This window comes from Patella vulgata, chromosome 4, assembly GCF_932274485.2.
Source record: "Patella vulgata chromosome 4, xgPatVulg1.2, whole genome shotgun sequence".
In the NCBI taxonomy this organism is placed as follows: domain Eukaryota; kingdom Metazoa; phylum Mollusca; class Gastropoda; family Patellidae; genus Patella; species Patella vulgata.
Window position 1 is genome coordinate 51,242,380 of NC_065882.2, and position 72,089 is coordinate 51,314,468.

Below are 72,089 nucleotides of genomic sequence, written 5' to 3' on the forward strand. Positions count from 1 at the left end.
GACTGGGCCAAGGAAGACAAAAGCAAGCCAGAGTGCTATGAGATGAGGGGAAGTTTGGTCTGGATAGTGGCGCTACGGCCGGCTCTTATATCAAATTACTAGTGGTGGGTGTTAAATATATTTCTGTGTTGAATATCTTTGTGTAACCTCAGTAATTGTTAATAATACCTCCAAACTAGAAACTCACCACAAAAGGTGGACGCTTCAGTTGAAATATGTAAATCGTGTAATTGGAGTATTATAACTACATATGACTACATAATTAAAATTTGTCGTTTTGAAATGCCTAACCTCAGCCGGGGATGTGGACCGAAAATATTTTCAGTCATAATTCCGTACTGTTTTTTTAAACTGCTGATGTTATGCGCTTGGTTGACCATGCATTGACCTCCAGTTAACGCCACAAAAATCTTCCTTTTTTTCTGCCCATACACAACTTTTTCGGTTAGGAAATGAGCGCTTTAACAAGCAATCGACCATAAAACAAAACGTCGACAAATAGCGTTTACCATTACCAAACATCATTGATATATAGAAACGGGATTTAAGGCCCACTCGATACAAACCAGGTCTTCTCGATACTAACATATGATTCAATATATTTTAATAATTTGCTTGCGCGTATGAATCTTTAGCTGTGGGAGGATTCGGAGAAACCCCACGGAGTGTCGGCTTGAAATCATTTAACCAACTCGGCATATTTGAATGAAAAGAGTATGTAGGGTATGCCAAAGTCAACATTGGCGACATAGCAGATCCCAGCTTCTCAGAGGAGAAGAATATAACCCCTTAAGAAATGGTCGTATATTAATTTCTTTTACAATACCTTTATCGTCAATGTATGTACCGCCAATAAAACTAGTTATCCCGCCATCGTCCATAGGTAAACTTCTTTTCATGTTATCTATAGTAAATTGATGCAAGAGACATATTATTAGTTTAGTGCTTTATAGCATGTAATGCTATACTACGTTTAATTATTCAAATAAGCAGCCCAGAACCAGAATTGTGAAAAGCCCTTCCACCATGGCTTTATTTAAATTTCCAGTAAATGTTTTCATTGTAAAATTGGAGGCGTAAAAGTTCTACAAAGTTAAAGTGCGCGTTCTGTTCCGGACTTTTTTTATACCATGGATTGTAACCATGAGTTTATATCATACTCGGTGATACTACCATTGTTCGCAAAGCAAAATTTTAAGAACTTTGCTTGCGACAACAACTGTTCAACAACAGCCTTGTCTGAAAAGCACTCCCACCCCTCCACCCTCATTATACAAAATGGCTTCTTGTTCGTCTGAGTATCACACGTTCAACCCCATACTCCTCGCAGTGTTTCATTTGATTCGACCTAATCCCACTCAACACTGCCGTAATGTAATCAAATTTATGTTCCAAATTATGACTGATCAATAGTCCGATTAGCAACCAATACCTAACCACATATCAATTTCATTCGGGTTTAAACAGAGGCTAGAGCTCCAAATACGTTTACATAAAGTTACTCACGAAATTTATTACTCCCAATTAACCAGCGCATAGCAGAATATTGCAGAAAAACTAACTGCGTGACAAACGAGGCTATCAAAACGGCTACAATGTAAACAATACTGTTTGGAGACGAACGATACTTTCCCCGTTTTTTAATACCTGGGAAGACCCCAGATTAAACGAAGGTATGTGATGTTGCTGTACTTAGGAGAAATTTGATTGAACAGGAAGAATAGACACCTCAAGTATCAGAAGTCAATCCAGCAATGGTCAGAGATTGTTTCTGAAATAATTGAACATACGCCCATAGCAGTTAAGTCGCAAGAACAGCCCAGAAAGGTTTATTGTCCACAAAAGTTTTCAAATTGATTAAGGGTGATAAGTCTCACGGTGATTATCTGAAATGGTTTAAAATGAATAGGACTGTTTGTCTCTTGAGCATAAAAACCGAGTATAGATTTAAAGACAATGATAGAGCGTCAACAAGCAATTATGCATGACGAACCGACGGGGTAGTTCTTTTCCATGCAGTGAGTCGGTAACGATAAATCATGAGAATAAAAAGGTGGTTCGCCCGACAATTGCTGGACTAACTATTCTGTTGTGCCTCCAGGGGAATTGCATTTTATAATTCAAGTTTAGATACGACTGGACAGCATTAATTACAAACTAGATGGGAAATGCATTATGTTGTCAGTTTTGCGAATAAAGAAAAGGGCTAAAGCTGACAAAACTCCAATTAATAATGCTAACTCAAGTTTCTCAAATGAGATTTTACCGTATCGCAATAACGTGGTCGTGTTTTAGCCAGAAAAATATACTTGGGCTTTTTCGTTATTGAGTTCTTCTGAACCGCAGAATATTTACACGAAGAGTAAATTTTAATCACGTCATGACCAAGGAGGGCAAACCCTTCAGATAGCGACATCTTTTAAATCGAAAACAATGTAACTATAAAAAGAAGCCTATCAAATTTCAATTCTACGTTGTAAGATTTCCAGGGAAGTGCGTTATTTATTGTCTTCAGGAGGATGTCTCTATCCACTGAAACCACCTTACGCGGGTTGTCAGTTACTTAAGACAGATGTCCAGATCTTTTCTAAAGAATCGGTAAAAAAAACATTTTTTTTAGGTATTTTATTATATCATCCAAATATCGAAGAGCATTATCTCATATAAAACCTGTCATATTTTTTTGTAACAGTTTTTATTTTTGCTTTTAAACAGATTTTGAAGAGAAATCATTAGCGTATTGACATATCGATTCTTTGTAATAAATTTCTTGTTCAAGTTCTAAAAATTCTTCTACAATTTATTGACTAAAAAAGGGGCCGTGTGATTTTGTTACAAGGTCTTGATGATAATTTCGACTCCATTTCTAATATTTCACACTAATGTGTCAGATTTTATACATGGTGATCTCATACTCGGTTTTTCTGATATCAAATAGCATGGGTATTGTATCAACCCGTGGGCATTAAGTGACGGTAAATCAAATGACTTCACGCTAAAATACATTCAAGAGATCATTATGTTCGCATGATTCGTTTTATCAAAGAATCACCCTGTGTTTAATGATTTCTTCTTCTCGCTTCTTCACAATCGATTTACGTTCAACACAATGGGTGATTCCTAACGCTTACAAATAAAACTCGAGAAAAAAGATGACCATAGCTTGGGGGTAACTATTATTATGTAAATATTGTTAATCGCCGTGGATAAACGGCGATCCCGTGGGTGTTCAATACAATTGATGGGTAGTCGTATTGGACATTGAAATGAAATGAGGTTTAACATCGTACTTTTCTATATGAGTGACATTTTACTTGGACAGTGGTGTTCCGCCTACCCTTAGTTGAATTCCAACCGCCAGAGCCACTTTTTTACCTGTTCCATATCAACTACTAGACACTATTCATTGCAAGGTGGGGCGTTTTCAGCCACAACAGGGATGGAACCCGAGACCTGGTTAGTCAGCCACCGTGGTTCAACTTTATGGATACAATGCGAACCTTCAGAAATGGAGAGATGGGAACTAAAGAAATGCGTGTGTGTGAGTGTTGGAGAATATCCACAAGCTTAGTCAGAAGCATTTAAATAGCTTTGGCAGCAGTTGGGTTCAATTGAATATGTGCCTAAACGAGTGGAGAAGAAATCGAGTATATGTGTACCCATTGGCCGCGGTAATCTATAAAAATGTATATGAAAATGTGACTCTCATAAAAAAGAATTCTTCTCCCAGTATCTATGTCCAGGAGAGAGGAAAACTGTTAGACGTGCAACGATGTCTTTCGGTGGACAAAACATAAATACGGTGAACGCTTCTAGAATTTAACAAAGTTTGATATACGCTCGTATGTATAATCAATTATCTGTTTACATAGCCAAATTTGAATTTACGGGAATTTAGTACCCCTGCATATCAGATGATGGTTTAACTGTAGGTATACATATAAAGATGGCATCAAAATGTTTAACTGGCCAGTGTACTTATTTGTTTGTTTTTTTAAATTATATATTTTATTATGCATTTAATAATAATTTGTCAGTACATAATTTAAGAATTATTTATCTAACAAGCAAAGATTATTAATAGACATTTATAAAGCAGTATAGAAGCTGTATGGCACCATTATCGCCAGAAAGTTCCAAATCACTTTACTTATCGACACCGTTGCCTTTAAGACACAGTTGCTTTCTGCACCATTAACTGTTATTAGCAAGTCATATATCATATGTATACCATGAGAACTTAATAAGTGTAATGACTCGAGCGTATATAACCTCAACGAAGTCTTCATAAATCATCTGAACAGCTTCGTATCTATAGAATTATCAAGGTCACACATTTGTGGCGTATGAATTCCCATTAGTGATCTTTTTGGTCTTCGAGACAGTTTGATAATCCGAAAGTCCAGAGTCTTTTGTGGGGCGTTTACAACATTTCTTAATTCCCAATATCAATTTGGTTTCTTCACGGAAATGTTTTCCAGTAATATAATAGATAAAAAAATAACAGGCTGAATTTGACAATGTGATCTCCTCTACTATTTTACGAACAATGTAATACGTAAAATAGCCTTTCCATGTTGAATCAGCAGCAATTTGGTCGTCTGTTAAATATTCGCCGCCGATATGAATAGCTTGTTGAAGCGAATACACTACTGTAGCAGGCAACCACGTACAAATCAAGTAAAACGAAACGCAAAGAAGTGTTATGGTGGATGCCGCCTGGCCGCCACCGGATGACATGTAAGCCGGGCCACCAGCCGTCAGAGAACGAATTTCCATAATAACTAACACATTGAACACTAAAGCTGCTAAAGGAAGAATGCCGAATATTAGAAGTTCACTGATCCAGGTCCATATGGATAGAATGCTAGCTTGTGCACCTTCTACAGCTTCGGGTCGATGGTTGCAGTCCTGTTTTCGCGGATCGTAGGTCCAGAAGTACGCCTGGACGATACACAGTAGCACCGAAAGCACAGATAATCCAACGATGACCATAATTGCTCTGTGTACAGTACAATACTTCTCTTTGCTGAAGGGAAAGCATATAGCAATATATCGTTCAACGGTAAAACCCAAGACTAAGAGAGGCGCTAAATATTGGGGTATATAATAAACTACATTGAATATTTCACACGATATGTAGTCATTATAAGATTTTACACCCCATGCATAGTTTAATTCCACGAAAATATGAAGTATGAGGAAAGTAAAATGAGATATTGATAAGGTTCCAAGGTATATGGCACTTGAATTGTTCTTTCTTGTATTTCGGTTCAACCAGATATAAGCTGACAGTGGATTGGTTAAAATTCCAATAAAATAAAGAATAGGAGTAACAGATTGGTCAATAGCAGCAGCGGTTGGTGCAAATTTTTCGTGCAGTTGAGCTATACTGTAGCGGAAGAATATGGATAAGTTAGCGTTATTCGATATATTGGCCTCCATCTTTCTGAAAAGCATAAAACAAAATAACCGACTATTATTGAAAATATATTCATTAAAAATGCATTAGACATTAGCTAAATCTTTCTTTTAGCCCCAAAGTTTATATAAATTACTAATTAGACATATATTCACACGTCAAACCCATAATCAACTCTCTAGACTATCGGATGGTTGCTATTTTGAACGGATTGAAACACGATCGCCATTTAATAACTTAATTTTAAAAAAAAGAAGATAATCGAGACTTTGTTTATTAACGTAACACCGGTAGCAATGAAAGTCGAGAGTACGATATTCTTCAAACAATCATAACTTCGCTCAGAATGACGTAATTTGACTGACATTCATTATCTATATTTAAACTATTATAGCGAGAACTGTCAGCTCTATATCCAAATCTTACATAATGCATCTTTTAAGAGTGATTTTTAACCAATAGTTCTTAACATAGTATATGAATTTCAAACTTCCAAGCCCTACTCTTATACAAAGCCTTAAGGAAAGAATTAACGCTTATTAAGAAATATAATAATACAGTTTCTGCTGTGAAAAAGTTACACACGATTTCTCAAATATAAGGGTTTTGGCTCATCGGGCTATGTCTGCCGAGGTAATATCACGTCATAACATTCCTCTGAGAAAAGTCAACCCACACAAATGTTAGCTTTTGGTTGGATCTTGAATGACAAGTTGTAGCATTCTTTAATCAAAATTACTCGGTATTATTATGATTTTATGGTCTCCATACTGAAGTCATTATCCACTAGAACAAAGCAATCTCGTATAATTTAAAAACATAATTATTAAAATATTTAGGTGTAAAACATCTATCAGAAATATGCATGTGATATTATTATGATTTTATGAAAAAGACATCTGTTTTACTTTAGTTGTTTTATCCAAATTTATATAATAGAATAATAATCTTTCGGGTGTATTACAGGACAAGTTATACTGGAATCTGACCGTAGCAGCCAATATCCGGTCCCAGGCAGAATTTGTGGGAGAGACGGAAATTAAGAGATAAATTTATATCCCCTTGTATATTCTTTCGTCTAGAAAGATTATATTTCAACATAAAATATTCTTCGACGTTGCGACTTGTACGGGATTTGTATGTACTTTCAAATAATATATCAAATGAAATGGGGTTTAACGTCCTACCAACGAAAATAATAAACACAACAATGTTTTCTCGGTAAATTAATGAAAAGTCTATTTATTTCACAAATCTAACCAAAATTTCCGGGGCTTTCCCCAAGTCAGACCACACCCAATATCTCCTCACGGGGCTAATAATATGGTCATCACTTACATGGCTGAAACTTAACAGAAACAAAGATCCATACATGGAAAATATAATTTTCAAATATCTAACCAAACGTTTGGGGGTTTTCCCTAAGTCAGATTGCTCAACAGTCTGTCCGAATACGCCCGAAAACTTGGGCTAATAATATGGTCATTAGTTACATGGATGATACTTAGCAGAAACAAAGATCTATACATGGCCCCACCCCATTCCCTTTATATAGGCTTATAATAATGTTATACCAATGATACCTTTTTGAACCGCAGCAGGATTCAATATTCTAACACAAAGTAGAACAAATGTTTGTTAGCTATATGAAACCCTCAAATGAGAAACTGTATCTTGTGTTGTAAAAAAAGAGTAAGCATACCATACCCAATTCACGGCAAACTGCATTAATTATAGCTAAATGATTAGATAGTTAGGATTAGTATTGAATTTATGCCTTCAAACGTTCTGTTTTCCCTTTGTGGCACACCACAATCCCCATTCAACAACCGTTCAGAATGTTATTCAATATCTTACAACATTGTGTAAAATATTTAATCCAGTTATGGATACCTTTGTTTCTAGAAAGTTTCAGCCATGCAACTTATGACCTAATATTGGGCCCAATGCGGGTTACTTTTAGGTGTTGCTGTGGCGATATGTTCCAGCAGTGTGCAATCTGACAAAATGATTTTTACTTGTATGGACACCCACTACAAATTGGGGGGGGGGGGGTCAAACCTATTGTAACTGGTGACCATATTATTTTGTCATTAACTCCTGGACCATAATGATCGAATAGATGAAGGAGAATAATGGTGGTTGGTCGAATTTTCACTCCAACTTAATCAAATATACTATATTTGACGTCAAACACTTGAGATCAATGTTTTTAAACGTTCCACTTTTCTGCTCCATCCGGGTCATACTAATAAAGACGGATTGACGTTAAACAAATCTTGGACACATATCTGTCTTCTGTTTTCTCAATACCAAATTAACCGAATAATCAAATTAGACCGACTGTTCTAAAAGAATATTAGTAAACCTGTTAAGTCATTAAATGGTCTACTACACTTCACTGACTAATCCAAGTCATAGTTAATCAGTTGGTAAGCATCGTTACTTACTTTGCACTTAGCTGAATGAGAATTGTATTAAAACTATTTCATCAAAGCTTTTAGAAAGTCAGACGAAAGGCATATAAAATTTACAGATTAAGGAGAAAAACATACGCAAGTATCGTAATATTTTAGCGTTGAACAAAGTTGAATACTACGAATTATCCTTCGTGTATCGGCGCAATCACGTGGGTGTATCAGAAAACAATCTTATTTATCTAAAATCTAAAAGAATAGTTTGATTAAAATATTAGAATATCTCGAACAGATTATGGAATAAGTATTACACGTCAGTTCAACAAAGTGTGATATAATATAAAAACGGTAATTGAAAATTTGAATATATTTGACCTTACACGCATACACCGACTTTTCGGACCAACGCATGGTTAGATAGATAGTCCTGAAACAATGACCGCCAGTACAGTAGAGTCACCGGAATAAATGTTAGGTTTAGACTGTTTATTATTTACGATAATCCCTTATGAAGTTGAAGTTGTCGGAGTATGGCTGTCTAAAGTGTAAACAGACACACTAGACCAACGTTTTCCCAGATCAAGTAGTTAACTTGTCTTAGATATACAACTTTGAGATAAGCCAAGTGACTCCCACTTACCTATAGCAACGTCTGGGGTCAAGATGTTTCGGAAACAACTTTATAGAAGGAACCATCCCATTTGTTCCTACCCAAAATACAGCAAACATTATATTATCTATGTCAACATTCCAATTAAATAAGAAATAACATTAAATGTTCTGAAAATTCAATATCTTGAAACAGAGAAGGAAAGAAGACATACCCTACAGAATAATCACAAAGCGAAGAATCGCTGTTTACTAAAAAAATGTTTAAAGTGTATGGTGTTACATATAATAATTCACACCAAGCTAAAAATAAGCCCACATGTCAAACCACATGATGCTTTTCAGAAAAAGTAAACGCCATTACTGTCCAATCGCATCACGATATCTGTCAATTACAGAAACATATTATTATGTCATTATTTCGACACATAACCAATTATTTCATAATAAATGACACCTTGACAAAATTCATCTTCATTTTAGGAGTATCAATGAATCCAATAATAAAAACCGCTCCAATTATTTGCTATTTGAATGAGATTTCGCTTCCGTCTAGATGGTAAAAATGTTTCGTCTTTGCTCGTAGGCATTATTGCCATCCGGTTTAGGATTTCAGTTCATCTATTTGATACTATAAAATTAGCTAAATAACTTGTAACAGAACGCCCACTTCTACTTAAACAAGGCTTTTATAATGTTGGACCTATATATGTAAGCCATTTGTGTAGTGGAACTTAAATGAAACACGAAATACGTTATATTCAATTTGTAAAAGTTAAACGATCTGGAATAAAAACACATGAGAAGTAGTATCGGGATTTTTTTAGACAGAGTTCAAAGCCCGCATTCATTATCAGTACTTAAAAGAGAATATTTAACATTTTAAATTTCTACATTAAAAGCCGATAGATGAAGATAGCGACGCAATGCGTTGAAATGAAATGGGGTTTAACGTCCTACTGTTTTGCTCCGAACTGGGCTAATGAAGACGGGCATATGCCATACAGTGGGCTATGAGGGAAATTTTGCCCGGACAGGGGCACTACGGCCTACTCTTATATCGAATTCCAACTGTCAAGGGATCTTTTACGTGCACGCCAATGTGTACACGGGACCTCGGTTTTTAGTCCCACCCGAACGACTAGACAGCTGTCCTTGTCAGGCCCTCCGTCCTGCACGCATCACTGACAAGGGAAAACCACGCCGGAAAGTCTAGATGAACTTTCTCGGTCAATGCAGGGATCGAACACCCGAACTCCAGGCTAGCGTCTTACCCACTTAGGCCTACGCAACAGTCATATCTCGAAACAAAAATGCCACAAACAGCAGTTTATCCCAAAGGAAAACTTGGATGTTGACACAATTTAATATGGAGCCGGTATGCCTTTAAGAAATCTGATGAATATCGTGTTCACAAACTGTTCCGGGAACGTAATATTATATACTATTAAAAAAAAGTAGGGGATATTTGATTTTGGGGGCATAATACTAAAATATGCAAATGACTACGAAAAAGGTCACTATAGAACCTAACAGAAGAAACATTTCCAGTTACATGTGACGCCCAAACGCACCAATAGCTACCGCATGGAATGCATGTGGTGCTTGGGATCATCATGGGGGTCCAACCCAAGATTTGCACGACTCTGACTTTGAATGTTACAGTCATTGTGGCATTGAATTCCAGGGTGGAAACATCAGTTTAATTGTTTTAGTGACCAGAAAACAAATTTTGATATGCGTCGGCTTACCCAAAATGAAAGGTTACGTGCCCTTGGCATGCTACAGATCGGCACAACACAGGCGGTTGTGGCGCGGACGATGAATGTTTCTCAGTCTGTCATAAGCAGGCTATGGTCCAGATACCGTGATACACAATCTGTACAGGACAGACCACGCTCAGGTCGACCAAGGGCGACAACTCAAGCCCAGGATCGATTTTTCCGTACCTTGGCCTTGAGAAATCGTGTCATCACAGCAAATCAGATCAGCGCTCGTCTTCAAACAGACACTGGTGTGAGAGTGAGTGGCCAGACGATTCGGAATCGACTGCATAGGGGTCACCTTCGCGCCCGACGTCCTCGCGTGATCTCTTGTTTGAGAGATCATCACATTCAGGCAAGACGTCGTTGGTGTAGGGATCGTCAACACTGGGATAATCGACGCTGGAGCAATGTGATGTTTTCAGATGAGTCAAGGTTCACTGTTGATTTTTGGGACAGACGTAGGAGGGTGTGGCGTCGTCGAAACGAGCGCTTCCAAGACGTTAACGTCATCAGACATGATCGATTTGGAGGTGGTTCTGTTATGGTGTGGGGAGGCATCACTGTTGCTGGAAGAACGGCTTTACATGTTGTTGCAGGGCGTGTTACAGGCCAGTACTACCGGGACAACATCTTGGCAGTCCATGTTGTGCCGTTCGCACGACGTCATGGCCGCCGTTTCATCTTCCAGGATGACAACGGAAGATGTCACAGGGCCAGGATCGTTACAGGTTACCTCCAACAACAGAACATCAGCACATTACCTTGGCCAGCACTGAGTCCCGACCTCTCCACCATCGAGCATGTCTGGGACATGCTTGGACAGAGGTTACGTCAACAACGTCCTGCCAATGTCCAAGAACTTGCTGCTGCGTTGCAACAGGAATGGGACAATCTGGACCAAAATGACCTTAGACGTCTCATTAGGAGTATGCCACGTCGGATCAATGCTTGTTTGGCAAACAGAGGAGGATTTACCCGTTACTGACTTGGTTGTGATGCTGTGGTAACTTTGCTGTTTGACCCCGGGTATCATTTTACCCTTATAATGGTCAGTCTGTGCCTTACTTAGTCAAACGATCATTTGGAATAAATCGATGAATGTGAACTTCATTTCATTTTGTCATTTGTTTCTTCGTCAGTTTCATTAGGTGACTTTAATAACACTTAAAAATCAAATATCCCCTACTTTTTTGAATAGTATATCTCTGGAACAGAAAGCCCTTTAACGCTGAAAATTAACAGGACGTATTCTCGCGGATAACAATCAATAGCCTTTATCATATCAAGATCCTAATGCTTCGTGCCAATCTGAATTAAATCTATTGTAGTCTCTACCACGTTATAACAATATTTTCGGAAAAGAGGGTAGGGGGGGGGATTAACTGTGGAAGGGACGGTTGCATGATTCCAAACATGAAAAGAAAAATCAGTTAAAAACTGTAGCCTCTACCGCATTCACATGGTTTTCTGAAAAGGGTGGCTGGACACTGGAATGGAGTGTCGCGGTACGCTGAATATCGATACAATAATGCACGCAGAATTTGAAATCATACCTATATCGCATTCACAAGGACTGGGATAACACCTGAACAGAAGGCCACGGAACGATAAATATCGATAAGGGTTTTCCCCTCATGACCCAATGCTTTAACCCAAATTTTACACTGAAACATGAAAATATTCCTGCAAAAACTGTAGCTTTCGTCGCATTGACAAGGGCTGGGGTCTTTTCGAAACAGAAGCCTGCGTAACTATGAATTTCGATAAGGTTTGTCCTCTCATGACCCAATGCTTCACACCAAAGTTGACACCGAAACGTGGGCGTTTAAAAAAGACGATAATTATTGCAGTAATATCACTTTCTAAGATACTTCCACAGGCGCTGGTAATGGGGAAGACCTTATGTTTTTCAATGGGGATTTTGTCTTGTTGCAGCAATACAACTTTCTGAGATATTTCCACAGGCGCTACTCGTGGTAATAGGGGAGACCTTATATTTTTTAATGGGGATTTTGTCTTGTTGCAGCAATTCTAAGATATTTCCACAGGCGCTACACGTGGTTATGTGGAAGACCTTATGTTTTTTAATGGGAATTTTTGTCTTGTTTTATCTGCTTTTGCTTGGTTAAAATGGGGATCGATGTCAAACATATGTTCATGTACGCATACTGTCTTTACTGGCAGGCAGGGGCGGACTGGGGCCCGGTGGTCCTTGGGTCTGGCCCCGTTAGGCGACTCCAATCTAGCCGGGTCCTTGGAGCGGTGACGGGGTTTTAAATTAAAGACTAACAAGAGCCCCAAGCTACGTGATGGGAACACCAACGTCTTCCGGGTCCCTAAAGCTTACTTTACTCGAAGGCTCCTTCTCAGTCCATCCCTGTTTTAACGCACAGATACTGCTCATTCCCTTTAAGTATTAAACAGTGCGTACACCCCTTGCACTTTGTTTTAACAAAGTGTATTTCAATTAATATTTTGCACAGAATTCGTGTAGAACCAACCATATAAAATACGGAAATAAGTTGATCAAAGAGAAAACAAAATGCAGGCAACATCATTAGCTTTATCAAAGAGAAAAATTTTACGTCAAGAAAGTGCACTGTATTTGTTATTAAGCCATAAAGAAGCAGCAGTGCAAAATGCATATGCATGGTTTATAAATTAATTACATTTTCGGACATTAGACAATGAAACTATTTATTGAACTAGAAAACTGAGAACCAAATTAACCAAATGTTTGCGTCGATGTAAACGTTCATTATATATGATGAAATATCAATATAGGTTATTTCGGGACTGACACATGTTACAATTTTTGGGGCCTTTAGAAGTGAGGGAAATCCAACGTGGTAGACAGGCGACCGTCGAAACAACACCATTTGATTCAATGACAAATCTTATGACCTAAAAAGTAAAGCGCACTCGTTAGACCATTCGGCCAACCAATAGCCCTGAAATATCAATAAAGGTTCACCAGTCACGATACAAATAGTAAAACGATGAACCATAATCGCTATACCATTTAAGCTTTAGATGGTTTCCCTGTATACTTAGCTGTGTTAAAAAGAAGACAGGTTATGACATAAGTGTTGACGAACTAGACATTATAGGCACCAACATAGTACTAAGTTACTCTTTAATCTGACCCAAATCTCAATACTGACAACGGTCAGCCGGATTGAAAACAGATTACGTACATTTGGCTTCAGGGGTCCTAATGCTAGGTTCACACTATCACGATTCGCGCTACGATTGAAATCGTGGTTTTAAACGTGTTGTAATCGCGGTAATCCTAACAGCTCTTATCATATTAAGGTCAATCGTAACCACCGTGTTGATCGTATCGAAATGTATCCGAGCGTATCTGCACGTACCAATAGGGACAACCCTTTTGTAACGCATCGTAGACAATCCTATCGTAGTAATAGATATCATGTATACTAAAACAGATCTTGGTGCCTTGCCATCAAGTATGTTAGGCTTAGAAATATTCTGTAAGTTTATTTTCTTTCCACACTGACTGATATTTCGAAATTTGGCCTACTTGTAATTTGGCTTAACGCAAAGGCGGATTAGAAAAGGTCGAATTGGAGTTTTATTTTCGTCAGGTCAAATGAGGCTCAATTATCAGACTGATTTATTGTTCAACATGGAATTAATGCAGTGCTTCTCTGGGCTTCTTGCAAACCAGTTGTATTATCTGGGCACTTTATCAGAGAAATAGTCTGACAATGGACATTTTTCATTGGACGATTACAAAGTCATTTCAATATATCAACGTCACCATTTAATCTTTTTTAAAGTGCTCAAGTATGGACTTTTACTGTACATGGCCATTATACAGAACTAAATGCCTGCAGAATAAACTTGCATAAATAGCGGCATGTTCGTGGAAAGCTATACATAGTATTGGAAACAGTAGTTAGAAATGGATACCACCCATACATCCAACTTTTTCTACATGTATCTTCGTAAAGATAATGACAACTGTGGGTCGTTAAGATATATAACGTATGTATTGTCATTCATTAAAAATGATTCTGCAGCAGTAATAAATCGTGGAATAGATCGCCCTCCCCTTTTAGAAAAATCCCCATATATACCATTCTTTATCTTAAACATTATCCTCTTTTGTTTCTCAAAATGATATAGAAAGTACATGTATTTAAGATTCTTTGGGCTGAAATTTGACTGTGCTAATACTAATACTGTAATATTTTCACAAAAAGCTATTTCGCGTAGGCCTTTCTTCTTTAAATTATTTTAAGAACTAACGACTGGGAATGTGATTAACTATTATTTGTGTAAAAAGAATTCTCATATATTATATTGGTAAAAAAAGACACAATATACTTAAGAAAAAAATATATTGCTGTTTGCTTCGAATACCTAAAGAAATTTCTCCGAAGCTAAAAATGGTGTCCAGATTTGACCTCGAGATATTTATTTGTGAAACGCTTTGACGTGTTATTTTAAGTATTAAATCTAATGGGTGGAGTACTCATTCCGGGTCAGCAGTAATTGTCCACGAAATTAAATCTAACTCGTAAACTTTCATCAAAGGACAATTGAGTAAATTGTTTTAAGCGAGTTGACAGTGGTGGTAAATAAAGTGTTATGGTAGAACCTATAAAAGTTGCCGACTCCAGGAATAAAACTATTATTTACACGCTTGAGAAAATGTCTCATTTCTGTGAGAGTTATAAGTAATGTCTGCCAGTTACCATTCCCTTATGATTTCAGCGTCGTGTTGCTAAATGAAAAACGGCATTTTCCAATAGTTTAGTATCTCGCCTGTAAATAGCCGGGTGTTAGGTTGACAGTTACCCAGCATCTCTTGTGAATAATATCTCTTAGCTTTTTATTGCAGCAATGTCACTTTGAGTACCCTCGTATTCAAATTAAAGGATATGTTGTCAACTGTATTAACGGTGTAACAATAAAGTAAAATGTGGGATACATATCCCACAAGGCAATTAATGCTTTTTATTAACTTCCAGCTTATAGATAATCATCAATCCATGCGGAATAAATATTCTAGGTAGGCTGTATGTCACCACACACTACACTTTTATCCTACCATACAAAGAACAGTATTACCTATCAGCACAATCTGTGATATTAGCTTAAATTAGACTAATAGTATCACCTATAAACCTTAAAGGTGACCATTAGCGAAATTGCTTAATCTGCCTTCATCGTTGTTAGCTTAGTAATGTGTCCGAAGGTCGTATCGACTCGTAAATAAAGCACTTTATGAGAAAACGTGGAAACAATGAAACGTATATATCACTATAAGTCAATGCAAACGTACATGTTTTTACAATATGCTCTGACAGAAAATACTATAAAAGCATATTACTGTTATTGGTATTTCTATGTTTAATACAGATACTACAACAGATTTCCCCCATAGTTAATTAAGACTTGTAAACAACTTGTATCCTAGAGAAGCCGTGAATACCCGATTCAGATATTCGTAATGGCGATTTCATTGATCAGCAGAAATAGCGGAAGAACATTAGACTGGGTTTAAACTAATGAAGCATTAATAAGATTCTACTTTATTGTCAATAGCCTTATCTTCTACTTATACTTTAACTGTTGATTAAATGGTGTCTAGTCAATTCCATGTAGGCCATTTTTAGATTAACATACACGATAAGACGAACCGTCACCAATTCAAATTTATTGGATTCTCTATAGAACATCTTTCAGTATTGTCGAGTGGCTGGTGCATGTCATTATAATGTTTAATATGAGTGTTACAAATAAACAACTGTATTAAAAGAAAATATATCTAATCTATGGAAGCTGACAAGTATCCCGTCGCGAAGCCAAGCAGTCGCGACAAATGGTCTCAACCTCATCTCATTCCGTCGAACCCATTTGTCCCTTCCTGGTATCGCCTCCTCACTTAGTTAACGCGAAGTCAAGGAGCGAGAGGCTTCTATATTAAATCTAAAACCGTTTTTTTATTCGACTATTGTTCCTTGCTACTAATTTCGAACATTACTGCATGAGAATATTGGAAACCGAAATATTTTGATGCGGGTTAGATGGTAACATTTAAAATGTGTTGGAATTACAAGAGATATCAAACACATTATTTATTCAAATATTCATATTCCCATTTGACATAATGTCTGTCAATGTCGTTATGAATATATGGATCTAACAAAGCAATGTGTGATATACTTATAATATTGCTTATCGTGCATATTTAAACATACATTTTTGGTGGAATTGTAGAGATACAGACCATAAACCTATTCATATATTCCATGTTCAAAACAGGCTTTTAAACATAGATTGTCACACAACGAAACCTTTGTTTTCCGCAAATATGATACAAGTTTTACTTTATTTAAAGGTGATCGGAAGATAATCTGAGACTATGGGAATACGATTATAGTCGATATATTAACAGGAATTCCGTAGCAGCAGAATTTCCAGAAGTTTTCTGTGCATTGAAGTAAAATCTATTTATTAACAAATTTTATTGCAGTAGTTTCTCAAGATCTTTGTGTTTCTGTTAATGACAGAAATTCTGTGACAGAAAAACCTTTCGCAATAGTTTTCTTTTTCAATTATATTTATACAGTGTACAGAATCGTGATTAACTTAAAATTGACTTGACGTATTCGAAAAACATGGCGTTGCTTGGATATATGCCAAATTGTTAATACCGAGTTTTTAAAATTATTTATTCTAGCAATACATCTCGTCTAAATAGGAATAATGATCTCAACCTCGCAACAGTCAAACTTGATTAACGTTATTCATGTCCAGGTGTGTGTGATAGCAGCAAAAGTGAATATATAAAGTTTTTTGGTCAAATTGTTAACCAAGACATTCAGTCCAACTGTACATGCTTAAAGCTGCCCAGATCGTGTAAACTATATTTTTAGACAATAAGTCGGTGGTAACAAACGGTATATATCCCTTGACGTGACAGACTGACATACAAATGTATAGTTTATTTCAGATATCTGTTAATATCGATCTTTATCTTGTCATTGGTCACGGCCATTCTTCTACTAAGTTTTAATTTCAGCAAGTCTGTTGTCAAAACAGTCACAAGTTGAAATAATGTTCGTGAAATATGCATTCATCACCTGTAGATTATATCTTAGACTGGATAACCTGGAACGTAGATCAGATTGTCCGGTCTGTATAATATGTCTGTGAACTATTGCAGCAAACATGTTTAAACCTTGTTGGAAGTGGTTGTTCTCCTGGGTATCCTGATCAAGCAAATGCATAATGATTGTGCTGCAAATCTATACGTGAATATATCTGAAATGATGAGATTGTCGCGGGTATGAAAAAGATCTCTGTTCCGGGGACAGAGTCAAATCTCAAACTAATTGCCAGCACTGAGTTTGGTATTATTGAAATCGTTTTCTTCGCCTTTCTTAAAGTCAAGTCGATGCAACACTATCATAATGACTTAGGGTATTGGATACCGCATTCTTTGAATTTAAGACACGAGATACCATCAGATTTAATTGAAAATATTCCAATTATAGTAATATCCTTTTTGATCTGCAACACGATTATAATGAATTTTTGATACAAGATACCGTCTTATTTAGTTGAAAATATTTCATTTCTAATAAAATCCTATTTTACACCGATAGCGAGTATTGTTTAACACGATGTGTAATCTAGTTATGTTTTGAACAAAAACAGGTACGGGCGTACTGTATGGACCAGGAACCAATCATGACAATATCACAGTCATCTTGGAATTGTGACGTCAATATAAAAAAATCAATGTCCGACAATCGATGCGCAATTGCCAAAAAGTACAAGCATGACACATTGCATGTCGGTCGCTCTTACGTTGTCGAAGCATCGCCCAAAACAACATGAACAAAGCTAGAACAACAGGGTGAGTATATATACTCTTCAAAAAAAAGAAACGCACAGCCCATTTTTCATTATTTTTTTATTTGAACGGGATCGTTGTTTCCGTAAATCTTACTTGTTTTTAATGTCATTATGTAAGGATAAAAAAAGTCATTATTGGTTTTAAATGTTGGGCCACAAATTGTGTCTGGTCATATTTTTTGCCGAAATTTGTTTTCGATTGATTGCACCAAGACACATGAGTTTAACAACTTCGCAAGCTTTTCGGCTTCAAAATCAGTTGCATATGTAAACACTCAACGAGCCAAGTTGTGCCACATCTGAACGAAGACAAACGCAACAACGCTATTGGTAGGTTAAAAGCAGGTTAATCCCAGACATATGTATCCAGGATGCTGAATGTTTCCAGAATACCATTTCTCGCCTTTGGGATAGGTACCGACAGCGAACTTCCACTCGTAACCGCCCAAGCTCAGGCCGAACAAGAATGACCCCACCTGCCCTGGATCGTCACATCCGGTTACGTCATTTGCAGAAATTACGCCTACGTCTACACAGTCCATAGACGCCTACGTGAAACCGGATTACGAACCAGACGGCCCCTTAGAGCTGTTGTTTTGAAATACGCCGACACCGTCAAATCCTACTTCAATGGGTTCAGACACACAGGGTATGACCATAGCAACTCTGGAGAACAGTTTGGTTCCGCGACGAGTCGCGGTTCCTATTGCAACGAGGCGATGGTAGAGCGAGAGTATACCGACGACGAACTGTCACTATGCGTTTCTTTTTTTTTGAAGAGTATATATAGCACACTTCCTTATCCAGTAAAATGTAGCTCCTGATTCTGGATTTGTAGTCTTTGATATTTTTGACCTGACTTGATATAATGTACATGATTACTGTTATTTGAAACTTTGACGTTTTAACCGTATTTTATGTATTCTTTAATGTGGGTACAGTAGACAGTCTGGTTACACTATACTATAACATGTAGAAACTATAAACATGCCTGCTGGTTTCCAGAAATAAATTCACAGGCGCCGTTATCAACTACTTGTATGTAAATTAAATGAGAATTCAGAACATTAAAGGAATCGGAGTGAGGTTTAACTTCTTACTTTTCTGTAACGAGAGGAGCTAATGAAGGCAGGAATACGCCATAAATTGTGCTACGAGGGACATTTTGCCCAGACATCCCACGGTTTTATTTCGAATTTCAACTGTCAGTGGTTCTTTTACGTGTACGTCAATATGTACAAGTACATAGGAGTTTTGTCGGCCAACGCCGCCATACGCATCGTCAAACAACACTCTAAATTAAATATTGTATTCATGACGCCAGACAGAACTCGCCATTAATGAAAAACAATCAGAATTGATAGATTTACTAAAGGGTAGTGTTTGTCATCGTTATCTATGTTATTTTAGAATTTAGACATATGAACCACCTACGTTAATTTAATGATCGAATGCCTTTGTAATTACTTGATTACATTACACATTCAGGTACATTTAGGAATCTGATTTTGTGCCAGTAATATGTGTATTTCTAACCAAGTTCCTAATTATTCAGAGTTAATTTTAAAGTGGGTGAATTCCCAGGTAGTTTTTACATTTTGTTTATTTTATAATCTATAATAATACTCTTATTGTTCAAATTCATATCGTACGTATTAATTAATAAGAGGAATTGATAAAGTATGGCCATTCCGTAACGATAACGTGTGACCGCGAAACCATCACTGGTTAATGTGATATCAAAACCTAAATTTCTCGCAAACTATTCTCCAGATCTATGATGAAATACAACAAAATTTGGTGGCACGAATAAGCCAAAAAATTTCCAACAATAGACATTAAACAAAGTCTGTCAGACGGTAGCATAAATTTGCCACACCCTGCGTTGAAACTAAATGTGAATCCATTTTTCCAATTGCCGGAGATTTGTCTTCATATATTTATTTGAACGGGAATTTAATAGTCGTCCGAATGTTATCCAAATACGCGAAAACATGCCATGCGCGGCTCCGATAGGAGCAATATCTAACAATCAATGCGTGAATTAAATAACTCAAAGAGGAGAGGAATGCTAAAAAAATAAAATAGACTCACACAGGATGACAAGCAGCTAAACTGTCACATTTGAATATCTGCGTATACGAAATAAACCGCAAAAATTAGAATAAATCCCAAATTCGCGATTATAATACATGAAGCGTGTTTCCACTGGGCTAGACAGTTAATTATATATTCGTATCTAACAGTTCTATTATTGCCATAGGGTTACCCACAACAGTATCGCATGGCCTGCGATTACACTAAACAATATTCTTGCCGCAACCTATAATTCTCTTCCACATATAAATAAAATCAAGCCACGCAGAATCTAATTTCAAAATACTGCAGAATCAAGCAGAAAATTTCAGGGAGCTGTTCTCAATAAAAGTGGCTATGTGTAAAATCTAATATGGGGAACGTGGAAATAACAAATAAACGAAAGTAATCATTTAAAGGACAATATCAATGGTTTACCAAACATATAGCAAATTACGTGCAGAAAGGCGTTAAAGAAGAGAAATTGATATGCCGTCAAAATAACTGAATTGGGTTTTTTATTCAACATCATACTGAAAAGAGACACTCACGCACAGGTTTCGTTTTTGAATTTAATTTAATGAAGCTTGCTAGATTATCGACAATATTCAGTTGACCAATAAATTGCTCCGTCTTAGTAAAACTGCTTCCACGATATTATGCTATCGCAGACAAAATGGCCTCATGGCTAATTAAGTATAATAGTAACTCTTAAAGACACATCAGGCCGACTGGGAGCTGTTCCGGTACAACCAACCAGGGGGAAACATATCTGAAAAATCCCGAGAAACCTTTCGCCTAAATCAAAGAGGTTTTAAGCCTTTCAAACATAAGTCAGATTATGTAATTTAGTTATAAAATAGAAAATAGATGTAAATCATCTCAAATAGAATTCCATAAAGTATAAAAACAAAATCAGCAATGTGGTAGTTGTGGAATTGCTACCAAGTCTGGTCTTCCAAAATGCCAACCATCCATGATTACATTGAACTGAACTGAACAATAGTTTTGGTTGAATGCCTTTTGAAACCTATAGGTTAAATATTGTTTGAGTATTAAACACACAACTTCATGTAGAATATTTAAAAATAAAAACCTGCACGAAGAACAAGTACAAACAAAAGTCTTAACGAATAATGAGTAAAAACAAAAGCCTCCTTTAAAAACAAAACCTTTTATGAAGAATGGGTAAAACAAAAACCTTCATGGAGAATAAATATAACCAAATACCTTCCTGTGACATCGACTGGTACAAAAATCACAGCACAAATATTATTACCATTTGTGTAATACATGTAGTAAGAGCCGGAGAATCGCACCAAACAAAAACCTATACGACAAACAAACCCACTGACAGTGATGCAGACTTGACTTAAATGTAAAGAACTCACAGCAAGGGAGAAATTTTGTTACAATAAGCACCAAACCATACATATACTTTTCAATAGTAATTCAATGAAAAGTGGACAGATGAATCAAATCATGTTTAAGATTGTGAGTAATATCAAATAGCATTTTAGTTAAGAGAATATGGTGTGTTTTACGAATGTATGTAGTATACATTAAATGATAGTCAAGGAGGCATAGCACCGAGTTGATAAGGATTGAAAATAAGACTTCCTGGGAAGTTAAAGGAACATATAGATCAAGATGAGGCAATCAGATTTCAGTTACGCACGCATAACAATAATTTAAAAGCGGAACTACAATGGCAAGTACGATATGAAGTCTATAGGAACCAGTTTTATGTTGTATAGCTATCCAGAAAATCCGGAAATGCGACCGGATAGTAAAATAGGCTATCCGGTGCAAACCTCCACACATTACTGCTAGATGGTGCGGGGTGGGGGGAATCTCTGTAACAACACACGTCGCCTCCCTCGAATATCTGGGGACAAAGGACGGTTGATCATTTCCACCGGTTGTTCCTGTTTCACAATAAACAGCGTGATTATTATTATTAACATGACACGATATGATGGTTGCATCATGTATTCAATTAATATGTCGTGATAACCTTAATTAGTGAGGAAGGTGAATGGTGGGAAGCATATCAATTTATTGAGTAATTCTTAATGATCAGTTCGATTTTTTGTTAGTTTCATGTTGATAGTTTCCCTTATTTAACGCAATTTTCTTTATATTTGCTGATAATAACGATACTATAGCTTTTGATTATTAATGGCAGTAAGTTTTTGATATCCTGTGCAAATTCAATTGACACTAAATATACATGGGTAGACTCCTTGTAGTCTACTTTTCATTCCATTAACATGACATTCGTTGTTATCAGATGACGTGGTCAGAGTAATGGCACGAGGTGATAAATCATACGAAACTAAAACTATTATATGTGATCCATTTTAGGATATCTCCAAGCATGCCTATAAATCCTGGCCAAAATACTTATTAATCCATTTAGATTGGACATTATATTGAACGTGACTATGAGCCAGTAGAAATCGAATAGACTTTGATTAAGATTGTCTATATGGGTGGCATTCGTGATGATTTTAATATTCTACATTATTAATCTAATGTCAGATATTTTTCATCGGTATATTGTTTTATAATTTCATCATTTCTATATAAAATGAAACAAACTACAAAATATAATAAAATATTATTTTAAAATAATGACCATAGAACATTTATTATTTCAGATTGCTTTACAATTTCATTGCTTTTAATAATACAGATGTTAGACAAATACGATAATACACTGTTTTTAAACATCATTTGGTAGTAATATGAAATGACATTAAATGATGAGAAATTATGTTATTGTGATCATGGTATAAGGTAATGTGTCTCACACAGAATTGTATTAGTTTCTGCCTTTTAAAACTCACATTTTTCATCACATGATGCTACACTGAGAATTGCAAGATTAATAAATCCATTAATAAAAGTGGTGCATGTTTATTGCGTCGATGTTTTAAGTTAACATTTCAATAATGCAAAAGCTGCTGAAGTACAATACATTACAGCAGTGGTTCTCAACCTTTTTTTGCCAACGACAAACCTTGGAACACGTGAAAAAATAGAGGCACACCTGGCTAAAACAATATGAAAAATATTTGAATTTTGCAAAATAAAAACATGACGACATACAACCGTAGACACAGACTAGTCATAGACACATAGAATGACTCAAACTATCCATAGACAAACACAGTTGTGAATATACTTTATTGCATTGTTTCGAATTTCATCAATCAAATAGCTGACTTCTTTAGTGAGAAATTTTCTTAGTGTGCCGTTAAATATTTCGCACACACTTAGAAACATATCGCAGCACACCTGTGTGCCGCGGTACACTGGTTGAGAATCACTGCATTTACAGCTAACATCATGATGTCATGGCCGTCACGTTAAGTTATTAAATAAAGACGAAACGATATGTACTTAAGATTAGGTTGAAACTATTTTGAGTTCTACATACATAGAAAACATATAAACCAGAACAGTTGTTGTTCTCCTATTAACTATCGGGATGTTCAAAACTTCTAAAAACAAGCGAACTTTAAAGCAGGGAAAATGTCTTGATTTGGCACAACTAATTTATCTATCGAAGATATAAAAAATGGAACGATGTTCAGAAACTGATATTGACAATATAAGTTGATTACTTTATCTTTCTTTTTATTAAATTGATGTTATAAAAGAAACAATTTTATCAATAACTGTTATATTCTGTCATTTATTATCATGATAACATCATCATCGTTTGTTAAGTACGATTTTATCAGTTGATTAAGAAGAACGCTTCACCGTTCGAAAATAATTTGTAATGTAGCTAGCTGCTGTTGTTAAGATTCGCCATCCATATTAGTTGGTCTTTATCTTACTGATATATAATGAATCTTATAACACATTTCTCTACACCATGTGTGTATCATGTGTGTATATGATTGATACCAATTTTTGAAATCTTGTTGAAACGTCGCAGTGAAGTAAACCATAGTAATTGTTATTCCATAAAAGTGTGTTAATTGACCATATGTATCGGTCTATAAGTATAAAGCAAGTTAATTAAACATATGTTTTTCTATGGGAACTACGTGTGGATAGATAATCGAATGAGTCCGTGTATAATTGCAATCTACAATGTAGAAACTGTCACGATGTTCCTGTTACACACTTTTATAATACCTCCACCCACCCACCCCACCCCCGGGCTATCTAAATTGCTTTATCTGTCGGGTCGTCAAACTATAACTCTTACAATTGAGGTCTAATTAACAAGACCCACGTGTGTGTGTTAGGCGAATGATTAGTATTTCCGCTAAGGCTAAGCAGGGAGAAACAATTTGATTAGTTGAGACGATAACTTTGATTCTAATTGGGTGAGAGTGATGAAACCCGGTGTGTAGTTCCACTACACCAATTCCTTTACTAAGTTCAAGCATGATTGTTGATTGTTGGTTGCTTTACAGACAGATAAATGTGCAAGTATTTAATATCTATCATCTATTTGTTTTGAGAATGAAGAAACGGACATCAGCCTCAGTCCTGGGTTGTGAAACATTAATATTCCAAACTGATGCAGATGTGATCAGCAAGGGATTTATTCCTCCTACAAAATGGCAAAAACAAAACACACAATGTTAACCCAACATGTATAACCAAATTTAAATTGATCAGCTGAAGTGAATGTCGTCACAGGGATGATAATTCTTAGATAAACTTGAGCTTTCTTGTCATATCATTAAATCAATCTAAGTTACAGAAAAATCTAGTCCGAAGAAACGTGCTTAAGGGTTAGCGCCAAGGGGTTTTTTTTGTATTGAGGGGATACCAAGACAAATATTTGCTAAACATGACGTACAGTGGTGATACCAAATGTGAGAAAGGAAAACCTTTTAGATGTAAAACTTATTGTTCAAATTAAGTAGCGCAGCCTTTGCTACAAATTTAACAGGGTTAATTTCAAATTGATTTTTTTAAAAGTTACTTTTTGATTGGAGAATCATTACACCGCCACACACATTCACACTGAAGTGGCACTCGGCAAACCTCGGCAGATTCCGTTTCTCTAATATAGCCTCGGCTGTATGACGGTAAGTGATATGTACCTACGCCTATACAATTGCGATGCGGCGCCGGTTTACTTATTAGCAAAACTTGCCGCTTTTAAAAACTAGTTATCAAAATTGCGTCGTTCGAAGCGTGTGTAGAATTTTCAGTGCAAAATTGCCGTTGTTTAAAGAAAATCGGATAAACTTGAAAGAAAAACAGCTTCAGACTTTGAAATATTTGTATGATAAAACATTCTTCAAAGGCGTCGTCATGGACAACGCCGTTGGTAATCCGGGAACTTGAAAGTTGTTCCAGTGGCGGACTTTGTCATACAGCTGAGGCTAGATGTAGGGTACTGGAATCTGCTGAGGTTTGCCGAGTGACTGAAGTGGATGTCCGGGCCATCGCCATCCCACACCTCCCAATCTATCCCCCTCCCCTCTCTCTGTACATACCACTCTGTGCGCCACTGGCCGTTATTCAATGAATTGAACAAAATAATCCTTCATGTTGATAACCCATGTTCGTTTTATCGAGACACAAATAGTTTTTGAGAATGTTAATTCCCACTCTAGAATATTATGAATCGAACACGCACTTAAAAGTTATTACATCGATTACACAACTTTTAAAAGACAATTTGTCACAAATGTCTGATTTCTATTAACGAACGCGAATATTTCACTTAGTTGGAATTATAACTTTCAATAAAAATAAATAATAGCCATTTACTACCCGTATACCTTTTAATCTGCCTTTCGTTTAAATGTAAGCACCCAATAAAGCTACCATTATCCGCAACCTAATTAGTTTTGCGTCATCAAGAGACCTACTATAAGTATTACTATATAGCTGTTATTTATACATTTATTGTGGTGTTCATTATGTCGCGCTAACGATTGGACAGTCAGCAATGGCTAGTACCAACTACGGTACTGATATAATAACATGACCCATTTGTCTCTGTATTTTAGTAAGATATAGGTAATAATAGCAGCTATTCGGATCAAAATTAATTTAGAAAACATTAAGCTCTGGCCTTAATTGTCTACACTTTCCAAATGACAACTGATTGTTCTGTTTACACCAGATTTTAAAAGCCCCACCATCGCTATCTATCTGTACTAGTTACCCCCACCCCTCCAACCCTCCCTTGACTTCCGTGTTAAATGCATGCCGTTTCTAAGCCTTTAACAATTTCATGAACATTCCGATGATCTTAGTCTGTAACACGTAACAGTCATTTTATAACAATATTGAAGTCAGTTCGTCGTTCTGACTAGTCTTCATCAAAGCAATCTATGGGCAGCGACGCCATTTTAGAATCGATGCCACATCCTGCCGAAACTTCAAACAGTGATAAAAATTCGCCCAGAATAAAGTAATTTGTATGAAATTTTCAATATATTCATGTTGCATTATCAATTTTTGAACTAGTATAGCTAAATCTTACATAATGTGTCTTTAATAGAAAACCTGGCAGAAATGGAAAATCATGCACTCTTCTACGATTCTGACCTAAAAAAAAATCAACCATTACTTCTCTTAACCCATCTATTGTTAGGATATAGATGACCATTATTATACTGTATTAAGACTTATCTCCTATCATCACGCCTTTAGTTACACGCGTAATGTCACACCATACGTTCGTAATCCATCCTTATTCCAAAAATGGATTGATGCCTGTATGAATAATTAAAGGAAACTAATTAAGACGGATACATGGATAATAACATTAGACAGCTTAATTCCAGTTTCACAGGTTAAACACATAGCGAATGACAAAAGCGGCATATCCCAAGCATATGATGCGATTAATAATGACATATTTAATATTCAAGGCTTATGATTCACGGGTGTTTGATTTGTGTAATGTTATAGCCCAAGCGTTAATACACAAAATCGTCAACAATAAAGAACTTACCATTATTTCACACAAAATAATGTGAGATAAAAGTGTGATCAAAACATGAAATTGTTTGTGTAACACTATTCTATTGTCGATGTACGTGCCCATTATTTCCCGAGAGTTATGCATGATTAGTTCATATGGTTGAATAAACTTTGTTGTGACAGGTTATAGGTAACTATTTGTAAGTTTTTATCAATTACTTTATATGCTTATTGTGCAGTAAAATATGTTCATCTTCGAAGAAAGACAAAAACGTTAGATCCGAGCCTGCGTCAGTCTGTTAAAGTTACAATTTCATATTTTCTAAGAAAGTCAAAACATAATTATTTCTATGTCTTTTGCTCAATAGGTTGGCAACTCACTATTATACGATCATAGGCGTCATTCTCACACTTAAAACTCATTTACACCGGAAATAAAAACACAATAACCTCCCCTGTTTTCTATTCTCCACCATGGAGTAGCTATCTTCAAACGTTTGAATTTGAAGAAGAAAATGATATTTTTGGCAATTTCTCAACTGGCAATAATGAATTATATGATTTTAAAATAGGATTATTCTTTAACAAGGTAGGACTGTTTATAGATACCATCTATTTTAAGGCCTTATTTTAATGAATTTTAAAAATATAACTTAAAAATATGAAATTGCAACTTTAAATTCCTGGCGTAGTGCCTGATCCAAATTCTTTACTGGCTGATCGCTTTGACTGATCAAAGTAGTGTAGCAACGCAAATGACGCAGAAAATTAACAACGGCACGCACGTGGTGTGGTCTAGCGTTGACGTGCATAAATATTTTCCCTGTGAGAAAAGGACAATTGCCAATCAAGCGAGATACTCCACACTGTCCAGGGCCTCTCTTTGGTACCGTTAAACACTGAGATTACCTCTGGCTGTTACCAAGTGATATCATGATAAAGACGCCACCAAATGGGATCGGCTCTGTGTTTTCCTCTGTGCCATGACGCCATGTTCCAATAGGGCTTTAATGATATATAGGGCTTTAATGATGACGTGCTCGACACCAGGCTGGCCATGACGTCGCATGAGTCTCAAAAGAGTTACACCTCCCTTTGCTGTCTGTTTTCGCAATAATCGATTTATGGTCCAGGGATTATGGTCAACAGTCTTCCCCATGAGAATAGATATACTGAAAACAGCGATTTTAAAACAAATTTGCCTCACTCCAATGACTGATTACATACAATTTGTTTTATAAAACAACACTTTTTATCAGAAAAGTGTCACGACCGTTTACTTTATGCTCTATCGTCAGATGGTGGGATGGGATGGGATGGTCATTCCAACAGGTATTCTCAACATTCAACAAATTCATGGATTTGTGTCCATTCTGCCAGCTCTGGGATAAATCAGCTTCCTCCAGAAATTCCAGACTGGCCATCTCCTCCCTCATCTTATCAAGACTTTCACGTAATACCCTGCATATTTCGGCTAGACCTGTCTTTTTTTCTCCGTGTCTCTTTCAAATTAATAGACTGACACTCCCTCCTATTATCGGACGCACTCTCATTCTCGCGAAGTCCTCGACCGAAATAGGCCAAATATCCTAGTCGAGAACAAGTATCATCACATCGTATCCGCAACAGACATCTCTACCTTCGTCCCCAAGCTGATTTTCCTGCCTTCGAAACACCCGTCGAAAGATTGCAGATCGGATGCATACCCATCCGTTAGCCCGCGAGGACGCAATAGGGCCTAGTCTTTCTGTCACTGGTCTTAGAGAGACATACGCTGACGTCGTCGAATGAGTTTCTAGCAATGGCAATAAACCACCAAACACCCCAGCTTTCAACCCCGGAGCAACGTTACTCTTTTACTAGTTAGTCCTATACCCGCCCGTAACCGCTCGTTAGTAAAGAGTTCCCTACCAGTAGGGTAAAACTAACCTGTCTCAAGACGGCCTAAATCCAGCTCACGTTCCCTCTTGGTGGATTAAGAATCTAAACGCTTGTCGAATTCTGATTCGCAACGATATGAAGAGCCGACATCAAAGGATCAAAAAGCCACGTCGAAAACAACGCTTGGCTACAAAAAGCCAGGTAGTGGATAGACCGATATTAAAAGTCGATAAAATATACTGACGAGTGACGTTTAAAAATTGTCTACGTGACTTAAAGAGGATCATGTGGATAATTTTTAAACGTCAGTATTTTGTCTAATACATCGTTAACACTGTTCATCACGTGCATTTTGCATACCGATAGTCCATTGGCCTATCACGCTATTTTACCGAGATTTCGTCTAATAGTGTGGATGCAGCTATGGCGGATGTGGCGCCAGGCAGGGTAATCTTACTCTTCCGGACACCTGTAACCACTGTTTGTCGTGTATTTCGTACACGGTGAACAGTCCATTTGCTGATTTCACTATTTTGCCTATACCGTTTTTTTAGGACTTCTAATTTTGTCTAATGGATTGGATTGTTCGTACTTGGTTTTATTTTATTTAAAAGGTCATCGCAGACTCGATTTTCTACCTAGCGAAATTTAGTGGTTGACAGAATCTAGAGTAGTGAACTTTGATCCCAATTATTTAATTCCAATCTGTTTCTCACCTTGGTATTATTATCCGTTATTTGCCCCCGAGTTAGAAATCGGAATCAGACCAGTTATTTGATAATCTCGCTTACGAACATGGACTTAACAGACTTTAGACATTATACTTAGTCATAGCTTAATGTTATTTTTGAAATATTTTCCACGTTACAGGCGCCTGTGATGTACATTAGTTTCAAAACTAAACATGTCGGTCAGTTGGACATACTGATCTACAGTAATCAATTACAAACATCGGCAAGTAAGATTGTACCCTGTTGTGTATTATAGGATATTTACCGGGAATAACATAATTGATGGTATATAATGATATATTCTGTATATAGCAGGTAATAACACTATCCAAATACAAGCTGTGCCAGCTCATCATAATTCCTATTTATTGTTTCTGACAGGTTGACAGGATATGTTCTAATTATAGAAATATTTTATCCGACAAATAATGTTTTAACGGCTGTATTGCTCCGGATATTAAAATTGTGTGGCCAATTGACTTATTAAACAGACGGAAATAATTATAGCAGACGATTACATAGTTGACAAGGCGTGTTACAGTAATGGGGTTAATGTTAAATACCCCTAAGGGTTTAAGTAAAGAAGGTTCTATATTTATAGTACAAATGTTATTAAATTCATTCCACTTTCAATAAAGGTTTTATGATTGTTATTCAAGAAATAAAATACCTGGTTGATTAGAGTAGACTTTCTCTATTTTTCAAGGTATGTGCAAGTTTAACTTCATTCTAGAAACTCGTCACAAAAATACTAACCTCTTGTTAGATAATCGCATGTCATAAACTGTAAATATCAGCCAAATAATTGTTGGGGACATGGATTGGGTGATGTATAAAAGGGTTAATTTGGAACAATGAAGTTCAATTCCTAAATGAGGTCCTAAAAAGAACCATCAAATATGTCGGTAGTTGTTAAATGAAGTAATGAATTCTGGGAATTTTAAAACCAAAGAGTATAAATGTGATTGGCTGTATAGGTGGGTACAAAAGGAACTCCGACCGGTTGTAATAAATTGGTCTACGATATCTCCCTTGGTGGAAGTGGACGTAAAACTCTAGGAACGAACGAACGTTGTAATAAAATCTAGGTTAGGCTACAGTGTACTATAAAAATCAGAAAAAGAAAAATCAACGAAACGAAATTTTAATTAGACTAATTTTGATCTTTAATGTATTTTATTAAATTATTTTCCTTCTAAACTCTCCGGGTTAGATAACAATGAAGTGTAAGGATTGGAACAAAAGTGAAACCGGACGAAATTTTAACTAATTTTAATTAGATTATCTTGATCCATTATATATCTTAATACAATTATTTTTCTATATTTATCACAAATTGTTACGGAGATTTCCCCTGATTTTCGGGTTTAAGTCCTTTAAATTAATAATAGATCTGATTACAGAATAGTATAATGATATTATATTTAGTATTTACGTCAATTAGCTTATTTATATTATATTGTCATGTGTCACTTTATATTGCAATTAGTTAATACTACATACAGTTGTTACACGCATTTGTGTTCATTGGAGCAATACTAAAATTCAACTTCACATTGTCTGTGTATTTAAACATTAAAGTATCATTCACATCAAACTAAAGCAGGGTAAAAAAAAAGGGTCTGAGATCCATTACATAAATCATAAAATCTGTGCATTTTCGTCACTGCGTTGTTTGGCAGTACACATCGCCGGCTATTGTCTAATTTTCAAAGTGGGACCGTTATTGTTTAAGAGATGTGTGATGTGTGACTAGGTTTTTGTTTGTTTGAGAGGGAAATGGGATTTGACGTCCACTCGACACAAACTAGGTCATTTCGGGACTAACACATGATACAATTTTATTTCAATAACTAGCTTGCGCGTATATAGGGGACTCGTGGAAGTGAAAGAAAACTAACGAGATTAAGAAGACGACTCTACTCCCTGTCACGTACAAGTGCGGGATCGAAAGCACGCCATTTGACTCCGTGATATACAGTATGATCTAGAGTTCTATCTTCGACATCATGGCGTCCAACTCGGAATAAAATAAATACAAGATGTATCCATTCTTTATAAAGCGTTTCTTTTAACAAGAAATCACTGGTACTACTTGATAGAATAGGCTGTTGATAACTAAGATAAATCAGTTCTTAAGTATTACATTTCCTTCTGCCATTGGCAGAACAATACTATATCATTTAATCTGTCAAAATGTCGATCACAATCAACCACTCCCACAAGTTCAAGGACAGGTGATGTCGAATGGGCATTTTTGACTTCTGATCTTTATCAAGTCCGAGAGTTTGTATTCCTGTTTATATCGGTCGGAAGGTGATCATATTCTTGTATCTTAATTAATATTGCAGTCAATTATAACGGTTGTAGTTCTTAGATACTCTGCATACTCTCTATGCTACACGCGAAACCTTTGATGGGACTCGGGCATGTGCCATATCCACGCCCCAGTCCTTCAAATTCTTTCAAAAACTACCCTTAACATGTAGAATAATACAAACGCAGAGGGTTTCCGGTGTATATATGGACAAAGCTCTACAAATTATTTCTACGCCTTAGAAATCTTTCTCCCCTTTCTCTTTTTCCTTCTTTTGCATGGCCATCTTTGTTGGCCTGTTGGTGTATAAAATTAAAGAAAAGGGTTTAAATATACATTTTCTGCCAGGTATTGGTGAATATTCATGATTTTGAGGCGGAAGATACAAGAGATAAGAGATTGGTTAGGCTGAAATGTAGGGCGGAAAATTGCATGTTTACATGACTCTACTTCCAGCTTGTGTATCTCAAGTTTTTCATGATGAACCTTATACGTGCCATATGTTGCTACATTTGTAGTAGAAAGCGTCCTACCCAACGAAAATTTGGGAAAAAGTTGGAGCCGGTCTAAGAGACGAGAATTAACATTAAAGTCAATGGTGAAATCATTGGTGATCAGTGGCCATATTGGCCAGTATATTCTCTTTGCATGATATCGTAGAATGTGCTCTGGGTATATGTACTATATGTGGCGGCTGATGGCGGATGGCAACATGTATTTTTGTGGACAGATATCATTTCGTTCATAATTGAGCTTAAAGTGGTATCACGTTAGCGTTTTCGTTCAAAATATTAAATTATAATGGTACTTTTCAAGAGATCTGGAAATGTAAATCCAAAACACATTAACTTAGAGATATGTTTAGTTGTTAGTTTATTCATAGTCTTTATCAGAAGATTCAAAATCAAAAGTTCATAATATGAGCGAGATAAATATTTTCTTGGTTGCTGGCGAACAGCTCGCATATCCTTTGGATATGCTTCAGAAACCAATTCACATTGTAAATCTTCATTCCAGCCATGCAGCAAACGACCACGCATACGGCAAGGTGGTAATAAAGAAAGGCCTGTTATTTTTTCACCCAGAAAATCTTTTTTTCTAGCGTCATCTACTGATGTAAGTCGTCTTTCGCGATATGTTCTAACTTTACCCGTCTCATTATCGATCAAAATTTGTATATTTGGATCATCGTTTGCGAAGAGAATGATTGGGATGTCTATTTCGCCCGAGCAAAAACGCAAAATACAATTTGTTTCAGCACCTCTATTAATTTGCAATGCGAAGAGGAGTAGGTAAGATAATTTGGTGTCCTCGTGGTTGGTTGTCAGTTTTAGGATATTCTCGACACTTTCAATACTTATCTTGATATTTTTTGATCCAATCAAGATTAGTATTGAAAGTTTCGAGAATATCTCGGCCTACATGCTTTCAGTGGTAATGACTATCTGTCTTTCTTTTTCAAGATAACCCCAACTTTTTAACAATTTTTAAAGAGCTGGGACAGACAAATGATGCTTCTAAAGACGTAATTGCTGGTTTAGAAAAATTTGTTTGTACATGTACCTTGTACGGCGAAAACCGACTTACAGATCTTCTGGAGAAATTTTAATTGTTATGAAAAATAACAAAACTTTCTTTCTTTATTACCATCTTGCCTGAGTAGTCTTTTGCTGCACATTAAACGCAATAATTATGTTGCAGCAATATGGAGACAGGTTGCAAAATTAATGATCGAACAAGATGACTTTGCGATACAAGGCTGGAATGAAGATTTACAATGTGAATGGGTATCTGAAGCATATCCAAAGGATATACACAGGCTGTTGATTAGCCATCAAGAAGATATCTATCCAGCACATATTATAAGAATAAACTAATATCTAAACATGTGTTTTTTATGGACATTTCAAGATCTCTCGAAAAGTATCATTATAATCTAATATTTTGGATGACGATATTGGCACTGAACGAAAACTCGAGAAAACACTTTTCAGGTCAATTTTGAACCAATTGGTTTCTGACCCCAAAATTAACTTACCCTCCCCGATACAATGGTAATCGTATACACATATTTAGAGATGTGCAGTGGAATTAAAAAGTAATGTTTTTACCAAGTTCTAAGAAAATCATCAACGTGAACGCCAATTGTACCCCCCATCCCCTTTTTATAAACGCACACCTGCTACCCCCACCCCACCTCCCCACAAATAAAAACAGCTGTCCAGGGGCATCATAAACACTTATTTAAAGATGGGCAGTCCTAGAAATTTATGTTTTATTAATATATTATGTCAACATATAATGCCCCCCCCCCAACACACACCTGCTATCCCCACCCCACCTACCCAGAAATCAAAACAGTTGTCCAAGGGCATCATAAACACTTATTTATATGTTATATATTACGTAAACATAATGATATCTCCCCCTCCCCCCATTGTAGACATTTGACCCCCTATATCTCGAAAACGCCCCCCTCAAACGCCTGATCACCAACCGGATTCGGAATCTACGCAAAAAACTGGTCTAGAAAAACTTGGTTTCCCCCCCCCCCCCCTACAGCCACCGGACTATTAGAATAAGGCTATTTTTTTTATTTTCTGGAGCTGTCAAGCCAGCAAGAGTGTTATTGTCCCTTTAATAATGAATCATAATAATAATTTCTGAAACACATATTTATTATGATAATGACTTATCTCAGTTGTCAAAGGATATATATATATATATATATATATATAATTTATTATATCGCCTCTAACAACTGTCATTGTCCAGTTTGACCACAGTAACACGTGTTACATATAGATAATAACAATAAAAAAGATAAATGAGCGAGTAATTTTGATTAAATTCAAAGCGGAAGTGGCAATGATTATTATCAAAGTTATGAATATGATTTATTGTTATTTATTTTTTTGTTTATTCGGTATTGGGAGGTTGGGTGGTCGAATGGTTAGCACGTGCGTTCTGTATCATACGGCTTGTCATTGAGTCAACTGGCGTGGTTTCGATTCCCCGGTTGTACGTGACAAGGAGTAGGGTCGCCTGTCCAACCTCGTGGGTATTCTCCGGGACCTCCGGCTTCCTCCCACTTCCTACGCGCAAGCGAATTAAACCCTCTCTCTCTCTCTCTTCTCTCTCGTCTCTCTCTATCTCTCTTATTCCGCATTTCTCAAAAAATAAATGAAATGAAATGGGGTTTAACGTCCTACTGTTCTGCTCCTAAACTGGGCTAATGAAGACGGGCACACGCCATACAGTGTGCTATGAGGGAAATTTTGCCCGGGCAGCGGCACTACGGCCTACTTTTATATCGAATTCCAACTGCCAAGGGATCTTTTACGTGCACGCCAATGTGTACACGGGGCCTCGGTTTTTCGTCCCATCCGAACGACTAGACAGTTGTCCTTGTCAGGCCCTCCATCCTGCATCACTGACAAGGGGGAAACCACGCCGGAAATCTGAATGAACTTTCTCGGCCAATGCAGGGATCGAACACTCGACCTCCAGGCTAGCGAGCCAGCGTCTTACCCACTTAGCCACGTGATCCCCCTCTCCAAAAATACGTCGTAATATCTTTCAGTTTTTACATCGAGATTACAATGACCTTTTCTACAACCCCTTATACCTGAATTGTCGAGAGTGTGCTTACTCTTTCTACAAAATCATATGCAACTTAATTGTCGAGATTGGACTGACTTTCTACGAAACCATATGCCGAGAATGACCCATTCTTCTCTACAAAAACTTATACAACTTTTTGGTCGAGATTGCAATGACTCCTCTCTACACAACCTTATACAACTGAATTGTCGAGACTGCACTGCCTCTTTTCAAAACTTATACAACCTAATTGTCCAGATTTTTCTGGCACTTTCTACAAAACCTTTACAACTTAATTCTCGAAGGTGTGCTGGTTCTTTCTACAACACCAACTAAACTGAGAAATTCATATAAAGCTAAAATATTTTGTCGTATTTTCTTGTATGTATGCAATAGATGGCGATGGGGGCAGGTATAGCTTTCGTGTCAGTTCTACTGACATATACGTTTTGTACTTAAAAACCCGGGGTATAGGGAACATGGTACCATTGTGGTGACATGTTTAATGAAAATTTTTACCTTCAAATTGTCCTCGTTCCTGTCTCTAGGTTAATCAAATAAACCCAATACATATATGAAAGCTGCCATTGACAATTAAATAAGAGGACATCTTGGAGCGATCCGTATTATTTAAAAAAAGAAAGAAAGCTGGTGCTCTAGAAATCATACTCTACCCCGTGCACAGCACAAACCATTAATTAGACAAGTAAAAACGTACTTACCTGACATAGGTTTTTAATGTAATAGTTTATGGTAAACGTTAATATACCAGAACATGTTTACTGCTCCAGAGCACAAGAATTAATGCCTTTCTTTACAAACTTACAGTCAAGATATTCCACTATATAGATTTAATAAAAACGACCAATCACCACACACGTTGTATTTAATGGATTAACAGTTGTCCTGGTTTTCATTCGTCAGTATCTGTAACTAACGGGGATGTAGCGAGTTAAGTAGTCAATATACAGATAATTATATTACGATCCGTTTATTCACGTTAATGAATATTAGAACTGAAAGGGGCTTCGTTTATTAATGTCTGAAATCTTGGCATATAATGAAATCTTTTATATGGGATTTATACTTCCGTGGAATGAAAAAGATTTTTTGTTTGTTTTCAGCCAATTTTTAAATATCAAATAAATTTTGAGTCTAATAAATACATTATTATGCAGCCAGCAAGTGTAGTGCTATGGACTTCTTTATTTGTTGTGTTTCCTTGTGATCGTAAATAATACTACAGCAATAATAGTTTCACAGCTTTATTGGTAAACTGGAATAACTTTGCAGGTTCCTGGTTCTCAAATATATAATGGCTTCTTGGAATAGTCTTGTGAGAGTTTAGTTAAAACTCACCTTAACCCTTCAATTTATACCTGTATCATTTCGGCAGATCCTTGGTACTTTTCCATTGAAAATACGTAATAAACTTGTTTATTTCCCACGAATAACAGAGATATATATTACCTTAATTGGTCTAACAACCATAGGTCAATAAACAGCCAGAATTTGGTGGTTATTTTGACAATGATTATAATTTGACCAAAATATCACTGTTTTTTTATGTATAACTATGCCCACGTTCATTAAGTACGTGTGATTTGACTTTATAGACAAAATTGAAGAAACAATTTTATAAAGTCCCAAAATTGTCTCAAGGGCCAAAGTGTTACACAAGACCCAGTACTGTTCATGGCCATACATGATGTGGACATTACGCAATTGTCATATTCACTTGTAGCAATAGATTATACTTGATAAGCAACTGCTTAAAAACGAAACATCCATACAGATGTCATGGAGTTATTGGTATAATATTACTATAATTACAAATGTATTATTAATGTGATATTGTCGTTAGTTGCGTATAAAACCAATTACAGTTATTGATCTAAACACACAAGCTAAGTCACATGTTGCACCATGTAAACATAGGCTGCATTAATGGGCCCATTATTTTGTAATCCCTCTAATATTCATCTAACAGCCCAATGGGTAAAAGCAATGGGGATACTCAGTTGCATGTTCCAGAATTTGTTCAATCCACAAATTGGGATAATTTAGTGATAAAGAAGAATTTGGGTTACAAAGCATAGGCCAACTGAATAAGAACATGTCTCAACATAATACAACAGCTGGACTAGTTTACGGAGATTAAGTACTCAATCCATATCAGTTTCTGGACTTACAGAACTGTTACAGAACGATGTTTCAATAATTACGGAACACGTATGACAATAATATTAGGTTCGAATCTTGTCGAGGGCAGGGATGAATGTTCCAGCACTTTCAAGCCTAGTCCTCACGCGTCAGGAGGTGGGTCTCAGGCATGAGAACACATAAACACTTAGCAATTGAAATTCGAAAAGAGTTAGACAGAAAAGCCCTTACCCGATACCCCCCCCCCCACTTTCTTTGCATTGCAAGCGTTAACATAAAAAAAAATAAGTTTATTTAGTATTTTAAACTCGAGATGAAAGGGGGGGGGGGGGGGGGAGAAGAAAAAACCTCTTACACAAATTATAAATCAACACGTAGACATAATAACATTGAAGATCAGTAAACAACATGTGGTTATCAAACATTTAGCAAAATTACGTTGCTATAGTATTCTATTACTCCAAATAGTATAAAAAATTCAAAATAATATATTCTGATGAAGCTTATTTTTACTTCAAAAATAACCAAAGAGTCTAAAAATAAATCTAGTTTTTGTATCAAAGATTGAGCCAAAAAGAAAAACATTTATGTTTTTAAATTAATGTGAGATTACACTGTAAAAAATCAGATTCTATAGCGAGAAAAGAAGATAGAACACTTTTCCTTGCTGGATGAAACCATAGATACGTCAGTCCATGTACATTAATACTAAAACAACGATATTAAATTGATAAAACTGAAGTATTATGACTGGTTTACGGTGATGCAATAACATGACCAGTTGGACTAGTCCCGTTATAAATATGGTTGACGTGCTGCAAGGAAGTGAAATTAGCTATTCTGGGTTACCTCCCCGTAGAATTGCACATTCCATAATTCATGATGGTTGGTTATTATTGAGTGATGATATGGAACGGATTTTCTTTATATAAAATATTCAAGTACTTTACAGCTTATTTCATTAGATCCCAATGAAAGCATTAATTTAATATCTGAGATGTTGCACATCAAGGTAGATATACTTCCTGTTCGAGTAAATGGTTATTTCAGAGTGCATTGGGAAAACCAAGTGCGCTTAATCACGAGTCTGTGGACTGGGTTATTTTACCCATCCTCTCTCGATCGTCCGACTCTGCCGGTTTTATGGGACAAGCAATCCTCTTTTTTTATATATATCGGCATTGATCATTAATTTAATTAAATGAAATGAAATGGGGTTTAACGTCCCACTGTTCTGCACCGACTGAGATAATGGCGACTGGCATATTACATACAGTGTGCTATAAGGGACATTTTGCCTAGACAGCGGCACTGCGGCCTACTCTTATTTCCAATTCCGACTGCCAGGGGTTCTTTTCAGGGCACATGAATGTGTCCTCAGGGCCTCTGTTTTTTGTCCAATTAGACACTGTTCCTTGTCAGGCCCCTTCGTCAAGTACCACTGACAAGGGGAAATCTCGAGGAAATTTCTTGCCAAACACCGGGAGCGAACCGGGACCTCCTGATTAGCGTCACCGACAAATTCTCACGTATTATCTGTGGTGAATTTACACGGCCCGACAGATTGTATCCGATGTTGCGTCGGTTATATCCGCCCTATTTGCAAAGTATCGGGATTGTTAAATCTTTTCTTATGAATATTGAATGTTTAAGTCTTTGATGGAGACCTCCATATAAACCAATTCACTGTATTGCTGAACTGGTAATTTTTTGTGCACAACATACCATTGCCGACAAATCCTCGGTGATGAGAAATCTGTAACGGGAAGTCACTTTTTAGCGACAGGTTGTCCACGCCGACAAATAATTATTTGTTTGAGCAGGCCTTTACGATAATTTGAAAACGTTTAAATTTGTCCGTGTCAACAAAATCAGAGCATTCACTCACTACCAGAGCAAATTAATTTGAAATATACCATGTGCAAACAATATGCGAACATGTAGGTGTTACTGGCCCATCCAATGGGCTGAAACAATTTCATTTAAACAAACCTCCACGAGAACTGCCTAAGCAGCATTCCTATCTTTTTTTGGGAGATACATACAGCAATTTATGAAAATAATTTGAAAAATATAAAAAAATTGTCCCGTTAAAAATTCCCCCACAGGCCAATCAAAATAATGTGGTATAGGAGAAGAGGCTTATAAAATGTGCGAATTTGTGTAAATTTCTGTCTACCCACCCCCAAAAGTTAGTAGTTTATATTTGATTGTTATTTCTTTAATTCTACATGTAAATCAAATTTAAAATACAATGTAAAATGTAAAATCAAATTTCCCATACTAAATAATGTTCTGTCATTTGTACTAATTTTGGTTTAATGCATTGCCTTTCCAGAATGCTATGCACGTATAATTGTCATTAATAACCCCATATTGATCTGATTTCACTTTGAAAGCAGGAAGACTCTCAAATTAATCTTTTTTTGTTTTTAAAAATCGTAAACCAATGTGTTCTAATGGATCATCCCACCCCCTTACACTATTCCAATGTTGTTTGGGTTTTTTTGATTACTTTTTCGAAATCAGATTTCAAATATTTAACTTTCAAAGACCTCTCTGCTGCTCTTCAAAGAAAATTCCATAAATAAGATGTTACTTAAACGCGCAATGAAAAACATTTTGTATTGTTTTTTGCTTAGAAAATAAATATGAAATTCAAAACAGCATCAACATATTTAATATGATATATTAAATTAAAGATGCATTACATAAGGTTTTAATCTGCCTATTGCTGATCTTTCGCTTGGTCCCAAATGTTATGTAAATCATTAATTAGACATTTATTGACATGCCCAGCCTATAATCAACCAACTAGAACATTGGATGGTTGTGATTTTTAACGGATTTAAACACGATCGCCAGTTAATAATTTAATTAAAAACATGGATAATCAAGACTTTGTTTATTGTTTCAAAATATATCATTTTATAACTATTGTAGCGAGAACCATTGAAATAATAAATTATTTTCAACTGCCAAATAAGAAATATTATTGTATTTAGACCAACGATATAATAAAACATATTGTTTCCACGTCCAATTATAATGTATAGAAATATATCCGACTAGAATATCAAAAATGTATATAATCCTGCTTTGGGATTCGATTCTCGTTTATATTAATAAAAAAGATTTATGATAAGCTCTAATAGTTTTAATGTAACTTAAATTCTATAAAAATTTTAATAAAAACGCCAACGCACACAGATGCATTGTTAATTTTATATTTATAGCTTTTGTATCAAGCACATTTATATTACTTTTCTAATCGTAAATAGTTTCGCCTTGGTGCAAGACGTCGGAATTTTCCGACATGGTTTCCCTTGTCAGTGGTGCAGGGAGGAGTGCCTGACAAGGACAGCAGAGCTGTCTAGTCGTTGGAATGGGACGAAAAGCCGAGGTCCCGTGTATACATTGGCTTACATGTAAAAGACCTCTTGGCAGTTAGAATTCGATATAAGAGTAGGCCATTGTGCCGCTGCCCGGGCAAGATTTCCCTCATAGCACACTGAATGGCGTTTGTCCGTCTTCATTAGCCCAGTCGGAGCAGAACATTAGGACGTTAAACCCCATTTCATTTCATTTCATGGTGCAGGACGGAGGGAAGGGCAGTTTCTAGTCGTTTGGATGGTAATAACCCCTTGCTCTTGTAATCTATATAAATAAAATCAAAGTGTGAGTGTGGGTGGGTGGGTGTGTGTGTGTGTGTGTGTAAACATACATTTCAAGTTTCACCAAAATCGGATAAAAATGGTGACCTGTAGGAGTCCACAACCTTGTTAATTACATACTTTTACACTATTTGCGTACAGGGAGCGGCCATTTTGTCGAGCAGTTTCGGTCCGATTTTCACAAAATTCGAAGTCAACCGTCATTCTGTTGTAATGTTGATCCATTTAAACGTTGTTTTTTTTTAAATCGGATAAAAATTGAGCCCTCTTTTGCGGGACCACACGATAAAAACATGATCTTTCGTACAAAGTTTCGTCAAATTCGGATAAAAATTGTGACCTGTAGAGTGTCCACAAACAAATTGTGGACGGACAGGGGTGACGACAATATACGTTCACATGAAAATGTGGGCGTATAAGAATGCCCAATGGCACCGATGATCAGACGAGGTAGAATCGAAGATGACACGATTTGACAAGATGCCCTCACGATGGCCTTATGCAGGACAAAATGGACACACGAAAACCGAAAATGAACCTTCGCAAGTTTTCGTCAGCGCTCAAGAAGTTGCTGGCGGGGCCTGAGAAAATCCACAGGAGGTCATACGATAGCTTAAGATGCCCTCCCGAATGGTCCGATGTTTTTACGATCAAAGCCGAATTTGAACATTTACTCTATCGTGTGTCCATCTGGTGTCAATTTCGGGACAGTGTGGCACCTGCTTACGGACGTGCTGGTCGCTCCAACCTTAGCCAACTTCTTACGTTATAGAAATATTAAATGAAATATTGAAAGTGAATCCAAAATCACAACATTAATAGCTTGGTGTATATGGTCTTCGGTTAGCCGTTGTAAGGTGTACACTGCCCTTAGCCATTATTTACAATTTAAGATAATATTTAGAAACCGAATAAAGAATTGGATAAAAGTATTGGACTCACTTCATTTAATGTATTATACCAAATAAAACAAGGTATTACACACCTGGTTTTAATACTTTGCAGGTAACAATAGTGATTGATTTCGGAGTTTGCGGCCGACTGGAACAAGGCAGAACCAAATACAAGTATTTGATTCACAGTGAACAGCCGGGCCCTTTCTGTTGATTTATTGGGAAATTGACTAAAGTCGAACTTCATATAAAATACCGTAGTTTGACTAGATATTATAAACTAAATATCCCGGTAATAAAAAATAATTTCATACCTTTTCTTTATGTATATAAAAGACAGATAAAGTCCATTCACTGACCACCTGGTATCCTCAAATCGTTATTTCATCAATGATTCTTTACCATCAACTGAATACTTCTCGCCAGTCTACTATCGCAGTAGTCTCAATAACTGGCACTGAAGTCAACAAAGGCGTACCGTCGAGGTTTGATTCTCATTTCAATCTAACTCGTTAACTAGGAGTTGTATTCTGACATACCTTACGGTTTATGTGTATGCCTGGTCACAGCTCTCGCACCTAATAATCATTTGTACATTCACATACTATTTGTTTTATATTTAGTAGTCTCATACTTGCCTGGTCGTAAAATCGGGAATTCATGCACACGAGGAATGACCTTTGACCGAAATCGATGATAAAACTATAGAATATACATGGGTTACTGTAGATTCTTTTTTTTTGTTGGATCTCTTGTATTTAAAGTGTCAACCTCCGTATGTGCAGTTTCAGATGTGAACTAACATCTAATGATGTATTTCAAGCGTCCCAGGGAGGCGTAGTGGTTCAGTGAGTAAGGCGGTAGCTTTGTAACCCGGGGTTCCTTCATCGGGATTTTGAAATATGTGAATAGATTGAATGAATCTAGTATGTTTTAGACCGTTCAAGTAAAGAATAAAATAATCTTTAGTGTAAAATCATTATGTAAATTCATTTTTGCTACTTTAGAAAACCTAGAAAATATTCTAAATTAAAAGTATATTTGTGGTCTTTGCCTTGATTTAAAAAATACAAGCATCATTGGACTAGGAAACGAACATGACTTAATGCACAGGAATCTGACCTTCTAATCGTATATAATATGCATACACCATACCGAACTAGACAATATATAATAAAAAAAAAGAACAGGAATGCAATGCCTGTTGAAGCCTTGATTTTACCTGCTCTCGCTTCGGCTCGTTTTCTTTTTTTCAACAATTCGTAATGTCAGACAATCAAACCTCTGTCGATTCACTCAGATATGTTTTTTTCTTCAATCTAGCCGTTTGATTTTCCATAAATACTCCCCACAAAACGATATCATAGCCACTTGTTTCCAATATTTACATTATTTTCGTTCGTTGACGTTTGTCATTGAATCCATGCGCTGACGTCCCACAAAAACCTAACCAAACTCTGAAGTCCCGTATACTTCCGCCTCAAGATCATGAATATTCACCAAAACCTAGCAGAAAATGTATATTCAAACCCTCTTCTTCGATTCTACAACCAAAAGTCAACAAAAATCGCCATGCGAAAGGGGGAAAATGGAAAGGGAGAGAAAAACTAAAAATATCTTTGGCCCTTGTTTCAATGGTCTAGTCACTGCGGATTGATTTTGTGTGACGTCAGCGCATGGATTCAATTCAATGTATTGATTAATACAAGCACCCCAAATTTTATGTTTATGGTCCTCGAATGGGCAGAGCCTTGGGCTTTTATCTTAGAAGGGCGTCTTCCGAAGAACAAGAAGAAAAATATATAGAAGATTACCAAGTGTGTGCAACGAGTTTCTGGTGAAAACAGATTACAGGGTGCTTATTGCTTGCTGTGTAAGTTACGCATTTTTAGATTGTCTGCAAACCCAATTACGCGTACAGTTATCGCCCCTGCCACTAAAACCTCGGCGCGGTTGTTTTTGGTTATGTTTCAGACTTGCTTGGATTGGTCGACTAGTCATCGTTATGATTGTAAATCTCGTTTGAGAGACACACTCTACTCTTGCAATTATGTATGTAACAACGTAATATCACCAAGATAACACGATTACCGATCGTTTCCAACAAATAGGGTCCACAAGAGACCAGTCCAGGCTTGAACGACAACGCCTCGACAAGGCTGGTACATTATTCGGATCACATGCCGACAGCTTACCGTTTATATTGATCATACTGTGAAGGGTCTACATGGTGAGGGATCCACATGCGTTCATCAGTGCGGGCACTGTGTCGGACTTAGGTTTGACAAATTCCGACTCCATGCATTTACTGATTTAGATGTTCACCCCTTGTGCCTACACCTTACTGTAAAGTATTCTTTATATAGCTTCCATGAAATCCAACCGGAAATTTATCTAAAATTGTAAAATTGATATATTTCTTATTAAATTGTTAGATAATCATTTTGAGTATATTTTAGCATTGGATTTAGACTGGACAAGTTTGGCATTGTAAGAACAATGCACATAAGGATCATAGCATACTTTTTTCACCCCCACCCTTTATATCGCCTATTACCTATTATACTTTACCTGAATGCTAACCCTCGTTCATTGCACATGTAATAAATGTAGTACTGGTGGAGAGCTTTTGAAATCCAGCCACATCGTTAAGCACGCAGCTCTAATTTAGATTATGACATATTTATTGGCCCACTGTGGTTTTGTCCGTTTAATATACAGACAGTAATTAGTGCTGGGTAAAGATGGTTGATTCCCAGTGTAGAATCTAACAAGGCCAACATGTTTTATAGTTATAATTACTGTAATCTAATAGTGTTATGATCTTATCTTACCAATCTACTGTCTTAATTAAAGAATATAGAATGTTCACTGTAGGTTCAAGAAATCTGTAAAATTAAATTAATTGGATAATGGAAACGAAACGATGATTAAATATGTCGTCTAGATAGAGAAAATCCATCATGTAATTAGAAGCCTGTTCGATTTTAAATATCCGTATCTATCTTTTCATTGTGCAATATTGTTTTTTATTCAATAGTTTATCAAATTATTTGTATAGTTTGCATTGAGCGTCGGCCAATAAATTCTTTGCAAACTTGTTAGTGTATTAGAATACTTATAGATGTATATATTATGTAAGATTTAGATAAAGAGCTTGTCGTTCGTGCTATAATAGTTCCAAAAAAGATAATGAACAATGAAAATGTTGAATATCCCAGTCAAATAGCACTATTCTGGGCGACTGCTCAACAATTTAGAGTGTAATAAACGAAGTCTCGATTTTCAGCTCTTCAATCGGAAGTTTCCGTTTAAAAGTTTAACAAAGGCATGGCGGCCATTGTCTAATCCATTCAATGTCTTTGACATCCGATGGTCCAGAGAGTTAATTATGGGCTTGTCGTGTTAATAAATATCTAAACAACGATTTACATAACATTTGAAGCCAGAAAATATACCTGCAAAATGCATCTATAAGTTCTCCATTGTTGAAATACTACATGTTCAGTTATACACGATAGAAACACACAAAACTTTGACGGATCTGTGAACTAATCAAATAAATGAGACAAGGCATCCCATATTTAGCCTAAGCGAAATACATGAGAAGTCAAAATTCAATGACTATAGTAGTAGTAACAGTAGTAGTAGTAGAAGTGGTAGTCAATTGCACTTCTAACGTCTGCTTCAACAATACTGATATAGCAGGTAATCAAATGGGAGTCGTTTGCGCCTGTTTTATAGTCTACAAGTTCATCTTTTAGTCGCTTATGGATCAGCCATTTTTAATTACCGCATTGGCTATGTCTTGCTTTGTAATTTGTGCACCAAGCCGTCTCATTGCAAATGGTGCTCGAGACCATATAGAGCTCAGCGTTGGGGACTGATTTTAAAATGTCCATTGTGTACTAAATATTGGATATCAGTAGCCCCTATTTTCACAGTATTAAATTATATTTGGTGTTTTTAATTTCGAAGATTATGGACACTAGTGAGTTAGACGTTTGGTTTGTTTAAGTGCAAAAATATATAAGTTTGATGACAACATGATGATCACTTTATAGATCGCTTAAGGGAGCTAAGTCGCTAATATTTGGTATCTAGAAATTGACACAAATGCGTCACAACGCATATAATAATGTAATATGAATGTATATAAACTGATTTACATTCAATTATTTCTGTTTTTACTGTAATTTCATATCAGTTAAGGTCGGCGAAATACGCCAGAAATCTCAATCGAATGGCTATTTCCAGAGTCTGGTTATACCAGTCTACACCGAAATTATTTATTGCGCATGCTCTCAAGATAAAAATATAGCGTCATCGTTTGAAATGACTTATGGGATATGTCTAGCCTTGTTCTTCGAGCCCCTTGTTGAAAATGACGCTGAAAAGCGTTATGGTACACGATTCGTGTACCAATGGTAAAATGTTTATTTTGTCTTACATATTGACTATCAGAAGCCCACCTTTTTCCGGTAAGATCACAACATCAATGTTGATTTAAATAGACAAATAACTTGTGTCTTCAATGTCGAAGAATTTGGGTGATATTGAGTTAGGGACTTAGCTACTTTAAATAAAAAAAAAGTCCCTTTTGAATATGGTGCCATTTATTTTTTAATCAACTAGAGAGATTCGATAACTGTCACTGGGAAGTTTACAGCTCGCGCCGCACTTTTCTTTTTTTCAGCATTTTTATCTCAGTCAATGTTGCCCTCTTTTTAACATATCTAATCTTCGTACATTTTGTTGATAGCAACATGGCAATGCAGCTCTCGACAAATCGCCAACAGCTTCTTAGAATGACGCGGTATTTAATCAAAGGGGTCATTCATTCACCCAGCTGTCTAATGCTTCGCCATTTCAATTGACGAATTAACTTTTAAGAACACGTCTTTTGCTTGAGACAATAATCACTATTTACAGAAAGTTCTTCCCCTGCTTATAAAACCAAATTGTATGCCATCAATATTCTCATAGTACTAGTATAGTCTGTATACCAGAAAGACAATAATAGACCTATCTCTTTATTGAAAAAAAAAACACTCTCCAACTTAAACGATTGTGGATTTTTTTTCTCGAGTTTTCAGGCTTCCCGCAACTGCTAAGGACCTCTACGCAAAAGTGAATTATTGCCACATGTTAAAAGTTCCGAAATGACTTCATCCTAAATTCCCCTTTAAAAACCTATCTAAGCCTTACAATATGTCTTAATGAAAATGAGATGTACAGATGGTAATATCCATACATCCAGGTAACAGTTTATTCGCATTGTGTCAGTATTCTAGACGCTATAGCTGATCATTTATTTAACAGCACAATACCAGCAGACTAATATAACAGATTTCTTTTATTTGATTTGACGTCAAAATAAAATTTTATTTGGTGGCTATTATTATGAATACCATATGCATTTTAACATGGTGAAAGTAATTGGAATAATCTCAGGAACATTGTTTATATGATGTAATCTTTTATAGGAAATTTAATAGAAGTTAAGGAGGACTGTTCTTACTTCACAATATATTATTATTAATTAAATAAGTACTTTAAACAATACTGTGGTCGAGAGGGAAATTGTCTCGGCGCCGGTCTAATTAGGATATAAGACGTGAGACTATGTTTAATTCTCCCATTTCTATTAAGATTTCCTGCTTTGAATCGATGTTTAAAATGGATATAATGTCTCCACCCCCATCATGGATAGTAACTAGTTTTAGCATTTTACATTTAACTTTGCATTAAACAATTTTATTTTTTTTTATAAAACAGAGTTCTTTAAGCCCCAGAAGATGCATGTCAAAATTGTTCATTTTATAAATGTATGAAACTTTAAATCCTTTCCCACATAATATATCAAAATGTCTGCTGACCGGAACTGTAAGGTTTTCCGGAATCTTCATTTTTGGTTCGTTTTTCCTATAGACCGCTCATTGCAACAATCACAAGTGATCATATATATATATACACAGCATTTCAGACTTGCAGTTCATATTCTGACGAGTATAGAATGTTTTTTCGTCAGAAATCCGAATTTTCGACCCTTCTATGGCGTCCTCGCACAAACTACACCCTTTATCTCCAAATCTCGTTACTTTCGTACTATTAATAGTCTGCCGCTCGTCGAAGCGTGATGATGTAAAATCCTTCGTAGATTTTGCGGTTGTTTATAACTACTTATTATTGTTGTCTTTTGGAGATAGTTAACATATTAGGACATTTTTCTAGAAGTAACTTAGAATGATATATTATTTGGATTGTAAGTCGATACAAATGTTACAATGTTCTTCTCCGAATATTTTTGTTTAGGAGTTCTCAATGTTGTTTGCTTTGGTTATTGCATCCTGTATTAGTTTTAATGGGTACCCGTACTTTTTAAGACATGCTAGTTCCGCTAGTCTTTGTTTTTCCATTCGGGATTTGAAACTATGGTGCAAACTCTTCTCGCAAGGTTATATGGTATGTTCTTTTTGTGCGAGATGGATGGCACGACCTGGGATTCAAGTATTGGTGGGTGTCTGTACTTTTATAGTACAGGTTCGTTTCGATTTCTCCGGATGGATGTAGGTGGGTGGTAACATCTAAAAAGCTTAAATTCTTCTTGCTTTTTTCCACGGTGAATTTTAATGACGGATTTAGGGAATTAAAAATAGTATGAAGATCTTCTAGGTCGTTTTCTTCTCCATTATATATGGTGAAACAGTCATCTAAAAAAACGTTTTCAGAATTCTTCAACGCATTCCTTAGTAGACAGTCCAAATCGATCACCAATTGATTTGTAGAGTAGCGTCTCTAAATACCCAAGAGATAATGTGGCATAGGTTGGAGCCACCTGTGTACCCATCGCAACGCCTTTGATTTGGATGTAGTAGGTTTCATCAAAGTAAAATATGCTGTTTGTGATGACTAATTCCAGTGCTTCGAATATGAAGTTAGTTGAAAATCTAGACGGGGTGTGATTACTATAGTTGGAGATCCGATACCCGATGGCCTTCATACCTAGAGATAGGTCGATGTTGCTGTACAGGTTAACACCATCAAAACTAACAATTAGTGAACTACCCGGAAGCGTTTTTTTAGGCAGTTTACTTAAAAGGCAGTTCCATCTCTTAAGTAGCTTTTAACATGCTTACAGGGTGGCTTCAGTATAATATCTGCGAAATTACTCAAACGTTGGGTTAGACTCCGTGGGCCTCCCACTTCGAACTCTTATTAAGCCAATGAAATAAAGGGTTCGTCCACGACGTGGATCTGGTGCCTGTTTCACGAAATTTTAACTAAGATGAAATCCAAATTTTAGTAATTTGATTGGATAATATTAGATTGATTTTAGTGCTTGGCCAATCAAAATTGAAGTATCTGCTAAAATTTGGATTTTATCTTTAGTTAAAATTTCGTGAAACAGGGCCCTGGTAATAAATGCAAGTTATGTGTTTTACAGCAGTATTGGACTCGTTTCACTTCTACTTCATAATTATAATTACATGTATATAAAAGAGTCTATAAGCACATAATTACAAGGCTTACTATAGGTTTTAAATACACCGGCGCCCGCATAATCTTTTTAGACGACAATTAATCATTATATGTATAGAATGCTTTCCATCAAATGCACATCGGCTCAACCCCAGACAACACTCTCAAAATAATAAAATGTTCGGTTACAGAGTGGATTATAAGAAATAAAAGTTTTGTTAAAGCACAATGTTTTGTTCACCAATATTATATATGGGATAGAACTATATTTTATCATTGTCTTTATATTAAGTGGGAGTGCCATCAACAGAGCATTCATAACTACGAGAGGGTATCAAGCAACACACCAGACTGTCTAAACATATCTTGAGTAGATCTTATTATTGCCTAAAAGGACATTGTTTTTGCCCACCAATATTACATAAAATAAAACTAGTTGAAACACATTCCAAGTATTATTATAATATTGTCCTTTAAAGAGGGGTGGGGGTGATACCAGCTACGAAAGACCACCAAGCAACACATTAGACCATCTCGAGTAGCATTTCAAAACATTTCTGTTATGCAGTATTATATTAAAATTCATGTATTCTAAAATAAATTATCTAACTTAAATCTATCTTTACACCTATTATCTTCTGATATTGGCTACAGTTTATTGTTTATTTTATAAATAATATGATTGCTACGTCAACATGAAAAGATATTGTCTTAGGAAATTTATGTACATAATTTAGAAATCTTTAAAACTTTAAAAACTTTAGCTGTATCTGTCGATTGGTGCACCGAGTGAAGGCCCGGTAAGTGTCATGTCTGACTGTTGGGCTGTTTACAAACACATCCATATTAGTCATTCAGATTGGAATCCAATAGTAATGACCTGTCACAGTACCTTGAGAGATAAAAACGCCAAAACTATTTAAAATGTACAGAATAGTAACACCAAGTTTTCCCCCAATCGATAGAAAGGACTAACGGTAAATACTTTTAAGACAAAGCAAATTCGTTCAAGACGTAACAAATTTGATGCGATTTTCATTGAGAGAGGACCCGAGGCATCTCTGCTTATTACACCCAACGGCTACAACATGTGGCCTTTTATTACATTAGCACCACGACTCTTTAGCTGGCACATATTTCTTAACCATGTACATTAAGGTAATATGACAAATAACTGATAAGTTAGTGACTTTTCTGGCAGAACAAACGTCATTAACGCGGTCCCTAAGTCAACAGAGACTGGGAATAACTCTATAGACTGTCTTGGTCTTCCGCTGTAGTCAACGAAGACTCAATTTGATCTAAATATTTGTGTGATCTGACCCCGTTTATTTGCAATATTGGTCGATTATTGGTGATTTACGATCATCATTACCTTAGTGATCCAAGCGGATGGAATTCTTGACAAGAATAATCACAGTCATTACGTATACAAGACACAATTCTTACCATCGACCCTCAAGTGACACAATTATTGTAAATGAACATTTTAAGAGATCTCTACTGCACTATAAAAATACTGTAACATGGCTGTATAGTTAACTGGCTTGATTTAAATGTGGTGCCATGTTAAAATAAGATTTCAAAAGAAGAAACTCTTTAATTCTAAAAATTCGGCTTGTTCGGCACAAATGAAACAATTGCTTGACATTATCTAACTGACGTATGTATCATCAGAGTAAAGCTTTAAATGACATTTTAAGTGCGCGGCAAATGGCATCATTTACGCTTGAATGATATATTATTACTTGTGAGATAACTGTTAGATATATTTATAGATGTATATAACTTTCCGTGAAGGAGACGTCGTGTCACGGAAAATTTGATGATTCAAGGTAAATTGTAACACATTTCTGTTGCTCGAGGCAATGCCCACATGCCTCGAGCAACAGACTTCTGAAGCAATTTTTATTTACGTTCTCTTAATTATGATGTACTTCCATTTGTATTTCATCTCAATGTACGGTGTGCGCCAAAAAGTTCGTTTAAGCAAGTCAATGCACACCTGAAATGTGTCGAGTTATCTTAACGTTCTTATATAAGATTATAAAGATGTGCCAAAGAATCTTCCAATACCACGGTTATATATATAATTGTTGAACTTGGGCTAATCGTACACCTAAGTGTGCGAACACTGTTCCGGTAATCAACACTTAAAAGAACAAGCATGTGTCACTTTACTCAGTAAATTGCTAAATAACATACTAACCCACAAAGGCGATTCCTGTCACATACAAGCCCCCACCTCAAGTCATGAGTAAAGATCTGGGGTAGACAAAATATCATTTAATATTATCTTATCTAGACAGACTACTCTGAAGTATATGGGAAAGACACGATGGAACACTAAGACAATGTTTTTGTGCGGGTCCAATAAAGCAATAAACTACTGTTTCAGGTCTGGTGTTCGTGATTTTCTGATGGAATAAAAATAAAGAAAACGACAATCACACGTACTTCATTGTCTGACTTGTAAGTCGACATCTGTTATGTTTCGTTCCACAATTAATTGTTCGTTTATACACCGACACGTAGTTTGGTCATAAATAGTCGTCGCCCCTGTCAGCTCGTCGATTTGCCCATGAACAATTTCTCATTAACAAGATAAAAGCTGAAATTTTAACGAATTTTTTTCAAATCTTGGTGAGATTATTGCAAACCTCCAGTGGATGATCGCTATTGATTTTCAGTGTTCTACGACATTTTGTTCCGGTGTTATTCCCCCGACAGGAATATTTCTTGTTAACGTCGTAGAGGCAAGAGTTTTTGGAGGACTTTTTTCTTTCAAGTTTTCAAGCTTGGTATAAAGCATAGGCGCCATAAGAAGATGTTCCATGCCAGTTTGTGGTTACTGCCCTTTGCATAATGACATTGTAATTTCTTGTTAACGCGTTACTAACTCTGTCATTCCGACAGGAAAAATTCTTGTTAACACGATAGAGTTTCAAACTTTGTACGAAGCATACACTGTTAAACCTACATGTAAAATTACAGTGGAAAATATGTAATTTTTTTAACATAACGCTGTAAAAATACCACTGCATGTTTTTATACGATAGGAAATTTGTTTTTTTGCGATGCTTTTTGTCGGTAATTACAACGAAAAATACGTATTTTTTTTTAACATAACGCTGTAAAAATACCACTGCATGTTTTTATACTATAAATTTACTGTATTGGCGAGCAATCTGATTAAAACACAAATCCGCTTTCGTTTTGTTTTTATATTTCAAAATTTCGTTTTACTTGTCTTTACTACACTAGGATCCGGAAGAGTTGTTATGTAACAGGCGTTCTACTTGATGTGAGGAATTAGCCAATGAAACGGTCTGTTACGGCGAGTTCTTGGCCTTTTTATGCACGGAACTGTGGGTAAACCACTAGAAACGTCAAGGCCGCTCGTTTGACCCCTGACGTGAACTCCCACTATAGATCATCGAAAGTATAAAAAACGAAACGAAATATAGATCTGTCTTTTAATCACATTGTATTGGTGAGGTAACATGTGGTTACTGTAAAAGATGGGTAAATTAACCATAAACGTGAGGGGGGGGGCACGGTGACTAAATCGCTGGTTCTCTAGGCTGGAGGTCGGGTGTTCGATCCCTGCATTGGCCGAGAAAGTTCATCCAGATCTTCCGGCGTGGTTCCCCCTTCTCAGTGATGCAGTACGGAGGGCCTGTCAAGGGCAGCTGTCTAGTCGTTCGGATGGGACGAAAAACCGAGGTTCCGTCTACACATGGACAATAAGATAAAGCACCGATCAATTCGAACCAGGAACGTTAATTGCAGTTCAAATATTTACGGAATTATCGGAATAATTTAAGGTCGTTATTTGGCCAAAAGATTTATACCGACCGTCCTCGTTCTTTGCTAATTTTAAAATGTTTGACTCTCGAGTCGCTGGTAAATGAATTACAAACGAAAGTGTTATTCAGATGTAGCCAATAAAATATATTTAATAGTTGCGGCCTACTAAGCGAGATTAAAAAGGGATAACTCTCGGCAACAGAGCTGGATTCGCTTTTTAAGGTAACATGTGATGTCGTGGGTATTTAGCATATATTATTGTTCCGAATCCCCGCCTTTCGAAGACAGCAGGGGACTATTAAACGGGTCTGTATGTCTGACGCACCTTTTGAGACACAACTCTCACTCTTATTGAATTAGAATGTTCAATCTTGGTGTTACTGTTAGTGTTTTTTATGTGAAAGACTGGGGGGATTTCAAAGATGAGCAATTTAGGCTTAGGCTAAGCAGAGATAATCAATTTGACTGGTTGATGTGAATGTGTGGATGGAGTTAAAAGATGACCATTTTCTGCTTAGGGTATTTTTGCTCTTTCTTTAGGCCTAAAATAATAAATAAATTATTAATTAGACATTTATTAACATGACAAGACCACAATCAACTGTCATTGCTATTGGGTGCCCCTGATTTTAAGTAGATTAGAACGGTTCTGCTATTTAATGATTTAATTTGAAAATGGTGAAGCGAGGCTAGGACTCGAATAACCAGCACCGTGGTTACGATAATAAACAGTCAATGCACATATCTTGTCAAAAGTACAAACATTGATAACTTTCCTCAGACTAAAAAAATTTGAATGATCTTGAACTATTATAACACGAACGGTCAGTTCTTTACCTAAATATTACATAATGTATCTTCAAGTAAACATTTCTGAGTGAAGAAATTAAAATTGTGAACACTGTCTAGTTACGAATAATTTAGGATATCTGAAAAATAGTTTAATTTTCTACTGTTTTATTATTTCAGGGATCGTTTTGATATAAGATGAAGTTTGAAAATAGTGTGATGGTCATTTGTACAGAATACATTGAAGATATTTGTCAATAAAGATTTGAGTTAAGGAAGTTGCCAGTAAAATGACTGTATTTTAACACTGACTTGTAAATGTACCCCTTAATTGTAGATCTAGATGACCTGGCGCCTGGTACGTTCGGGCATTTTTATGCGCGAACTCTTAGTTTTTTTTTTTACTGGCATGCGCACAGGTACTATTTCTTTTTCTTTTAACAAGTACCCAAATCGGGGATTTCGTGCGGAGGTAGTTCGGAGGTAAACAGTCTGTGAAGTACAACACTTGCCACTGTACCTGTGTATCGCTAATTATAAACCGAATGTGTGAAGACAGTTCATACATATCACTCAAAAATTTTTCAGTACAAACTCAGTTGATTCACGCTCGATTTGCTACTAAACAAACCCATCGGTTTATTTTCTCAACAGTGTGACCCGAAGTGACAGCGGATTTATTGACCTTGTATGAACTTATCCATAGCTATATCCTTACACCGAGAGAAATTATCTAGTCTCGGTGAAAAGAACCATGGTCATCTGGTAGAAAATTACTTTTGTATTTTTTGGAACGGAAAACAGTGTTTTTAGAAGCAAACTAACCTGCCGCACATGAGGAAGTCATTATACTAATAATAAAAGGCGAGACCTCTTTTTGCGGCGCAGGCTTATCACTGAGTAGTAAACCGTCCACAAACAATAATATAGGAAGCCTAGTGACGAGTGTAGTAAGTAGGCTACAGACTATATAGGTTTGAGTCGAGATTACTCGCTTTCAGTTTACTCTGTTTTTGCGATAACCAATTATGTGAGAAATACCATACTGACATTCGGTTTTTAAAAGTTGTACGCGAACTAAATGCGTTTGTTAGATACTGACAGAGCAGCCCCGAGTCGAACAATCGCCGCCCGAGCTGTCTTGTCATCTAGTTTCACAATATCATGCAATAGGTGTATTAATGTGATTTTTAGGTTTAACCCCGCAAACAATGCCAAAATAGTGTTTTCACTGCTTACAGAAAACTTAAATTTAAAAAAAAAAATTTTTATGAGGGTGACCCTCCCACACACTCCCTATCGAGCTGCCGCTCGGTCTGCGCAGCCTCATGCCTGGCACATACTGTCAACATTGTATATTTTTCCGTTTCCGGCCTCCCCCCCCCCCCACAATATATATTTCACGGCTACGTTGCGACGGTACCAGCATACCCAGTTGTTGACACCCATTACATCACTCCTGTCTAACAAATCATAAAGCTGTGGTGTTACGGTGGCGGCATAGTATTTCACCGTAACACCACAGCCACTCTAACCATTCATAATACATCTAACTATCCCTTTACAGCATTTCACTCCCTACACATTTCCCCTCGTCCTACTTTCCCAAACGTCAACAACACATCTCATACATCCAGTTCGCTGATTAACCCTTGTACCACGTCTACTGGATTTACAAACGCCACGTAAGTTTACAGTGAGTGTAAAATTACTTTGTGGTAAATTTACAACCACGGTGCAAATTTACAGTGAGTGTATGATAATTTTGAGGTAAATTTACAGTGAGTCTAAGATAACTTTGAGGTAAATTTACAACCACAGTGCAAATTTAGAGTGAATGTAAATTTACCTCACTTTCTATTTACAAGAACAATAAAAATTTACACCGAAGTTATTTTACACTCTCTGTACATTTACATGCTGTTTGTAAATATAAATCTACCACTTCGGTGTAAATTTACAAGTTAGTGTTAAAATACAGTCATTTTACTGGCAACTTTCTGCCAGTCAATTTACGGTAAAAATACACAAATATTATTTACAATGTAGGCACCATACGAATGTGACGCCTGTCGGCTTTGGAGTTGCTGCCATTGTCATTCTGACATCAGAATTTCTCGTTGTCGCGACAGGGGGCGAACGTTTTGGACGTCTGTATTATCAAATTTGGTGTGATGCATTCGGTCACAAGAGGACAAACATTATCGACATTCAGAATTCCGTGACCTTCTGTTCCAGAGTTCTGCCCACCCCCTATCCGAAATCTTGTGAACGCGACATAGGTTACAGTTTATAACTTCAAATTTGATTTGAATAGTTGTGGTCATTAGAAGATGCAACCTGTTGTTATTCCACACCCCTCGACCTTCATTTCCAGGGCCATCCACCCTCTTTCTAAGTTAATGCGATTGACATAATATTGTTTTTCAAATTTGTTGCAAAGTATAAGGATTGTGAGACGATTTACCCTGTTGCTTTTCAAACTAGGTGTGAAGCATTGCAATCAGAAAGGATGAATCCTGTTTATCAGCATCATAAGGTCTGTCATTGAGTTAAGTGGCGTGGTTCCAATTCCCCGCGTGTACGTGACAAGGAATAGCGTCGTCTGTCCAACCACATGTGTTTTCCCCGAGTTCTCCGTTTTCCTCCCACTGTTAAAGACCCCTACACGCAAGCGATTGTTTGAAATAAATTTGAACCATGTTAGTCCCAACTGGCCTAGTTTGTGTCAAGTGGACGTTAAACCCCATTTCTCTCCCACCACCACGTGTCCTCAAGCCCTAACTTCTTCACATTATTCGAGTGTTAAATCACAGTAATTATCTCTATATACTTGTGTATATGTTTTTAAAAAAGCTAAGACGACATTTCAAATTTTTAAAAAAAAATTGTGCAAAATATCCCGAATATTCTTTTCTTCTTCAATTGGCGAAATAGACAATATACATACTATAATCGTTGAAATAATGGTCAGAATATTTTTTGTGCTTCTATAAAGTTTTTTTTACCATTCATAACTACAAGGAAAAATGCCGCTGTGGGCTTTTATGTCAGGTATAACTGACATAAAAAAGAACGGGTGTGTTAACCAGCCAGAATTATATAAATTCGTATTAAAGCAATAAAATTCCTCATATACAAAACATTACGGTTTCCTGAATGTACTGCCGCAACTCTGAATGGTTAGGTGTCGATCATTTTCAACAGGGTCTTAGATAAGATTAAAGATTATATTTGCTTGGCCTAAACGAAAACCTTCGTATAGACGACAACTTCTTTCCATGAGAAGTCACGAATTGGTTGCATAGTTCAGAATATGCCATACCTTTATTTTAAGGGTACCAAAGAGTAGATGCAAACCTCTTTCTTTTGATGTTTTCATATTGGAGGAACTTGCGTGTTTGGTGTTAAGAACTACCGGCGATTGTTTGTATTCTAATTAATTATGAAATCCTTTAATATTCCGCTAAACTGTTAACAGCAGGTACATTTTATTCTATAAAAGGATCTGGAAACGATTGAATTATAGCCACCGGCTTTCAATTAACCTAAAACGTATTTATGTATGTCTTGATATTAGCTACTGGACAATTGAGGCCTACCCGTAATATCATATAAGATGGGATCTGAAGCTCCGTGAGTTTTACGGAGATAAAAACGTAAAATCGTTTAGTTGTACATCGAATCAGACATAAATTCTTCACCTATCACATAGGAAATCCACGCAAAGTCATCAGTTATTACAATTTTTCTTCAAAAATGTCTTAAAGGAAACACATAAAACACGATGTTTCCGTCCCGATCATTAATTGCACTGAGTTAAAAGGACAATAAATATGAATCAAGCCAATAGTGAGGCTGATGTCCACCGTCGAAATCTCAAAATAAACAGATGACACATATTAATTAATTTATCTTTTTCAAAAGTATCGAGCAAGCAAACTGATGATCTATACTTAGTCTAAGCATAAAATGTTCACGATCAAACTCAGTCAAGGTTTTACGATCAAACTCAGTCAAGGTTTTGAAGTATCTGGTACTCTCCAACAGTTAAAATCAACGATAGTTTGCCCCAAAGCATTGACCAGAGAATTGATTCGCTCTGCTTAGCATTAATGGGAAATGCTAATCGTTGAAATCAGTCAAGACATTCACCTAATGAATATCTACATCAAGTTTAAACATTCTACCCCAATTAAGCAGAGTTGTTGACCAATCAAATTGCTTATCGCTACTTAGCCTTAGCAGAAAATTCTCATCATCGAAGTTAGTCAAGGTATTGATATAATGTATCTATGCTCGGAGTTTCATCGCTCTCACCCAAATAGAACCAAAGTTATTGTTTTCCAATGTCTCAACCAATCAAAATGCTTATCTCTGCTTAGCCTTAGTGGAAAATGCGCATGATCGCACTCTGTCAAGACATTTACGCCAGAGAAACCTACACCAAGTTTGAACATTCTACCTTAATTAGAAGGGGAGTATTGTGTTCCAAAGTCTCGGCCAATCAGATTGAAGCCTCTACTTTGCCTAAGCAGATAATTTTCAGCATCAAACTTTGTTACGGTATTGATGCAATGAAACTGTACACAAAGTTTCACCACTATCACTCAATTAGATTCAAAGTTGCCGAGCTCCAAAGTCTCGACCAATAAAATCAAATCGCTCCGCTTACCCTGAGCAGAAAATGCGCATTATCGAACTTAGTTAAGGAATTGATGTGATGAAACTATACACCAAGTTTCATCACTCTCACGACATTCATCTAATGAACACCTACACCGGGTTTGAACATTGTACCTCAATTAAAAGAAGAGTTATTGTGTTCCAAAGTCTCGACTAATCAAGTAGTTTATCGCTCTGCTTACCCTGAGCAGAAAATGCTCATTATCGAACTTAGTCAAGTTATTGATGTAATAGATGTAAATAAACTATACACCACGTTTTATCACTCTCACTTAATTAGAACTAAAGTTATGGTGTCCCAAAGCATCAACTAGTCAACTTGCTTAACTCTTCTTACCCTACTTAACACCTACACCAAGTTTGAACATTCTACCTCAACTTAGAAGAAGAGTTATTGTGCCATAAAAAGTGTGACGGTCGGACAGACCCATTTTAATAGTCCATTGCTTTCTTCGAAAGGAGGGGAAAAAATAAAAGTAATATATAATGCGTCTTTCATAAATCGAAATATTGCTTCCGGTTAGAAACTCATCTAAAACGATTTAATGATGAACCACTTTCCAGAATTATGTATAAACAAAGCGTTTTGTTAAATCGACTGAAAAATGGCCAGAAGGGATCAACGTAACATATAGAAATTAAACTGTGGCAAAAAGGGATAAATATCAGTTATCTTAAGGCTGAATAAGCAAGAGTAGTTCAGTATATTTGCAATAATTTCTCGTGATAATGAAGTATTGGCGTTATACTAGATCTCAAGTGTTTTACCTATAATTTATTCTACTGCTTATGAATTGAAACCAATATAATGTACTTCTTTAAAATATACACAACATATATAAAATTTGGCGATTCTTTTGTATCCCTGTTGTGCAAAAATCAACGAATAAAATCAGACATTATACAAGAGCTAAATAGGCCTAATGAAGTTCTTTCTTTAGGCCTTAAATGTTATATATAAATTATTAACTAGAGATTTGTTAACATGACAAGGCCATAACCAACTTTCGATGCCATCTGATGGCTAGGATTTTCTACAGATTTGAATCCGATCTCCGGTTCAACGGCCGTTAATCATTAGCCGTAAAATGGATAATCGAGAGTGTTTATTATCGAAACAACTGTAACAATGACAATCAAGGCTACAGGGTTATTAAAATAATGATTTATCGGCTTAGAGTGAAGAAATTTGATTGAAAATTTCAGTATATCCCCTTATTTAATTTTAACTATTATAGCGAGAACTGTCAGCTGTTTATCTAATCTTCGGTGTGATATTTCGAAACAACAATTTAATTACATATAACGCTTTTCATTACGTATAACGCACTGTAGAGATAACTCCTTTAAATGAATCATCTTTTTAACATCTGAAATGAAGTTTAATATATTATATGAAATACTCTAATAATCGACTTTATTTCAAACGCGATTTAAATTGATTACATTGGTTGAAAAGTCTACGTGTATAGATAAAGTCAGTGATAGCAATTCTCGACACAGTAGCCCCGCAAAAACCTAAAGATTAAGAGTGAAAAGGTCGACTTCATCTTAATATTTCGCAAAAATCAAATAGGGTTTGTTCCTTCACTAATTCTAATGAAACGCCAGGTCAATTCAATTGCATACTTTATTTTGACCTTAATCCAAGAGGTTTGGACCCTTTAAAGATTATACGTTCACATACATATTATGATGAAATGAAATTGTGTTTAGCTCCTTCGTTTAATTGTGATTTAGGGGAGACATTAATCAGACAACGGCGCTACGGCATATAGCCTACATCTACTTCGAATGCCAATTGTCAAATTGTCAAAGATTCTTTTACATGCACACCAATGTCGGCACGAGACCTTGGTGTTCATCCCATCCAAACGACAAGAAGCTGTGCCATGCCAGAAACTCCAATAGATATATTTATGATAGTTAAAGTAAAAGACAGTCATATAGATATGTTATTTATGAAAATAGTATTAACTTAATGGCAAGATTGTCTGGACAAAGCCAAACAATGAAAACAAATCGCTCTTAATATCTCCCAAAAATATCGATCGATAATCGTTTTCTGACATAATGTGTGTTTATTCTGGTTGGGGTATTATCTGGCAAACACATCCAAAACATTTTCATAAGAAACAAGCTAAAACTCTTAAAAGAAAGTCAAAGGTGGATATAAACAAACTGTATGTCTAAATATAAGATATAAAAGCTGAATGTAATAATTAGGAAAATGGCACAAGTAGTTTCTGTTATTACTGTGCTTATACGTCTCGTGATTAAAGGAGCTAAACCTCTAACTCAATATTTTCCATAATATTCGAATGTAAAAATAAACGAACTAGAATTCAATATTGGTCATATCAATCAGTATTCGTGTTGTTATCTTGCCGTGACAAAAATGGGATCCTAATATCTTAGAACATTTAATAATCAATCCACAAGTCGTTAATTCTATGGTTTAGGCCGTCATATGTAATGAACAAAGAAAAACATATCCTACAAGGCAATGCCGGGGTTATTAGTAATGACTTAGACACAAATTACAAAATAATAATAAAAAACGTATTTCACCGAACATAATTGATTAGACAATAATTGATTTAAAAATAGGATATAAATAGAGAATCTCCTGCGAGTCTTATTTGTTGAAAACGAAAGACGAGTAGAATATTTTATTTATCACACATCCCGTTCTTAGACCCTCAAATAAATAAATATAATTCTTTAGTATAGATTTTATTTCAAGTGAAGCGATATCTCCTTTACACATATCGCTCAGTAGATTATGAATATTATCACACAAGCGATATTATACATGTATTTATATAGCGCTGCTTTCACACTAAAAGTGTTCAGTAGCGCTTTACAATAATTGCAACAAGTCGAATAAAATATAAAATGACAATATAAAATATAAAGTGACTGCCAAAAAAATAAAATGACAAATTAATTAATAAAGACAGGTTGCCAGGCAACAAAACATACGCCCACAGCAGCTAAATCGTCCGAGCGGGCGACAAGGGTTGTCGCATTTTTATTCTTTTGTAGGTAATATCTACTGTAGAATGTGTTATTGGGTGATAATCACTTTATATGCATTCTTAAGATCCAGTTTCGTCTAATTTAATGTACCAAATAATAGAGCCATACGCCCTTTAATGAGGTTTGGTTGTCACGAATAAAATGGGCGTTATATCGTCATATTTCTATTAAGCCTAGAAATTTTTTGTTCAGAAAAAAAGGGAAACATTTAAGATTTTATAAAGTATTTTGAAGAAGTCTTCTGTTAAAGATACCCCAAGAATAGGTTTTGTATCACTATATTTCTATTAAGCCTACAAATTATTTCTTCGGAAAAAGAGAAAACACCGAAGTAGTATTTTGAAGAGTCCCTTTGAACCTGGCCGGGAAAAAACGTCCCTCATAGCACTGTATGGCGTACGCTAGTCTTCATTAACCCGATCGGAGCAATAGGGAGAGAGAGAAATGGGGTTTAACGTCCACTCGACACATACTAGGTCATTTCGGGACTATCATACGGTTAATTTGAACCTGGCCGGGTAAAACGTCCCTCATAGCACTGTATGGCGTACGCTAGTCTTCTTTAGGGAGCAATAGGGAGAGAGAGAAATGGGGTTTAACGTCCACTCGACACATACTAGGTCAATTCGGGACTAACATACGGTTAATTTTTTTTTATTTCAATAATTCGCTTGCGCGTAGGGGTCTTTAGCAGTGGGAGGAAACCGGAGGACCCGGAGAAAACCCACGAGGTTGGACAGGCGACCCTACTCCTTGTCACGTACAACCGGGGATTCGAAACCACGCCAGTTGACTCAATGACAGGCATTATGATACAGCACGCACGTGCTAACCATTCGGACATCCAACCCCCCGCGGAGCAGTAGGACTTTGATGTAATGTCATTTGAAAAGGTAAATGTGTCCCATTTCTTTGCTTTACGTAGGGTTATCAATGAGAAGAATTTATACATTTATCTGGGCTAATTTTACATGGAACAATATAATACGATCAACTAAAAATCGTACTCACTAAGTTTCTAGGTAATTCTATTCCAGTATTTCAAGTGTATTCAACATATGATCAGATCTCCAAGTGGAAATGGTCATGTTGTAGACTTGGTTAATATTAACTATATTTGCAAAGTGTCTTGTTGGATATTGAGAAGCAAGTATACATTGACGCCATGATTCTTTTCTCATTACCGGATGACGAAGGAGACTTTTATTAACATTGCTAGAATCAATAGACACTAATGAGGTTTCGTTTCCTGGGATAAAATATGATTTACTATTAATATGTGTATTTATCAGACCAATAGGCCAACAGAAGACCTTCATTAACATCATCTGGCAAAGGGCAAAACCAGCAGCGATTCTAGATTTAAACTGTGGCCAATATAGCTATAGACGGGTGTGCTATACGGGACACCTAATGCGTATTATTTCATAGAGATAACAATATGTGTTGTTATTTAGTTCTACCATGCAATTTAGTACCAGGGTGACAGACAAATCTTAATAGGAAAGCGATATCGTAATTTTAAAGCATCTTCCATGGTTTGGTTATTGTTTTAAATTTAGCCAAGGCTTTTGCTGTATTTTGAAATTTGTGTTATCTTGGGTTGTCTGTTATAATTTGGGTTGTGTTTTAATGTTGTCTGTCGTAGTTTGCTTTGTGCTTGAATGTAATCTGTTGTAGTTTGGGTTATATTTGAATGCTATCTGCTGTAGATTAGGCTTTGTTTCGAGGTCTAAAGTTCTTTAGGCTATGTTGTCGGTTGTAGTTTGGGTTGATATGAGTTTCAATGTTGACTGTACTTTCAAGACCATAAAAGAAAACAGATTACAAAGTAGCTAAAAGTCTAAACTATACCTTCCGATACATTGATAACATAACACCTATCAATGATAACGGAAATTTCAACAAATATAAAAGTGAAATATATCCTCCTGAACTAATATTAAATAAAGAAAATTCCGGCACTATAAATGCATCTGTTCTTGACCTGGACATCAATAAATTAACAATAAATTTAATGTCGGTATTTTCGACAAAACGGACAAATTTGGTATTGAAGTAGTAAAATACCCGTCAATCTATAGTAACATACCAGATACCACGCTATATAGTGTTTTCTATTCACAGGCATTACGATTTTTGACAATATATAACAATAAAGAACTAGTTCTCTCCCGAATAAAATCTATTTACTTTAAATGCACTGCCAAAGGCGATACACAATTACGCATTTTAAAAGAAATTTCAAAACTTCCATTTCTTCAACATACCAGATTTGACATTTCTTATAAGTATATAACCGACTACATACTGGATAATGATCCAATTTAAATTTTATTTCAGATTTTCTGTAGTTACCTAACCCTGTCTGAATTACCTCCCTTATTTTTATGCCTTTATAAATACACTTACATACTACGATTTCTTCAGCTTACCTGTTTTGCATTTCTTGTGTGGGGTATTATATTAATAATATATTATAAATTGTACAATTACTAAACTTAATAATTCCGATTAGTCGCTAAAACTTATAGTTTTTAAGCTTTTAACGTTATTTTATCTGGATTATCGCCCTTATTATTGTGATTTTTTTGTCACCTTCTAAGATATGAAGTAATTCCCAAAATAACGTCGCCACTCTCTCTCGGGACAGTCTACATTTCCTATTTGCTTCTTTGTATTCAGTTTTGTTTTTGTGACGGATGGAACATGTGCTCTATATGTATTGAATACTGAAACGTTTCTGGATTGATTTTAGAGCATTTAGGTTTAGACTACTTTTTATACATTTCACCGATATGGTTACTTGTATAGTTGAATTTTTACTACATATGCTTACATTCGTATTTCGTGTAACATATAGCAGATCATAACATATAGCAGATCAGACCCGGGACTGTACAGTGCAGTGGACGCTTACGGCTAGCCCCCGGATACATTAACTTAATGGTCTGTCTGTCTGTGTTTTCCTGAGTATGATGTCTTGTCCGTGTATTTGTTTTTGTGTAAATTTGGTGTGGTGCAGTCCCCCTGCACTTACTAATAGTAGTTTAGGCTGTGTTTCAAAGTTGTGAAATGAAATGAAATGGGGTTTAACTTCCTACTGTTCTGCTCCTAAACTGGGCTATTGAAGACGGGCATACTGTAGCACCATAGGTCTTTTGTCTAACGTGGAGAGCGTCTATGGGAAACCGGTCGCCACATCCTACGTATGACCCATGCATCTTTTCTTACTACATATTTCTGTAGCCTTGTGATCGTCTAGAATTTGTCTCTAGCTGTCTTTACTTCTGCTTCACGTTGTGTATTTACTTCTTCCAGTTTCTTAAGACGGTTGTCTTACCAGGAATAATAATGCATATTTCGCTTCTACATTTTATATAGCATATAACTGAATACAGGTATACAAGCATAGCACAAATTACAATACTATATAGCTAAAACCACTTCTCCACCCTATCCAGCCTCTCGGCTGTCTAGGAACTCAGATGTACCCTCGATCTCTGGAATCTAATGCAAGTCTGACTTACAGGGTTCCCCGGGTTTCTTTTAAAGGTAAGTGAATATCATGCACAATAACGCGTGATCATGGCCCTGAACTTGTGTAATTAACAAAATGATTGGTTACTTTAAATCAAATGATGCAATTAGAATAATTCCACTCACGTGTTATTCGGTGGTAAATGAGTGACATATGTTTTCGATAAATCGCTCTTTTTTATGTGTCAACTATCAATTACAGACTAAGTTGATTTAAGTATTTTAAGTACATATCACATATTATGCGAATACCGGAAAACACCCTAAATAGGTATCCCAGAGCCTGGTCCTCTGTTTGAGGGGGGGGGGGTAGGATTAGGGTTAGGTTTTTCCGGTGTTTTCCAGAGAACCAGGCTCCGAGTTACCTATTTAGGGTGTTTTCCGGTATTTAGTGTGTTTTCCGGTATTTAGTGTTTTTCCGGTGGATTCCGGTATTCAGTATAACATGGTGTTTTCCGGTAGTTTTCCGGTATATAATATAGCCCGAAGTTAGCTACACGTTAATTATTATTGGAATGTAATGTATGGAATGTAGCTTGAAACACAATAGTGATCTGATTTCTTAGATACTGTAGATGGTAGATGTTTTAGTGAGATGCAAAAGGAAAGGTTAGACCTAGTTTCACTTTTAAACAAGGAAATAAGGACAACTCAAACGTACCAAACCTCGTCTAAAGACAATGGCTACAAATAGACACCCTTCCAATTGCTAAACATAAATGTTGTTGTTCGTCCTTCGATTCGAAGATGACCATTTGACAATCACATCGTCATCATCAGTTATGGACCCGGAGATGGCTGGCGAGGCCGATCCGGGCGAGGAAGCCTCTCCCACAGGTTTGGCAGAAGTGGGAGGAGGACTTGTTTGTGTTGTTCGAAGCTTTACGCACCTGCCTCTTCTGCCTGGCTAGGTGCGTTCGGCTGTCTTTGCTCCTCTGCAGATGGTTGAGCGCCACGAAAGGCGGTCCGCAGCCGTCTGTTCCCATGTCTCTGAGTTGATAGCAAAATCTTTCAGAGACGCTTTCAGATTGTCCCTGAATCTCTTCTTCGGTCGGCCGACATTTCGTTTTCCTTGACAAAGCTCCCCGTAGAGGAGCTGCTTGGGGATTCTGTCTTCGGACATGCGGCACACGTGGCCAGACCATCGCAGCTGTGCCTTGTGCAATGAGGTGGTTGCGCTGGGCATTTCGGCTTGTTCCAGGACATCCGTGTCAGGGATTTTATCTTGCCAGCGAATGCGGAGTAGGTTCCGGAGGCACTTGAGGTTGAAGCGTTCGATCTGCCGCTCGTGTCTTCGATAGGTAGTCCAAGTCTCACAGCCGTATAATAGGGTGGTAAGGATAACCATTCCGGTCCCAGACTTTCTCTCGCAGTCTCCCGAATGCGCTGCTCGCCTTGGAGATTCTGTTGTTGATCTCATCATCGATGTTGGCGCTGCTGGAGAGGATGCTGCACAGGTAGGTGAACTTCTCTACGGATTGGAGAGTTTGTCCGTTTACTTCAATCTGCGGATCGAAGTGCTGATTTCCAGGGGCTGGCTGATGCATCATCTCGGTGCTGATCGTGAGACCGAAGTTGTCACAGGCCGCTGAGAAACGGTCCATTTGGAGTTGCATCTCCCTCTCATCGTGCGTGTTGATGGCACAGTCGTCCGCGAAGAGGAGTTCTCGGGTGGTAATCTCTTTTACCTTTGTGGCAGCCTGCAATCCTGAACCGGATGTCGATGCCGGTATTGCAGTCTCTGAACGCATCGAACAGCATGGCTGAGAACATGATACTGAATAGTGTTGGAGCAAGCACACAGCCCTGCTTGACACCGTTGGTCACCTGAAAGGCTTCAGATGGATCGCCGTCTTCAAGGACTCTGGCAGTCATTCCGTCGTGGAACTGACGGACGATTTCGATGAACTTGCCGGAACAGCCAAATTTCTCCATGATCTTCCAGAGACCTTCCTGATTGACCGTGTCAAAGGCCTTGGTGAGGTCGACGAAAGTCGTGTATAGCTCGCGGTTCTGTTCGACACATTTCTCTTGAAGCTGGCGGGCAGCGAAGATCATGTCCGTGGTTCCTTGTCCAGCACGGAAGCCACACTGGCTCTCTGAGAGAAGGCCGTGCTCCAGATGTTTCAGCAAGCGGTTGAGCAGGATTCGGGCCAGTATCTTGCCTGCAATGGACAGGAGGGAGATGCCTCTGTGGTTGTCGCAGTCCCGGCGACTTTCCGTGTGTATATATGAACGATTGTTGCATCGCGGAACTCTTGGGGCAGTTGTCTAAAGACAATCTCTACAAATAGACACCCTTCCAATTGCTAAACATAAATAGTATGTATGTATGTACCTAAACAGATCAATCGTTTAACAAAATATGAACTGGTCTTATGTTTGTTCCCAATCCAGAGTAATCTGTTCCTGTTTCGGTCTTGATGTTTATTTTTGGCCTATTATTATTCTATATTAACGAGCTATAAAACATTTAAACCTTGCATTGAGTATATATAATATATCTGTTACACTGTCGTGATATTTCGCCAAGTATTAGAATTAAGGTGTCGATACTAGTATCAAAATCCGGCATAGAATACCGATATAGTATTTAACTGTTTTATCCGATTTGTACTGAATGTAAACACAGACGCGGTCTATAGTAGTCATAATCAAATTCTGATGTCTGACTTTATCGATAATTAACACGAAAAGCTAATTATGAGGCGTATGTTCCCCTTGGGGATTCAAATTTTCACAAACTGGCCAGTCCTGTGATTTTGTATAATTTTCGGATATCGTATTAAACGAATATTGCTACTAACTTATCTTTGATGCTTGAATTATAGCTTAAGTAATGTAGTTTGAAATAACACGACATCTCCTTTTACATGGGTGTTCACTTTTAAACATCAAGGGCTTAATTATCATTAACCACTATTACCACTCTATTTGCTTGGGGTGTTCTTTGGTGGCTTTTTGAATGTTTCATCTCAATCATAGAATGTTAACGGCAACAGTGGCATATAGGTGATCCATGAAGAAAATTTCTATGTTAACATCTAACGCATTTCTTAATCAAAATTTGTGAAATATGTGCCAATAAATAATAATGAAATCTATATGATTTATAGAAGCAATATTTTGATGTAACATATCAAACGTTGTTAAGAAATAATGTCCTTATGTCCCAGATATAATTATTTTCATTGAAAAGCAAGTGAGTTTAGAAATGATAAAAATGTTCATTCCGACTCACACGGTAATGAGGATGTAATTTTGCACTTCAAGCACAAGTCTTTTAAGTAATATTTAGCTTTCATTATAGACGGCCAATTTCATGTATTGACACTAAGATACCATTCCTTGCTTTTGGTTCATTTAACGAAACGAATTACCATATTGATTCGTTATATCCTTACCAGCCACCGATCTACGTTAAATGCGTTTCAATGTTGATATTTTTTGTTATTGGCGAGGGAGTTCTAAGTTCAGGGTTAATATGTGTTTGGTCACGGTTCTTCAATGTTATTTATATTGAAAATCAATTTGGAACCTAGTACAACTAATAAGACGAAAGATTTTATGGATTACTTTCATGTTGGTTTTTTTGTCATCGAGATTTCTAAGCCATTCCAAAAAAACAGAAAATGTGTTCCTAAATCTATATTAATTTTACCGTTTCTCCTTTGTGAAAACAGAATTAAATTTAGAGCGGGTACATTTTTATTCTGCGATAGTAAACATTAATTTTGACCTTTGCCATACAAATACAAAATTCGATTGGATCTATAGCTGAAGGCATATTGGTATGCTTCAAATGACAAAGGCACATTTCAATAGTTTATGAAACAAGTATAATAACTAGTCGTTTTAATACGCTCACGGTGTGTATATTTCCATTCCCGCGTCCGTCGATCGGTCTACAATTTTTACTGGTCAGTGTTTTTTACAAATCTTTAGTCAAATCCGTGAGGGTCAAAATTTCGAGTAATCACTAGATTTAGGTTCGGACATTGTTGTTGATAGAAATATTATGGAGCCGAACACCCCACTCTCCTATTTAATTGCACACAAAATTTACTGGTCGTTACCTGCCCTGTCAGTCGGTCTGCCAGCCAATTTCTCTTGGGAACCATCTGTAGACCAACGAATTCTTTTCAAGGGACTGTTCCTATATTTTAAATGTTCCGTTTCCACTGGCTCAATTTTGGGCTAATAGGAGGAACATCATATAACAGCACATCCTCGGTATCCCCAGTGGCCTCAGTTCGTTCTACGGGGGGGGGGGGGGCACGTTTTCAAGTTATCTGCCCTTGATGTTTGTGCTATTTTTATCGACCAGTCCCATAAATCGTTAATTGCGATGGAAATTGGCAAAGGCCAGGGCATGAGACCACTGGGGATACCGAGGATGATTTCAGCACTATGTGACAGTCCTCCTGCACTTACTATTATTCAGACTAAAGGCTTTCCCTGCTCGGTTTGCTAAAGTATCTTTAGATATTTATAATTATGATACATCCTTTGTAGGTATAGGATATACCCGAGTTTCGTATGATAGAGAACACGCTGGCGAAGCCCAATTGATCTCTATCATATCAATCCAAGAGGGAGACGGTTTATATCCGACATATACAACGTCATAGTTTTAATCACCCTTAAATTAAATGGACTCTTCCATTAAACGTCAACAAAGATTGGATAATTGCTCGACAGTTTCCGCCAAATCACGAAAGTTACCGAACTAATCACGTGAATGCACGTGGATGTTATTGTGTATAACCGTCATATGTGGACTGTGGGTTAGGGTAAGGGCTGTGGCCTGCAGATTTCGTCAGAGTCTCGAGATGTAGACAGGGCTAGCCCTAACCCTAACCCTGGGCCATTCCTAACCCTTATCCTAACCCACAATCGACATATGACGCCATAACACCTGGCTCCAGTGGATGGAAAAAACGCTTACCTTTATAACCAACCAATGTCGCCATTTTGGAGTAAATATAGGTTCAATTGAATTGAAAACAAAAACAAAATGGATAGTAATATGTTATCAGACGAATTATCAATCCTTTTTTACCAACAGATTGACGGTGGAATAGATGTGAATGCAAATTCTGACGAGGATCTACTAGTTGCTAGTCAAAAGGATGAAGAAAATTTGGATCAAAGGGCAATCTTTTCCGATAATTCTGACAGAGAAGGATTTGACCGACTGTGTCAGGTGGACTGTACCCAAAACTACTTTACAAAGGAACTCTTGGGCTATAAATACTTTCAAGTCTTGGAGTGTGTGGAGAAATAATCGAAATGTGAACGAAAAGAAAATTCGGAAAGATATCTTAAGACACATGTGTGTATAACCGATCTAAATATGCCGATAAGTACGTCGTCTATTTCGGTGCTGAATGCTACAAATTGTACCATAACTATTTGTAATTGTCAAAAGAATAAAAAAATTATTTCTGTGTTCTTTGTATTATTTCGATCATCAACGTCATCAGCGGTTGATATGAACCACATATATCAACCCGAGATGACAGGTTGGTATGAAATATATCCACCTATGATGACGTCATAACAGGTTGATGTGAGATATAACTTTTATGCACATCAAAGAAAAAACTACCGCCAGTTGTATATGAGTACATAACCATTAGATCATTTTTCATAATTACTCACATTACATATAGAATTTGCAAACAGAGATAAGTAACTGATACATATTTTAGTTCCTTATAAATTTTAAAGTTGTTTGGCAATATTATTTATAAACAAAGAGAAAATGGGATGACTGATCATACAGCCTTATCGTGTGAGAGTTCAGCGAGTGACTAAAAAGTATATCGTCCATTTTGGGGGTAGACCACCATCAATTTTCTGAAGTACCCACAAATTGTAGTGCCGGCTGTATTTAGATATATTTTTCTCCCTCTTTTCCTGCCATTTTGCATGCTTACCTGTATTGACTTTTTGGTGTAGAATTGATGAGGAGGCATTGAATTTCTATTTTCTGCCCTGTTTGCTGTCAGATTGAGACTTTTAAGGCTTTGTTTTGTATTAGCACTAACATGGAAATGATATTCTGACCCCAGTCTGCTATGAATTTCAATGAATTGAAATTTGGTGATCAACCTCATACAAATTTAGTACTCTGATGATCCCATGATGTCATACTTGCTGTGCTGTAGAGTGGAGTTCTCAACGAAATTTTAAGGAATGGGCTACAGCATGCAGAACACCACTGATTTAACATTAAAGTCAATGGAGAAATTAATGGTGGTCTGCCTCCTATATTGGTTAATAGGCATGAATACAGTAAAAGCGCCTTTTAGGTCTAGTAATATGGATGAAATGTATGCCGGGCATTTAGCATTTGAAATAGAAGCTAC

The 72,089-nt window shown here is 36.6% G+C and overlaps 1 protein-coding gene across 2 annotated transcripts; it reads right to left on the reverse strand.

The window, feature by feature from the left end:
- Positions 1-4,038: 4,038 nt before the first annotated feature.
- LOC126818531 (growth hormone secretagogue receptor type 1) lies at positions 4,039-42,859 on the reverse strand. 2 transcript variants are annotated; one of them, XM_050545995.1, is made up of 2 exons: positions 42,681-42,859; positions 4,039-5,449 (listed from the first exon to the last, which is right to left on the reverse strand). In XM_050545995.1, exon 2 carries the CDS (start codon positions 5,443-5,445, stop codon positions 4,330-4,332), a length of 1,116 nt encoding a protein of 371 aa, XP_050401952.1. In that variant the 5' UTR covers positions 5,446-5,449; positions 42,681-42,859; the 3' UTR covers positions 4,039-4,329. The 2 variants fall into 2 exon arrangements, with proteins under 2 accessions (XP_050401952.1, XP_050401951.1); XM_050545994.1 differs by lacking the exon at positions 42,681-42,859 and adding an exon at positions 36,359-36,458.
- Positions 42,860-72,089: the final 29,230 nt, after the last annotated feature.

What these genes read in the sequence shown, in the direction of transcription:
- LOC126818531 (XM_050545995.1), bottom strand. Translation starts at nt 5,445, where the DNA reads ATGGAGGCCAATATATCGAATAACGCTAACTTATCCATATTCTTCCGC.